This window comes from Quercus lobata, chromosome 11, assembly GCF_001633185.2.
Source record: "Quercus lobata isolate SW786 chromosome 11, ValleyOak3.0 Primary Assembly, whole genome shotgun sequence".
Lineage (NCBI taxonomy): Eukaryota > Viridiplantae > Streptophyta > Magnoliopsida > Fagales > Fagaceae > Quercus > Quercus lobata.
In genome coordinates, this window is record NC_044914.1 from 38,489,650 (window position 1) to 38,560,096 (window position 70,447).

The 70,447-nt window shown below is 34.5% G+C and overlaps 2 protein-coding genes across 2 annotated transcripts; one reads left to right on the forward strand and one right to left on the reverse strand.

The window, feature by feature from the left end:
• The first annotated feature begins 22,558 nt into the window (after positions 1-22,558).
• LOC115968032 lies at positions 22,559-48,050 on the forward strand. The gene is made up of 5 exons (XM_031087221.1): positions 22,559-23,707; positions 23,780-23,961; positions 24,729-24,875; positions 46,318-46,487; positions 47,341-48,050. The coding sequence occupies exons 1-4, from the start codon at positions 22,565-22,567 to the stop codon at positions 46,343-46,345; spliced, it is 1,500 nt and encodes a 499-aa protein (XP_030943081.1). The 5' UTR covers positions 22,559-22,564; the 3' UTR covers positions 46,346-46,487; positions 47,341-48,050.
• A 3,446-nt stretch (positions 48,051-51,496) lies between these two features.
• Positions 51,497-52,700, reverse strand: LOC115966821 (pentatricopeptide repeat-containing protein At2g15820, chloroplastic-like). Its single transcript, XM_031085975.1, is given in 2 exon segments — positions 51,497-51,635; positions 51,637-52,700. Coding segments are annotated over 2 exon segments (1,194 nt in total). The 5' UTR covers positions 52,692-52,700.
• Between the last annotated feature and the right edge of the window lie 17,747 nt (positions 52,701-70,447).

The window sequence follows — 70,447 nt, forward strand, 5'->3', positions numbered from 1 at the left end:
TTTCGAAGGTTTCGGGTATTTTAGACCAATTTAAAAGTTTTGAAGTAGTTTAGTCATACAAATGGTTTTGGGGTATTTTTTTTTTACATCATTTGATAGGTTTTGAGGATTTTTTAGTCATTTTAGAGGTTTTGGGGTTATTTTGGTTGTTTAAGAGGTTTCAATGTTTTTTTTTGGGGGTATTTTGGTCATTTTTATGGTTTTGTAGGTATTTTGGCCATTCTAGTAATTTAGGGAGTATTTTGGTTATTATAGTGGTTTCGGGATTATTTTCGTTATTTTAGAGGTTTCTAAGGTATTTTCTTCATTTCAAATGTTTCGAAGGTATTTTGGTCATTTTAGTGGTTTCGAGGGTTTTTTTTTTTTTTTTTTTTTTTTTTTTTTTTTTCATTTTTTAGGTTTCAGAATATTTTACGTCATTTTCAAGGTTTTAAAGTATTTTTTCTTATTTTGGAGGTATTGGGAGTATTTTGGTAATTTTAGAGGTTTCAAGGTTATTTTTGTTTTTAGTTTTTGGGGTGTTTTCGTCATTTTTGAGGTTTCAGGTGTATTTTGGTCTCTTTTTTTTTAATGTTTCAAGGGTATTTTGGTCATTTTAAGGGTTTCGAGAGTATTTTGGTCATTTTTTAGGTTTAGGGGTATTTTGGTCATTTTTAGAGGTTTTGAGAGTATTTTAGTAATTTTAGAGATTTCAAGAGTATTTTGGTCATTTAAAAAATTTGGGGGGGGGGTTTGGTTATTTTGAAGGTTTTTTTTTTTTTTTTTTGTTGGGGGGGCATTTTGGTCATTTTGAAGGTTTTGGAGATATTTTAGACATTCGTTGTGCATTTTAGTCATTTTGGTAGTTTCAAGGATATTTTAGTCATTTTAGAGGTTTTGGAGTATTTTAGAGGTTTTTGGATATTTTAATAATTCTCATAAGTAAAATAAATTTTTTTTAGTATGGACAATTTTCTGAATTCAATAAATTATTACATCCCACCAATTAGTAATAGATTACCCCCATTTGAGAAGGTGATGTGATTATGGTAATATGATATATTTTGTAATCTTACATTACGGTAATGTTAAAAAAAAATTAAATGAATTATACATTTTAATGTCATATTAAGGTAATGTGCATCACATTAAGAACCCTCACGATGAACTAAAGGCCCTAAGGCTTTGTCTCAAGAAAACCAACACATCCTCAACCATCACAGGTAAAAGCCTTTATTGCTTCAAGATCAACCCGATCAACAAAAATACTGAACGAGAAACGGGTCAAACTTGCAATTGAATTCTACCATTGATAAGCCAAACACCCCTATACAAAAAAACTCTTGGATGACAATTCCATAATTCTGGGGCTCAAATCAACAACAACAATAAAGTATTGCCAATGAAAATCAGATAACCAGCACAAAAACAAGCTTGTGATAAACTAATCAAAATATCAGCAAAGAATCAATCAGTTGAGCCAAAAACAGTGAAAGCCAAATCGCCAAAAGAAGCAAATGTTTAGAACCTATTTGAAGATTCAAGCTTGCAAGTGTAAACAGGTTGGGTGGCAATTTGTGTCCTGACAACTCATGGGCTTTTGACTGTATAGGTCAACACAAACACTACATATTTATTAATCATTTTAAGATCCTTCAACCCTAATATAACCTATTTCTAATAAATGGGTTGTGTTGCGTAGGCACACAATCCATGTAATGATAAGTAGCATTGTTGTCAATTTTGATGTTTTATGTTAAGAATACATCATATAATATATAAATTGCTAGATTCCAAACAAACCATCCAAAAACTAAAAATCAAGAAGTAACAACAAAAGCTAATAAAGGCTTTTCCATAAAATGAAAATGCAATCCCAGCTCTATATTACAAGCTCAATTTCCAAAATAATAATTGTAACAATAGTTCATATGTTTGGAAAAATGCAGCAGATATGAGTTCTACAACAACAAAAAAAAAATATATCAAAATAAAAGCCCACAAATTCCTAACATCAATTGGTGAAATATCAACCAAGGTCCATTCGGTTGGCTGGCGAGTTCTGCATCGAACATGAGTTTAAAGAACAATTACACATGGAAAAAAAAAAATTAAGAATGTACATTTGGACATTTATAATAAAGCCAAAATAAAAAGACACTATCTATCAACCTATCTATCTATCTATTTATAATATATATTACAAAAGTTGGATCCCACAACTTGTGAATGCACACAACAATAACAAGTAGCACAATTTTCTATTTATTTAGACTGATGTAGACAAATAGTGTCACATGGCAAGTAGATATTTGTCCATAACACATCACATCTAACATATGACAATACATTTAATTCTAAATTAATGATATGTTATAGATATTATGTATTTAATACTCTTGAAGGTGATAGTGCATGTATATATTATTGCTATTTACTAAATAATGAACAATGTATGAATGTAATTATAAAATAGAATAATTATTTTAAAAAAATTTCTCTTACATTTGAAACCCTATAAACGCTGCATGATTTTTTTTTTTTTTAAATAAACGTTTTATCTAATTATTTATGCTTTTTTTTTTAAACAGAAATATATAATTATATATACTAATTAAAAGAAAGAGACTACTTTCTAAAATGATGGGCTAGCCCAAAAAAAAAATGTTAAGATTAAATTTTATATCTAATTAATTTTTTTTTTTTTAAATTATGCACTTAAATGTTCACTATTACCAATAGGCCCTTAAATGTTCACTAATTATTATGAACTAGCTTGTAACCCTATGCAAATGTAAAGATACACTTAAAGATATACAATAAGATGCATAATCTCAGGGAGCTGAAGGGGCTTATCTCTAATGTTAATTACGATGGTGTCTCTTCTAGGAATAGGAGCAATGTATCTTCGAATGCAGTGGGGGTTGTTGGTAGTTGTAAATGACTCTACGACTACTTTCTTGGAATTTAAGGGGGCTTAACAATCCTCGGAAGAGAGAGGTTTGTAAGAATCTTCTTAAAGATTGGAAGTGTGATATTGTATATTTTCAAGAAACGAAAGTATCTTCTACTGATGGTGCTTTTGTTCGAAGTTTATGGGGGAGTCCTTTCATTGATTGGGCTGTGTTGGACGCTATGCAGACTTCGGGAGGGGTTTTGCTGATTTGGGATAAAAGGGTTTTTGAAAATTGGATGTTATTGTTGGTCAGTTTTCTGTCAGTGCCTTATTAAGAGGTGTGGTAGATGACTTTGTTTGGGCTTGTACAGGTGTGAATGGCCCTAATGATGATGGACAGCGAGCTTCTTTGTGGGAGGAGCTGTCACTGGTGCATGCTAGATGGCCCATGGCAAGGTGCTTAGTAGGGGATTTCAATATCATTAGGTACCCAAGTGAAAGGCTTGGCTGTGAGTCGTTCAGCCCGGCTATGTTTGCATTCTCAGACTTTATAGAGAGTAATTCTTTAGTTGATTTACCTTTTAAAGGGGGCTTCTTTCACTTGGTTCAGAGATTCTGGTCTTCCCTCTATGTCAAGAATTGACAGGGTTTTGGTTTCTCTAGATTGGGAGGAACATTTTGAGAATGTATCCCAAAGGGTGCTTCCTCGTGTTATTCAGACCACTGTCCACTTTTGTTGGAAGCAGGTGCTATCCGACGTGGTCGTAGTGCCTTTAAGTTTGAAAATATGTGGTTGAAAGTTAAAGGTTTTGTTGATAGAGTTCAACAATGGTGGAATGGGTACAGTTTTGTGGGCTTACCAGGTTTTATTTTGGCTTAAAAATTGAAGACTTTGAAAGCAGATTTAAAAAGGTGGAACATGGAGGAGTTTGGTGACTTGGCTTTTAGAAAGAAAAATTTGCTGACTGAACTGATGGGTTTTGATGCAAGGGAGGAGTTGCTGGGGCTCTCGCATGAGGAACAGCTCTGTCATATTCCTCAAAGGAGACATAGAATAGTTGGCTTCTCTTAAGGAAATTTCCTGGAGACAAAAATCTCGAGCTTTGTATGTGAAGGAGGGAGATAATAATACTTGTTTCTTTCATAGATTAGCAAACTCTCATAAACATGCTAATTATATTAAGAGGATCGAGGTGGATGGTGTTCTTTATGAGGATGAATCGGATGTGCGATCTCAGTTAGTTCTCTTCTATAAGGGGCTGTATGAGGAAACTGAGTTGGGGTGCCCTATTATGGATGGATTAGATTTTGCATGCATTGAGTGGGTAATGTGTACAAGTTGCTGTCCAAAGTGTTGGCTAACAAGTTGAGGGTGGTTTTGGATAATCTCATTTCTAAGACTCAAAATTCGTTTGTTGGTGGAAGACAAATTTTGGATTCAGTGCTCTTTGCAAATGAGTGTCTGGATAGTAGGATGAAGAGCCGGATACCGAGTGTGGTTTGCAAGCTCGACATTGAAAAAGCGTATGACCATGTTAACTGGGAGACTTTGTTTTATCTGTTGGACCGGATGGGTTTAGGATGAAATGGAAGGGGTGGATTAAGGCTTGTGTTACTTTTGTACATTTTTCAGTCTTGGTAAATGGATCCCCTGAAGATTTTTTTGGATGCTCATGAGGGTTTAGACAAGGAGACCCTTTATCCCCGCTCTTGTTTCTCTTGATAATGGAGGTTTTAAGTAGAATTTTGAAGAAGATAAAGGAGAATAACCTTATTCGGAGGTTTCACGTGGGAGCAGTGAACTCTGTTGGTGTGCGGATTTCCCATTTGTTGTTTGCGGATGACATTATCTTATTTTGTGATGCCTCTAGGGAACAATTGCTGTCCATAAGGTTGGCGTTGTCTTGTTTTCAGGCTTTTACGAGGTTGAAGGTTAATGTTGGGAAAAGCGAGATTGTCCCTGTTGGGGAGGTGAATAATCTAGTTGCTTTCACTTGTATTCTTCAATGTAGAGTGGGGAGTTTGCCTATGAAATATTTGGGGATGCCATTGGGAACTCCTTTCAAGACAGCTTTGATTTGGAATCCTATTTTGGATAAGATGGAGAAGAAACTATCAGGGTGGAAGCAACTCTACTTATCTAAGGGTGGCAGGCTCACACTACTAAAAAGTACTCTTTCAAGTCTCCCAATGTACTTTTTATCTCTCTTTACTATTCCTAAAGCTGTAGCTGCTAGAATGGAAAGTATTCAGAGGAATTTTCTTTGGGGATCTTCTGAGGGGAGTTTCAAATATCCTTTCACGGCTTGGGAAAATGTGTGTTTACTAGTCAAATTTGGTGGTTTGGGGATAAGAAGTATGGTGTCATTTAATCAAGCTTTATTAGGGAAATGGTTGTGGCGTTATGGGCATGAAGTTACCCATCTTTGGCGGAGAGTTATCTTCACAAAATATGGTGAGGGTCAAGGGGGGTGATGTATGAAAGTGTGCAAGAGGACTCATGGATGTGGCCTTTGGAGAAGCATTCATGAAGGGTGGGAAAGTTTCTTTAAGCATCTGTCTTTTGTAGCGGGTGAAGGCACCCATATCTGCTTTTGGCATGATAGGTGGATTAGGGATAACACTCTTAAAGATCTCTATCTTGAGCTCTATGTGTGTTCAGCTACCAAAGATGCTTGCATCTCTGAGGTTTTATGGATTTTGGAAGGTGGTACTTGTAGAGTGTGGGATGTAAGGTTTCATAGTGCTTTTGAAGATTGGGAACTATTTGCATCTTATTCTCTTCTTCAGTTTATCCAACCTCATATTCCTCAGGGCGATAGGAGGAATACTCTTTGTTGGCGACTCAAAGGTGATGGTAAGTTTGACACCCGATCTTACTACCAAGCAATTCAGGGTACTTCGAATTTTTTGTTTCCTTGGAAGGGTGTTTAGAAACCAAAGATTCCTAAGCAAGTGGCTTTCTTTTTGTGTGCAGCTACTCATGATCGAATTCTCATGTTGGATAATCTCATGCTTAGGGGTCACCCTTTGGTAAATCGGTGTTGCATGTGTTGTTGTGATGGGGAGTCGGTAGATCATCTTCTTCTTCATTGTCCTGTTACACATATCCTATGGTCCTTCATGCTTCAAGCTTTTGGTATTCATTGGGTTATGCCAAGATCGGTGGCGGGTTTGTTATCTTGTTGGCATCAGTGGCTTAGGAAACATAACTCGCATATTTGGAATTTGACTCCAAGGTGTTTAATGTGGATTGTTTGGATGGAGCGAAATCGTCACTCCTTTGAGAACTTGGAGAAGACGGTGGATGAGTTAAAAGTTTTATGCCAGCACAGTCTTTTTAAGTGGTCTTGTTGTTGGGGCTTTACTGATTCTTCGTCTCCTTCAGAGTTTATGTTTTCCCTTAGATTATCTTTCTGATTTTCCCTCTCTTTTGTTTTGTCGTTTGTGTTTTCTGTTTTCTGTTCCTTGTTGTTCATCATCATGAACAACTTGTACTCTTCATGTATTTTCTCATTAATAATAGTTCTCTAATTACCTATCAAAAAAAAATATAATTCCTAAATATATATATATATATATATATAAATACTATTGATAGTCATTTTTATATTTTGTTAACTTAAAAAAAAAATTGTATAGATATTATTAGATATAAAATGTAAATTGTCCATTTAAAAAAAAAAAAATTATTGTGAAGCATTTTTTTTTTTTTTTACAATTCATTTATTTTAGACTCTTTGGTTTTTGTATTTAATAACTCACTTGGATGAATATTTATGATATGGTCTCACATTTTATTCTAAAATTAAGAAATAAAATTTTTTAAGAATAAATAATTTAGAACACATGGTGCAAAATTTGAACTCTAATTTGGAATTCTAATTTGAGTTTCTCTCAGCTTCCTTATTATTATTATTATTATTATTATTATTATTATTATATATAGATTTTATTCACCTAAAACCATTCACCAAATATGGAAGTCATCAGTCACTATAAATATAGAAGTTATCAGTAGCTTTAAAACACCATTTTTGTTTTTCTATATGCGGTTGTCCAATCCTATTTTCTTTATTTTTGTTTTTGTTTTCTCCATTTGTTTAGTCATTGCATTCATACATGATACAACAATCTATCTATTATATTATCTAAGGTCATGTTAACGGGTGTCTTAAACTATATTAGGAAAGTTTTGACATCATTTTTATAAGAAATATAAAAAAGCTATCAACAAAATTAATTGTTTTATCATTTTCTCAGAAAATATTTCTAAAATATAAAAAGCTATTAACAAAATTTATTACTTTATCATTTTCCTATAATATATTTCTAAAAATAACTCCTAAACCAATGCTCTTAAGACATTCTTTAAAGTTTTCCTATTATTCTTTTATTTTGTTCACTATTACGAATAAGCCCTTAAATGTTCACTAATTATTATGAATTACTTTAAACCTCTCACCAAATATGGAAGTCATCATGAGAGAGAGAGAGAGAGAGAGAGAAGTTATTAGTAGCTTTAAAACACCATTTTTGTTCTTCTATATACGGTTGTCCAATCCTAGTTTCTTTATTTTTGTTTTCTTTTGTTTTTCTTTTTCCATTCGTTTAGTCATTGCCTTCATACATGATACAACTAGATATCTATTATATTATCTAGGGTAAATTGCAAATTACATCCTCAAAATTTAAAGCTGTTTGGAATTTACATCCTGAAATTTCAAAATTTGGATTTTACACCCTGATGTTTCTAAATTTTGATTTTGCCCTCTAAATTTTAAAGGTGTTGGAATTTTACTCCTCAAAGTTTAGGGATGTTTGGATTTTACACCCCAAAGTTTCAGAATTTAGGGGTGTAAAATTCAAACACTTCCAAACTTTAGGGGATAAAATCTAAATTCAAAAATTTCAGCATGTAAAATCCAAACACTCTCAAATTTTAGGATGTAAAATCCAAATTTGAAACTTTAGGATGTAAAATCTCCACACCCCTAAACCTTAAAGAGTGTAATTTGTAATTTACTCTATTATATATTATAAAAATTGAGTCCCTAAAACTGATGCATGCTACAATGACGTGTCCTTTTGTCGAAGTACATAACAATGATGTGTCAATACACCTATTTATTATCATTCTCATTTGAGTTTTAGAGGGAAAAAAAAAACTAAATAATTACCGTGCTCATTAAGTGAGTATTACTGAGACCTATTTATTATCATTGTCATTTAAGTTTTAGGGGAAAGAGATGAATACATAATTAACACAATATTTGCATCTTTTTGTCTTACACGTGAAAACAAAAAATTGCCAATATGCAAATTAAACATGCATACACATCCTTTTGTGTTACACAATTTTTTTAATGACTTTTTGTGTTACACATGGAAACATAAATAGAACTCCAATTTAATGGGTTGTATTTTCTCAAAATAATAATAATAATAATAATAATAATAATGGGGTGTTATATCATCCTTTGTAACTCACAACTCCTCATTTTCTTTTGCATTTGTATAACTCATGCCTACTCTTCTACTCCAAAAACCGAAAAAAAAAAAAAAAGAACCATTTGCAATTAACATATAACACTATGAATTCCATTAACTTCTCATTCTTTTTCAAGTTATTTAATCTTTTCATTTCCACATTTTATCAAATTTATTTTCCTTTTTAATGTTATTTTCTATTTTATTTGATGTTTTTCATAAATAGAAAGTCACCGAGAAATTCAACAAATTTTTGAAGCGCAAAGAGAGAGAGAGAGAGAGAGAGAGAGAGAGAGAGAGAGAGAGAGAGAGAGAGAGAGAGAGAGAGAGAGAGAGAGAGAGAGAGAGTCTGCAAGTTTCCCTTCTCTTGATACTAATGAAGTTCTATTTGGAAACTTCCTTTCTAATTAGCAATAAAAGAAGAAGTACAAGCTAAAAAAGCTTCTCGCTTCATTACCTTAATGCTGATGTAATTCAATTATTGTTGATGTTCTCCATAGATTAGCTTACAATCACTTTTTTTTTTTTTTTTTTTTGGTTATATAGCAAATCTATGTCATTTTTGGTGTGTAGACTTTTTTTGTTGAAAGGATTCATTTATTTATTTTGACATAGTCATTACAATTTGTTTGTGCATTTAACATATATATAAAAGTTATGTTTTTTATAGGAAAAAATAATTCTAATAAAATGCAAACACAAATTAATAGTCTATTTGGATTGAGAGTGAAGGAGGGGGAGTAGAGTAGAGTAGATTTAGCACAAAATTAGTTTATTTTTAGCTAACTCTACTTTACTCCTCTCCACTCTCTCTCCTTCCTCCCACCATCCAAACAGGCCATAATAGATGATCACGTAAAATAACAACAAAAAAACTTCAGTATATAATAATTATAACACATTTTTCACTCAAATAAATAGTGTTTTTTTAATAAAAATAATATTTCTACTTATAAGTAGCCATCAAAAAGAGGGATAGCAACAAGTCATTAAACATCAGATTATATGTTATTAAGTATAAGATTATATGTGCAATTAACAAAAAAAATAAAAACAAGAAAATGAAGTACTTAGGTATAATACATCATTAGCAAAGACCATGTATTATGAGTAATTACAGTAAACCCACCTATATTTAGGCTCAATTCATTTTATCTACTTGTGATTTAAAAAATGTTACCTTGCTCACTTAAGGTTAACTTTGCTAGTCTATTGTAACCTACTTTATTTATAGAACAAAGCAGTTGTTCTTGGCAAAAACAATGCAATCCATCACAAGAATCTGCCTAAAAACCTCTAAGGCTTCCTGATCAAACCCATTTGAAGAATAACTAGCAATCAAATGCATTCCAAAACCCACGGATCAGACACCAACACATCCACATACATCAATCCATCAAAACCAAATTTTTCTTTGGAAACCCACAAATCAGATTTTGGTCTTGGGTATTGGATAGAGACCAACACCCAGCAATTTATCCCTATACAACAGATTTTGCATAGACACCAACACCAACACACATCAAAATACAACCCCAAAACCTCAAGGTGACAATTCGTGTTTGCGGGTATGGTTTGTGCCATGTCAAGTCATGATTATTTGGCTATATGTGTTGACCCAAACCTGACCTGTTTAGTAAACGTGCAAAAAATCATCAATGCTAACTGGACATATTTATTAAACAGATCAACCCGACACGACATGTTTAACTTGTTTAATTAACAAGTTATGTAAAGGTCAATACAAATGACCCGTTTAATCAATAGGTCATACCTAACCTGAATAACCTATTATCAATTCCCATATATCCAAAATTAACATACAATAATCATAAATATAGTAAAAAACATATAATTACAACAAAAAAATTAAGCAATAATAACAAAATAATAATAAAAGTTAATACCTTTATAAACTAAATAGGTTCACATGTTGAACATGAACATGATTCCGTTTATTAAACGGGTTAGTCTGTCAACCCGAATATGACTCGAATCTGTTTAGTCTCAACCCATGATATGTTTATAAACGGGTAAGTCGTGTCGAGTTTGTGGGTCATGTCAAGATTTTGACACACCTACCAAAACCCAAATCAAAATTAAAAAACCAACACACCCACACAAATCCAAATCCACAAATCTATCAATAACCATACCCCAAATTCCATTTTTCAAACCCTAACAACTAGAAGAAACCCAATCCCTAAATCAAACCAATCAAACAAACAAGGAGGAGGAAAAATATACACCAGTACTCGTGGGCGAATCGCAGCTCAAGCAAAGTGAATTCGAGCCTAGCAAGCATACTGTAATTACCCGTTTATATAATCTCATAATTACAAACATTGATAACAAATCTAATTTTAGTTTAGTGTGGCATTAAAAATGTGGGATTTCTGTCCTTTGCCATTAAAAGAAAAGGGGATTTTGTTCCTCTGGTGAGAAAATCTAAAATGTCATTATAATGTAAAAATGGGTTGTAACCAACCGAAATAAGTTGTAAGATCAACATAGGACGCATAGGATAAAATCAAAGTGTGAAAAATTATTTCTACTTACCCTCATTGTCTGTCTGCAACACGAATTTGTCGCCCATACATTTAATATTGATATCTGTAATAAATTTAAACTACCATTAATAAAAAGCATGCAAAACATTATTAGAACTCATTATATATTCTAAAAATGGTGTGCTAACCTGTAGGGTTCCACGGTAAAAGGATATGGCTTAGTGATGAAAAACTGAGCCAAACTACGGTAGAAACTATCCCATCCATTAGGATGATGAGGAATATATTGCCAATCGTCGTGGAAGCTTCGAATTTGCCCATCAACAATCACTTCGCAGACACCGGGAAAAGCTCTATGTAACAAACGATCAATCTCCTCGTGTGTGGGTAACTATTAAATAAAGAGAGTTACTATATTGTAATTGCCAAAAATAGAGAATATATAAATGTCACTTCTGGAATATCAATCATTTCCTTAATGTTAGCCTTTTGTTTTAGTTTTTTTTCTTTGTTAAAATTTAACAGAACTAGTTTTTCTTTTTTGAAAATAAGCTGCCAAAAAATAATTCTTTTATCTCTCTAATTCTAAGAAAATGCAATCTACAAAATACAATTGCTAATCTAAAATACAATTTGTTTTATAGTAATAAGCGATATAAATAGAAAAAAAAAAACAAAATAGTCAAAAACAGAAAACATTACCATTTGACCACGCTCCCCGTAATGATGATGCATATTCCTTATATAGAGGGGTAGTGTTCTGCTCTGTTCTTTATATACACACAAATGATTTTGTTTATAGGAGTACACCTCATAAAAAAGAGGCTTAAGCCCCTGGGGAAAGTTAAGCCACCACTGTCGAAAAAGAAAATCAAGATGTTGAAGTCCATTCTTTGCTCTGGGGTTTTCCTTTCCATAATCCAGAATCAGTTGTAGAAAACTCATTCTATCACTGGCATCAAAGAAGATAGGATGAAGAAGTTGTAAAATCGAATACTTATCCGAGTGACAGATATAAATCTCTGAAAAGAACAATTTGAAGGTGTCTTGAGAGCATCTGGTGATTATAGTCGTCGTGGAAGGAAGTGACTATTACTCTAGCCACCATCCACCTAAAATGAATGAGATCTCTTAATATTCCCTGATATAAGGTTGTCTCAGCATTTGGATTCATATTAGGGAAAGGAAAATTTACGGATCTATCTTCATAAATTCTAATTCTGTGTATCAGATCCCCAGCAAATTGACCGTTCCTATGAATCCCCGCAACTATTTTTCCCATGCTCAGAAACACTTTTCTGCCCACAGCACTGACATTTAGGACTTTACCAGTAATCGGATCTCTCTCCCACATGTTGATGTTGTTAGGTGCAACCAAAAAATGAAAAAAGTCCTGTACAAATAAAAAGATTTGACAATTTTTTTTTTTTTTTGAAAATTTCACAAACGTCTTTAAAACAAAAACAAAGACAAAAAAACTTACATATCCATCATGAGTTTCAACGTTCTGAATCGGAGCTAGCAAATTTGGAAGAGATTGTGGTATGCCTTGTTGGAAAGCATCTAGACCATCAAGATCTGGTATTCGTTGTATGAGAGATAAAAAATCTGGTGGAGGTGGACCTGCAGGTGCAGGTGCAGCCATGGTGACAATGGTCTATGGATGGGAGTGGGGCGGCCGGTTGGATAAAAGAGTATTTATACTTAGGGTTACATGATAACGGATTAAATAATGATTTAATCTGATCGTACGACCATAAAATTGTTGGGAGTCAACGACGAAGGAACGACTGAGTTTAGGGTATATTGTTTTTATTTATATATTTTTTAATTTACTGTTTTCGTAGAGGGCAGAGAGAAGGTGAGGCTTTTCATTCTTTCTCACCTTCAGACATTTTGTAGATGGAGAAAATCTTGTTACACCCTTGTGGACGCACTCCCTTTGAAATGGTGTTTTAAAAACACAAAACACGATTTCCTGAGGAGTGTGCAATTGCTTCATTCTCTATCGACTGAAACCCCAAAGTTCAGACTTCAGAGCATTAAGCGTGGTTAAAATACCACTCACTCTCCGGTCTAAACATCGGGAATCTCACTCACTCTTCCTTTCACTTGTTATCTGATCCCACCTTCCACGCTTCCAACAATATGGCTCTCAGGATTCACTCTCCTTTGTTTCAAGGGCTCAACTCAATGTGAGCTTTTTTGATTCTGCATACTTAAAAGCGTTGAGAATTTTTATAGCCCAAGAAATATTCTCTTTCTTTTTTTTTTTTTGAAACCAAGAAATATATTCCCTTTCTGAATGTGGTGCATGTGAGATTAATTGGTAATGGGGAGAGTGTGAATTTTCTTGTCTCTTTTTCACGTGGATTTTTTTTTTTCCTTTCTATTTTTATACGTAGAAAATAGATTATTATATACAATTCTTAATATGTTTGGAGGGTCTAAGTGGAATTAGGAAATGGGTCTTAACAAACACGTGGTAAATTCATGTTTTTTTTTTTTTTTTTTAGTGCAAATTAAAGTGGGTATCTTTGGGGAAAAAATGTGGTGATTTTTTTTGGGTTTATTTATCATTTTGAATGTTTGGAAATGGATCTCTTGGATAGAATTTTGTTATGTAATTTGATGCATTGATTTTCTTTTTGTTGCTTTTGGTTTTTAAATTTTTTTTTTAAGGTTTTAGATTTTAATAGTAAATATATTGTTGGTCTTTGAGCAATCTTAGTTCACGAAATTTAAAGTGATCACTTTTAAGCCCTTATATGATGTGGCTAAAATAAAAACTATCACATTTTCACTATGTTAGACACATTAAGGACTAAAAACAATCACTTTAAATATGTTACAGACTAAAGCAATCATTTTAGTTTTGAGTAGTGTTGTTAAAAGTGCGCTTAAGCGCAAAGCGCACTAGCCTTGGGGCTTTTTCCCTCCAAAGCGAGGTGCCCTCTTAAAAGCTCACCTTAACTATGCTTTTTAGAGCATTTTTAATTATGCACAAAGTGCTTTTTTGAGCTTTTTGTATTTTTTTTTTTAAATCTTGATTTGATTTTTAGCCATTAGATCTAAATAAGTTTAATATAAGCCATTGATTTAATATATAAAAACTAATAGCATGGTGTGCTACCATACACCTAAACCTACCTCTTTAGATATTTTAGACCTTTTGGACCACAATCGCACAAACAAACACTCAAGTCAAGCAACAAGTTCAAGTTCTAGTTCACAACATGCTTGACCTAGGACAAGGGGGAACAAGGTAGTCTGATTTAGAATGTTGGGGCAAATCTGGTATTACCTTTGTTTTGAGGGTTTAGGGTTAGGTTTTGATGGGGAATAGGCTAGAACATAAAAGGGATAACAAGGTTTCCAAAGGGACAAGGATTAGTAGGGTTTGGGGATGAAACAAAGGAAAACAACCAAGGTTTGGGTGGCTGTTCCTGTTTTGTGAACAGTGATCCGTGAACAGTAAAATTAAAGAAAGAAAATAAATAAATTCTAGGAATCACACCTAAACTTCCTAAGCATCACACTTACGGTTCCTTGACATCACACCTTGAAGAAGGTTGCATCACACAAACCATAAAAGAAAGCTTCATAGCTCTTAAATTCTGAAAACATTCATTAATAATCAACTGAATAGAAAGTACTACAACTCTTTAAATAGAAAACTTATACATAATCCTAATTGAACTAGGATTTCTTAAAACCCTAATAAGACTTGAACTTGGACTCAGGCTTTTACTACTAAACCCAACTATATAACCAAACTTAAAATAAAGCCCAAAAGAAGATCTAATGGATTGTTAGCACAACCTATTCCAGAATATTATGAAATTACAAAACTGACCTTGATACATAAAATCAAATAAAATATAATGAATCGGTCTTCTTATTGCCTCCTGCATCATTCTCCCTTGGTTGGAGAAAATTTAACCTTGAGTTTTGAAGTGTTGAAGTAAAAAGAATTTTGGTTTCTTGAAGTGCATCCTTGACATTGAATAAACACTTTGAATTTGAATTTCCTTTTGTTTCTTTGTTTATGGCAACAATGATGATAATGATATACCCACCAATTCAATTGACCCATTAAACTTTTCAAGAATGATCTTGAAAAGTTGGTGTAGACAATAGAACCCTACTTTTGGCAAGCAACATGAACTTGGGAATAAGATGCTTCGAGTGTTATAGTCTTCACTTCTGCCTTGGAATTTTGATATGCTGCCCTTTCATTTTCAACTACTTCATCAACAGTTTCCATCTCTTTCGAGTCTTGTTGCATTACTTCAAGCTTCCCTTGATCACTTACATTTATCTTCAATTCAGCATCCCCTATGTTGCTCACTAGACAATTTGTACCTCTGACAAAGTCAATAGAGTACTCATGCATAGGATATAAGGGCTTTGATAAATCTTTCAAAGAAAAATCAGTGCAATCTTTGGAAAAGTTTGCTGGAATTTAAGGCAATTCTATAGGCTGGTCAGGTTTTATTTTGGCAGCTTCTGTTGCTACAGTAGAATTTTTAGCTTCTAGATCTTTTCCTTTAATAACTTTTGGCTTTGATACTTTAAATATATCCATCTCAGCTAAGGTCATAGGTTTCAAAACGACCTCCTTCTCACCAACCATTAGAGCATAGGTGTTTTCTTTCCCATTATGTTGGACATTTTGATCAAAGAGCCAAGGTCGACCAAGAAGGATATGTGTAACTTTCATAGGAATTATATCACACATGATAGAATCACTATAAATACCACAAGAAAAAGAAATAAGACATCTATGAGTTACCGGAATAAAAGTGTTGTCTATCCAAGCCACTTTGTATGGTTGAGGATGAGGTTCAACCGGAAGCTTAAGGCGTTCAACCATGGAAGATGACACAACATTCATGCAACTTCCTCCCATCAATAATAAGCTTCTTTGCTTGGTTTCTACAATGAACCAACATCTGAAATTTTGAAATTCGCCGCCCATTCTCTTTCTCTACTTTAGGGGTTGCTAAGATACATCTCACTAAATATAGAAGAGAAGTATCCATTTCATCTTCCTCTAAGTCATCCATTGCAAAATCTCCATAATCAAATTCACGACCTTCATCTTGCTCACAATCACTCAATTTCCCCTTTAACAATCTCCCTAATCGTGTAGACATGAAGCAAAATCCCTGCTCTGATACCAAACTGACGTAGGACAAGGGGGAACAAGGTAATCTGATTTAAAACTGTTGGGGCAGATCTGGTATTACCTCTGTTTTGAGGGTTTAGGATTAGGTTTTGGTGGGGAATAGGCTAGAAAATAAGAGGGATAATAAGGTTTCCAAAGGGACAAGGATTAGTAGGGGTTGGGGATGAAACAAAGGAAAACAACCAAAATAACTGTCATATGTGATGTTGGAACCACATAATGTGAGGATGGAACCGTCAAATGTGAGAAAAAAAAGTAAGGGGACTACTAAATATGAGAAAAGAATTGTCACATGTGATTTTGGAATTGTACAATGTGAGGATGGAACCGTCAAGTATGAGAAAAAAGTAAGGGAACCACCCAATGTGACAAAAGAACTGTCATATGTGATGTTGAAATCACACAATGTGAGAATGAAACCGTCAAATGTGAGAAAAAAAGTAAGGGAACCACCAAATGTGAGAAAAAAACTGTCACATATGATGTTGAAATTGTACAATGTGAGGATGGAACCATTAAATGTGAGAAAAAAAGTAAGAAAACCTTCAAATGTGAGAAAAAAACTATCACATGTAATGTTGAAACTGCACAATGTGAAGATGAAACCATCAAGTGTGAGAAAAAAGTAAGGGAACTACCTAATGTGACAAAAGAACTGTTAGATGTGATGTTGGAACCACACAATATGAGGATGGAACCGTCAAATGTTAGAAAAAAAAAAAAAAAAAGGAAGGGAACCACTAAATGTGAGAAAAAAAGTTGTCACATGTGATGTTGGAATTGCACAATATGAGGATGGAATCGTCAAATGTGAGAAAAAGTAAGGGAACCATCAAATGTGAGAAAATAACTATCACATGTGATGTTGGAACTGTACAATGTGAGGATGGAACCGTCAAATGTGAGAAAAATGTAATGGAACCACCAAATGTGAGAAAAGAACTATCATATGTGATGTTGGAACTACACAATGTTAGGATGGAACCGTCAAATGTGAGAAAAAAGTAACCTATTGTAGCAGGTTACCTACTACTGGATACCGTACCCCCTTTTTTTGGGGGTACCATAGAATTACTCCCTAATTACTAGCTTATATTGTAGTTTAAAATCTCGCACAAAGATATATTTTAACCAATTGAGAAAACATATTAGGTAAAAAAAAAATCTTAAATAATACAGCATTCAATTACTTGCTTATATTGCAGTTTAAAATGAGTCCAAAACTTCTGTCCCACTTTTTCTGCTCCACTTTATACTCCACCAATAAAAACTTACCACGTGTTTACCTAATTAATTAAATATTATCATTATTGACTTATTAATACTACCGTTATTAATTAATAGTAGTATTTAATTAATTAGATGAATACGTGATAAGTTTTTATTGGTGGAGTATAAAGTGGAGCAGGAAAAGTGAGATAGAAGATTTGGACTCGTTTAAAATCTCGCACAAATGCATATCACAGCTGATAGAGAAACATATTAGGTAACAAATCATTAAATGATATAGCACTTATTTACTACCTTTATAAGCAGGTTTTTAAATTCAATAGACTTAATGGACAAGGGTTCACTATAGTGGTTTCATTTAATCCCTAGACCATCAAAAGCACATTTGAGAGTTAAAGTAAGAAAGAGGAGCTATGGAAGAAATTGATGCAAAAAGAGTTATGTTTGTGATTTTGATGCTTTCACTTGTTGTAAGCTGATTACTCTCATTCTTACCCTTCCGATTCAAATCCTGGTCTTCGTGTTTTAAAGTGTAGTGCGCAATGCTTGCTTAGAGTAAAAGTAGTCCCTATTCAATATATGCTTTGTTTTCAATCTTTGCGCAGAATTTCACTGTCGGATGATGTCTATAATTGTACTCAAGATTTTGCACAATCCAAGACCATCGACTTCAAATCTAGTATGAGAATTTCCCTTCCCATATTCCCTACTTCATTTCTCACTTATAATCTTTTTTTAGTTCACAATTATTAGCGAATTATATAAGGTTTTATGGAAAGCATTAGGTCTCACAATTTTTTGTTGCTTGGTGCAAAGTTGATTGCAACTCAAAATTTTCCTTTCAGGTTAAGCATTTCTTTCCTAACCATGCTATTGCATCTACATCAGTCCCAACTTGATTTTCTCATCAGCTTATCCGGGGCAAATAGCTCATCAGTTGACCAGTCTCTTGATTGTCATCAAGACACAGATTGTTCAAAATTGTCCAGGGGGCATGCAATTGCAAAGGAGGCATTGCTTTCTTTCTTTCAGGCAAGTCGTGTTGATTTTGTATTATGCTATAGATATTTTATGCGTTCTTTTTGTTTTTTGGCTGGTGTACCTTTTGATTTTGTTGATCTTAAGTAATGTCCATAATCTTTGCATGAGATATCTTTGTGACTGGTTAGAGAAATTTAATGGAAAGCGTAACAAAACCTCTGCAGAGTACAATTTAATTTGTCATGTAGAACGGATTTATAGCAGAAGAGACGGCAAGCCCCTATAGGAATTCTTGTCTTTGCTCAGTTTTGCATTTTCTTTTTTGTACTATGATGTTGATTTTTTTTATTTTTTTTTAACAAGATAGAATTTCTACTCTAGCCTAATCTAAGTGTATATGTATGTGAAACTCCCTCCTGGAAACTTGAACCCCGACTCTTACCCTCCCACACCCCACAAGTATTTATACTTGTGGAGTGACCCCCGCACCAAGGGTGCGCGGTGGTATGATGTTGCTTTCAATATATATGATTCTTGTCAACTTTGGAACATAAATAAGGTAAAAGTTAATGGACCCTTTAAAGAGTATTGGATTAGGAAATATTTTTTGAAATTTTTTATGAGAAAAGAAAAAAGTAACTGATTTATTTTTATAACTTTTATATTTCTCATAAAAGTAATATTAAAATTTTCCCTAAATAGTCCGTTAACAAATCCCTCGAGGGCACCCAATAACCATACCTTTTAAATAAAACACCAAGGGTGCGCGGTGGTATGATGTTGCTTTCAATATATATGATTCTTGTCAACTTTGGAACATAAATAAGGTAAAAGTTAATGGACCCTTTAAAGGGTATTGGATTAGGAAATATTTTTTGAATTTTTTTATAAGAGAAGAAAAAAGTAACTGATTTATTTTTATAACTTTTATATTTCTCATAAAAGTGATATTAAAATTTTCCCTAAATAGTTCGTTAACAAATCCCCGAGGGCACCCAATAACCATACCTTTTAAATAAAACTAGGACCTGTTATTTTGCTGGATAATACATATTTCAATTCTTTGTTGAATGTGCTTGTTTTCGATGATAGTCAAAATCTAAGTACGGATTGTGTTCAATTTGTTTCAGAAATTTGATATATGGCCTGTTTAGTAAACCATCCGAGAGAGAGAGAGCCACCTGGTTGCGTAAGAAAATAAAATTTTTTGTCTTAATTTTTCTTCTCAACTTGTATCAGATTATGTGGTCTACTGTCCAAAAAATTTTCAGTTTCAATCTAAGCAAAAAGATATGAACATTTTTTGCATTTGAGCTATGTCCTATAATGTTCACCTTGTTTGATATTTACTGAGAAATGCCAAAGACTGTGATTGAGCTTTCAGCATGTTGGCAAGGAAAGTTTGGTCGTCATTGCAATGTTGTTATTTGGACGGTTATCCCTCATTGCTTGATGCAGTGCATTTGGTAGGAGAGAAACAACTAGTGCTTTGAGGATTTAGAAAGGACAATAGGTGATCTTAAACTTTTCTTCTTTAGAACACTGTTTGATTGGATGCCCATTGAAGCCATTCTATTTTTTCAATCTATGATTTGATGGATGTTTGTAACTTATGTAATGTACTTGATTGTTATGATCCCCAGCTGCATACGTTGTGTATAATTTTATGATTTGAATACAATATCTTAAGGGTGTGTTTGTTTGGAGGTAAAATAGGATGAATGGAAAACTTTAGAGAGAAAATGGGAAGGAAAACTTTTTTAAGTGTGTTTGGTTGGGTGAGAAGGAAATAAAATAAATGGTGGGGCCTGGGTGTTTTCTCCCCGGGCTCACAAAAAAGTTTTTCTCCAAAATGGAGAGAAAACTAAAGGGAGAAAATGGGCTACTTAATGGATTAAAATACCTAGGTCCAGTTCCTTTCTCTTTCTCTCTCTTTTTTTTTTTTCTTTTTTTTTTGATTTCTTGGGCTGTGGGTGGGCATGTTGCCTCTTTTTCTTTTTCTTTATCTTTTTCTTTCCTGGACATTGCTTTTTTTTTTTTTCCTAGGCTGTGGGTGTAATAGTTGTTTTGTTTAACTAGACATGATTTTTATTTTTAATAAATTGGGTGGTTGCTTTTTTTTTTGGGTTGTTTGTTACTTTTTTTTTTTTTTTTAATTGGCTATCATTTTTTAATAAGGGTGTATGAGTAAATTTATACAAACTTACTTTTCCATCCCTCCACTTTCACACTCCCAACTAAATAAAAATGAGAGAAATCAAAATCTTTTCTATCTTCCCACTTTTTCATTCTCCACTGTTTTCTATCCTCCAACTAAATGAACCCTAAATAAAATGGGTAAGAAAAAATGTATAAACAATCAAATTAATATTGCAGAAACAATAACAATATGATAACATTTATTTCTTTTATCATATTTACAACGTAATTAAAATTAAATAATTTAATTGGAGTTCCCTCAACTTAATATGATTGATATGTTTCTCTTTTAGATATTAATTCTAAAATAAAATGGTATTTAGATGCTAGTGACTAAAAAAGTAAAAAGGTAATATGCAATTACTTTTTTATTTAATAAATATATTATATGTATATTTTTTTTTACTAATCAAGTCTCCATGAGGAACTTTCTCAAAAAAAAAAAAAAGTCTTCATGAGGAAGCTTTACACACATATACACTTAGATTATGTTAGAGTATAATTTTTTTTTTTTTTAAGACCAATATATATATATATATATATAATCTTCAATTTTTTCTCATTTATTTTCTCACACAGGAGAAATGGTTGCCATGCATTTAGTACCCAATTCCCATGCCAATCTACCTTGAGAACCCTCATCTCAAAAAAGAAAAACTTATTACAATCCTCTCTTTCTCAATTCATCTCTCTCTCTCTCTCTCTTCTCTTCTCTTCTCTTCTATACTCTCATTCTCAATCTCATAGTCCTCCTCTCTTTCAAATTTAAACCACAGGTGGGTAAGTTGTAATTTGCCTAACTTTGAATTTGAACTTTGATAATAAGAATGGTCAAGTTCAGCCATGCTTCTATACTAGGTTGGTTTGAATTATTTTCTATATTTGAATGATTTTATGGGTTTTAGATTTTCAATACCCAAAAATTCAATGAAATTTTATTAATTATGTAGGGTCAATTTGAATGATTTTATGCATTTTCTGGGTTTGCAAGAGTGAGTTTTTTGGGGGGTTTTTCTTTTGGGTTTGATGGCAGGTTCAAATTCTGAGCTTGATTAATTGTTGGCAATCAAGTTGTTGATTGTGTTTAAAATTTTCTAAGGTTGATCTTGAATGGTTGGGTAATGGGTATGTCTTGATTTGGTTGCTAAGAAAATGCCAAAAAAGAAAAGCCAAAAATGTTCTTCCCTCAAGGAAGAACATGAACCTAGAACATGAATGTTCTTCTAAAAAATTTAATGAAAAGCAACCAAAAAAGAAATGTTAATTTAATTATATTGATTTTTTTTTATTTAATTGTTTCACTTTAAATTGTTTGATGTGAACTTTTTTAATTTAGAAAATGCTGACGTGACATTTAAAAAATGTCAAATAAACTTAAAAAAACACTAAAATGAGAAAGGTTATATTCATAACATTTTTATAACAAATTTAAGGTAGTAAGTTGTTACAAGATACTACTAGTAGGCAAAAAAGTATTTTAATGGTCTGTTTAAATTAGAAGTAATAACAATTTACTACATAAAATTTGTTGTAAAAATGTTTTGAAGTAGCACTTTTTTTGAAAAATAGTCAAAGACCACATTGTAATATGTACCTTTTCTCTCTCTTCTTGCAAACAATGTATTTTTATTGCGAGTTTATATTTGATTTTTTCTTTCTTTCTTTTTTTTTTTTTAAATTATAAAAACGTCTGCGTTTTGAAATTTATTCAAAATTGTCAAAAATCGGTTGAACCGCCCTGGTTCATGGTTCTCCAAATAAAACTGTGTTCCGGTTAAAGTTGCACTTATTTATTTTTTTACTGATAACCGGACTGGATTAGTGGCCAGTTTCCGGTTGAACCATGATATTTATGCCCCGAGAACCGGTCGTGTGAAAAATAATTGGAGATACGACCGAGTCCGACAATATTAATCTGCATTACATATATGTAGAACAAACGGAACCCTAACCCTAAATCCAAATACTAATCGATCTGAGCCAGCGGCCGCCTCTCTCTCTCAACTTTCATCCCGAATCCCAACCCCAAAACTGTTACCCTTAGATCATTTTTAAAGAAAGGCTCACATCTAAGAGAAAGGTTCGGCGATGCTACCGAAGCGACCGCCACAATATCTATTGCCAGGGAGACCGAATGAATATAAGATCGCTGTCTGTGGGTATACGTCGGATTCGGGGGGTAAAAATCTACAGGCAGAATGGTATTCCATTAAGGTTCCGAACCCAGACCCACACCAATACTCAGACTACCTATCCTTAATCGGAAAGATGGCAATTTATCCCTCAATCGCAAAGAGAAAAATGGGTCCATTTTCTTCGTCAAAGAAAAAAAAAAAGGTAAAAATTAATCCTCCTTCGGCAAAGGCAAATGAAAAGGGAACAATTGAGACGGAACCGCTCCATCCGTTTTCGGTAGACAGGATGATGCACCAAAGCACGCAACATGCATTCGTTGACTTTATGGATCCGCTCGACTATGGACGGTCCCTTGGCGGCCTGGATCCAGTTGATTCTGATAGTGATGGTGACGGTGCTCATCCATTCGAATCCGGAAGATATGGTAAAGTGGGCTTCTTAGATGCTGGTTGGAAAGCTCTTCCGCACAGGACTATGACTTTTCCTAATAGGTACAACCCTCAATCGGTAGCCATCGGCAATACGTTATATGTGTTGGGTGGTTTTTCCAGATCTCAATTTTCAGCCGAAGCAGCTGCAAAAAGGGTTGGCTGGATGGAGTCTTGTAACCCCTACTCGGGATGGAAACCCTTGCCCAATCCTCCATCTGGTTTTTCATTTAACGATGATCCTCTCATTTGCACTGCTCTTGATGATGAAGAAAAGATTCTTGTAGCTCAATATAATCATGTCGATATGAACTGTGATTCTGCTAAATTCTATGTTTATGATGTGATGATACAACGTTGGACAACACTTGAGCCTCCGGTGCGCAAGCTATTTGCTCGGTATCCTGACCGGACTGGTAGAAGATCTGTAGCTGTTGGTCATACTCTGTATTGGGGTTTGTTTGAAGACGAGGATATCAATGTACAAGCTTACGATCTAAAAAAGGATATTTGGTTCCACGGCAGTTTCAACATTCGCCCTGTTCTTGGGAAAGATGAATTTCTGGCTGATAATGTATTTCCAGCATCACCTCCTTTGCTTCATTTGGCTAATCAGAGATTCTGTCTTTTCTTGCTCACCTCCATCTATGATGAGAAAAACTGCGAAGTTAGTAATCTTTACCTTAATTGTCTCATACTTGATGTTTCTCCGATTAATGATGAGGGTGATAATCACCAGCACGATTACTATGACCATGTCTGTTACAAAGTCCATGGTGATGTCAATGTCGATGACAAGGAGGACAATGCCAATTACCATGTCCATTTTCATGACCATTTCTGGAGGCTGAGTATTTCCTTTGTGTCCATACACAAGTATCCCTTGGTTAATCCCATACAGCTCTTGGATGCTGTGGTTCAGTAAGTTAATTGCTTTCTCTCTATTACCCTTTTCTCTGTCTTGCCAAATAATTTTTGTGTATTATGTCTTTTTTTTTTAATTGCTGAAGCAGAGAGTGGTACCAAATATATATCCACTGACCATTGATCTTACAAAGCCTATATAATATTTGCCACCTCCAGTGGGACCTATCATCAGAAAAAAATAAAAAAGTTCAAGCTTGTGTTCATTTAATTTTTTCGAACACATGCCGAGCTCGAGCTCATTACCAACCAAGTTTATATGTTTAAGCTTGACTCATTTTCTTGTCGAGCAAACTCAAGTTATTCATGAGCTACTTGATTAACTTACTCTTTACCTATATATTGTGAAACCATGAATAAAATGTTTTACCTCTTCACAATTCTATGAATTTTACTACAAATAGATTGTTTAGATTACCAATAAACTACAAATAGTAATTTAGTATTATATGAATCTATTGACGAACTTATATGATCTAATTTCAAGTCTATGTACGTTTATACATATAAACATATAATATTATATATAGTTAAATTGAGTTTTCATATTCACGAGCTTGTTCGCAAATACATTCTTATGTTTGATAGTCGAGCCTAAACTTAAGGCTTGAACTTGACTTTCTTTCTAAACAAATGAACATAAATTAACTTATTTTTTTTGGCCGAGCTCAATACAACCTTTTTCATTTACAGCCCTTCCTATCCGATGTGCATCTAAAAATAATGTTATGTTTAGTCATTTATGTGTGAGTGCTAACTTGCAGGAAGCACCTACCGATGCACCCACTGCTGCCTGAACTAGAATTTTCTCAAGATCAACGTTTTGATCCACTGTTGCCCGAACTAGAATTTTCTCAGGATCAATATTTTGATTGGTTTGATAAGGGAAACATCTCCTATCCTTTAAATAGGTATACTCTATTCCATGTTTTTACACTTTACAGTTTACACTCTTAAAGACTCCTAAGGAACATTTAAAGAAAAAAAATTTAGGCTGAAGACTAAAGTGCAAAATGCACCCCTGAAGTTTGGTGGTATTTTGAAAACGAACCCTATCATTTTAGAATTTAGATTTCCTTAGCTAACGAGATATACCATTTTGATCGTTAGCCCCTCTATCTATTTCTTGCTAATGTGTCTATTGAGTGACACAATATATGGAAACATGCATTACTTGGTCCAATTAAATGGTTACACATGGATTTTGAATATTCCATGTAATTAAATGATCTAAAAAAACTATTAAGATTTAAAATAAATCCAAAAATCTAATAAAATAAAATATTTTTAAATTTTAGCTAAAATGAACAATTTGAGAAAATTCAAGCACAATGAACATGATATACAAACTAGGGCTATTTAGAAACTTGACAAACCTGACTCACCTTATTTGACCTAAACACCCACGGGCGGATCCGATACCCATCCGAGTCCAGTGGCAGGTCTACAACCTTGAAATAATTGAGATATCAAGTTTAAGTTTGGGCCCCAAGATACCAAAAGGACGCAAGAAGATTATTATTTAGTATTATTTATGTTTACATGTCAATTGTATTTTTATGTTTAATTAAGGTCCTAGTAGTTTATTGGGCTATTAGTATTTTAATTTGGAAGAAAGGTTATTTTCGTAATAAAGCAATTAGGGTTTTCTAGTCAATTAGGACTAGGGTTTAGCAATCATTTATAACAACCTATTGTATTCCTTGAGGAGATAGTTGATATTTTGATGAATGAAAAAATGGCAATTTGGTCTTTCTTTTGGTCTGGTGCTAACTCCAAGTCTAACTTAGGTGCTAACTCCTAGTGATTTTCCTGCTTAGTGCTGATTCTAAGCCAGGCCTAGGTGCTGAGTCCTAGGTCATCTCTTTATTTTTCCATTGTTTTAATTATGTTCTGGTTGTCCTGCGTCAGTTTTGGTATTAGAGCAAACACCAATTTGTTTGAAGCTTCATTGTAGTCAATCCAGAACCAGAAAAATATCACCAAAAAAAAAAAAAAAAAAAAAAAACTCCATTCACCGTATTTTTTTCTACCACCAAAAGGTTACCCAACAAACCCCACGGCCAGACTTGGTCAGGTTCTTTCAAGAAGTTTCTTTGCATGCCACCACCCATTGGAATGCCAACACTTCCATCCCTCGTCTGTCAGATCGCACCACAGTGAACCCCACCACCATCCTCTTCTTGATATTTCGCCACCATGACCCTCAATTGCCTAGCACCATGCCTCCGCAATCCCTCCATAAACTAGCGATTCCATCTCAAAGGTAACAATAACTAGCCTTTTATTTAATTTAAAAAACCCATCACCTTATTTTATGTTCAAACTCTTCCCGATCATTTTTAGTTTGCAACCCCACAGTGTTTTCCCACTAAGAACAACTTGACCCAGCCCATCTAAAATAAAGAAATCAAATTGAAACCCATTAAACTCAAGGATGTTAATTCCGTACCATACCGGCCGGTACGGTCGGAATTTTTCGTGCCGGTGCCTGGACCGGTACAGAAACTGGGTTGATTCGTACCGTCTTAAATACCGGTGTGTTTCGGCTTGTTTCGGCCATTTCGGCGAATTCCGGTGCTTTTCAAGTGGTATCTTCGTTCCGGACCAATACAAACTGAAATGGGTTTTCATAAAAAAAATTGCTACTTACAGCGCCTCTTCACCATTATTGAACCTTCATCCACCAGTGAAATATTGTTAGATCTTGAGGCTTGAGCTCGCTGCCATCACATAGTAGCTTCTTGAGTTTTCTTCTCTTCCTCGTTGTCACTCTCTTTCTTTTGGCATTTCTGGTCTGGGTTTCTAAACAAAATGTTAGCAGAGAAACCCAGAGGACAGAGATGAGATGACTTCCACTTTTTTTACGCCTACCCACTTTCTGCTTCTTACTACAAGGTTTTTTTTTTTTTTTTTTAATTATTATTTAACAAAAGTTATTAAGGGGCGGACAAACCAACGTGGTTTATCTGCCCCTAGTTTACAGCTGACTCTTCTTTTCTTTTTGACCACTCAGAAGTCTTATTATGGTTTTTAATTTTTTTTTTATAATTATTATTGAGTAGTGAAATGGGCTAGGCAATAGCTTAAAATAATTTGAACAAAAGAGGTAAAAAATTGAAATGTAAATAAATATATTAATTTATATAGAATTTGTCACTTTAAAATTATATATATATATATATATATATTAGCGGTAATCCCGAAACAGTACACCGGTATTGACCAGTACCCGAAATATATCGTACCGCTGGCTAAACCGGTATAACCTCCGGTACGGTATTGACACCCTTGATTAAACTACCTAACCCAGCCAAAACAACAAAACTCATTGTACATAGTCACACAAGCCAATGACCGGACCCATTTCATTAACAAGACCCCAAGCCCAACTTTATACCCAAACCCTTAGCTCCGGTTTCAAATAAAGAAATCAATCGATACAGTCTTTTGCCTTTAATTGACAAACCATCAGCCCCACCAAGCCCACTCATCACTAGTGTTCCAACTGTCAAGTTTTACTTGGTAAAGCCACGATAGTGCCTTCTTTAGTGGGCCATACTTAGTAAGTCAATTTTGTAAAATCTTTTTGCCCCAGTAGGCTATGGTAATATCATAAGCTCCTTATTTTGATGGTTGTAAAACTAATCCACGGGATTTTGTCAACTGGATGAATGGGGTGGAGCAATTCTTTGAGCAAGCAAATTTTGCAGATAACAAAAAGGTTAGGTATGCAAAGTTGAAGTTAAGAGGTGGAGCACAAATGTTTTGGGAGGATCTTGAATATTTCCGCTATCTAAAGTATGAACCTGCCATTAGTGTGTGGGAAGATATGAAAGAAATGCTTTGTGATGAGTATTTGTCACTATACTTTCGAGCTAAGTATCTAACCCAATCTTAGTGTGATACTTTTCAAGTTGAAGCAAATACAATCAATCCCTATCCCATTTCATGTCCTCTGTGCATTGTTGAACAATCTACCAAGGAATTAAAGGAATGATCTGAAAAGTTCATGAAAGATGTTTAAGACATGATTGCTCAAATGAAGCAAATGAAGACTCAAATCGATTCAATTAGGAAACCAAGGATAATTGATCACAATGAAATTATTGCTACCCCTATAGAAGACAACATTGATGATGATATCTCGGTTGTGGAGAATCCTCAAGCAACACCAAAGCCTTATGTTGACAAAGACGTACATGCCTCGACAAGTGTTGCTTTAACATGTGTGCAAGGAAACGAATCTACTGAAGAGTAACAAGGAGAAGAGATGATTTCTAAAGAGAGTATTATGTTAGAGGGTGCACGTGATATGATATTGGAAGCTAATGTTTGATCAGCCTTCCATGGTGCATGAAGACAAACAGTTTGCTAAAGTGAAGAAAGTAGATAACATAGTGCTTCCAATGATTCAAGATAAGATTATGTTGATTCCACACATTGATTTTGTTATTCCAGAAGAGTTTGACATGGTGGAATTCAAGGTTTTTCTTTTCTCTATGCTCCCTAAGGTGATTCCAGACTTGAAGCAAGTGTTACTTGTCAGCATCCTAATTCTTCAATGCTTTAGAACTCGAGGTCGAGTTTTCTTTAACTAGAGGTGAATGGTGCGAGAGATGCAAGAATATTATTATTTAGTATTACTTATGTTTACAATTCAATTGTATTTTTATGTTGAAGGTCCTAGTAGTTTATTAGACTATTAGTATTTTAATTTGGAAGTAAGGTTATTTTCGTAATAAGGCAATTAGGGTTTCCTAGTCAATTAGAACTAGGGTTTAGCAATCCTTTATAAGCAACCTATTGTACTCCTTGAGGAGATAGTTGATATTTTGATGAATGAAAAAATGGCAATTTGGTCTCTCTTTTGGTCTAGTGCTGACTCCAGGTCTACCTTAGGTGTTAACTCCTAGTGGTTTTCCCTTTTGGTGCTGACTCCAAGCCAGGCCTAGGTGTTGACTCCTAAGTCATTTCTTTATTTTTCCATTGTTTTAATTTTGTTCTGGTTGTCCTGCGTTAGTTCCTTTACTCATTTTCCAATTCCCAAGCCCACCCACATGAAACAATTGACTTTCCCACCTACTTAATTTATATTCTTTTGTTATGTACATTTATTCTTCTTCCAATCATTTTTTTGTATCTTCTCATCTTCTTCTTCCTTCTTTTTTTTTTTTTTTCTTTTTTTCCCTCTCACAAGGCCACATGAAGCAGAAGAATGGCGGCCAGCTACCCATTTTGGCCTGTTTCGACAGTTGTTTCTACTGGAATCAGACCGATTCTGTCGTTTTGGTTCCCGTTTCTGCCAGAATCGGGCCGAATCAGCGTGAATCGAAAAAAGAAAAATAAAAAAGGGGGGCGAATCGGAGCATTTGACGCTAGACGCCATGTCAAGACAAGTTTAGTGCGAGTGCGATGACCCTATAGCTGTAGCCGTGCTTTCTTGGAGTACATGTGGTTTCGTGACTCCAACATTCCTTCCATGTCCAAAATCAATAAAGTTATGGTGTCAACAGATTGGGAGGAGCATTTCTTAGATGTGACCTAAGGGATTCTTCCTAGGGTGGAGACGGATCATTGTCCTCTTCTAATGGAGGTGGGAGGCATGTCGAGGAGGAAGAGTTCTTTTAAATTTGAAAATATGTGGCTAAAAGTAGGGGGTTTTGTGGATAAGGTTCGTCAATAGTGGAATGATTATCACTTTATGGGGGCCCCTTAGTTATGTTTTAGCTTGTAAGCTAAAGGCTCTTAAGGGGATCTGAAGCATAGGAACAAGCATGCTTTTGGGAATGTGTCTTTTAGGAAAAAATGCTTATTGACTGAGCTTTTAGACATTGATATGAGAGAAGGGATGTAGGTTTTGACCCAAGCGGACAGAGATAGACAAGTTGTGGTTAAAGCTGATATAGATTATTTGGCTTCTTTGGAAGAGATTTCTTAGAGTAGAAATCTAAGGCTTTGTTTATTAAAGGAGATAACAACACTCAGTTTTTTCATAGACTTGTTAGCTCTCATAGGTTAACCAATCAGATTAAGGGAGTGGAAGTTGAGGGTGTTCTTTATGAGGACAAGCCAAAAGTTACGGATCAGGTGGTGGATTTTTATAAGAAATTATATCAGGAACCAGAGTCTTGGAGGCCTACTATTGTTAGCTTAGACTTTGAATGTTTAGACGAATCAGAGAGGTAATCTCTAGAGAGGGAGCTTGAGGCTCTTAAGGAGGCTGAAGTTGATAAGGCCCTTAGTCCTAATGGGTTTACTATGGCTTTCTTTCAAAAATGTTGGAGTGTGCGAGAAGGGGATGTCTTGGCTTTTTCGTAAGTTTTCATAGATAGTGTATCTTTGAGAAGTCTTTCAATGCCACTTTTCTATGTTTGATACCCAAGAAGGCCAATGCAATCAATATGAAAGACTTCGTCCTTTAATTTTTGTGGGTAGCCTATATAAATTTTTGGTTAAGGTGTTGGCACATAGACTCCACAGGGTTCTAAATAAGCTAATATTTGTTTCTTAGAATTCTTCTATTGGAGGGAGATAGATCCTTGATTTAGTTGTTATTGCAAATAAATGCTTAGATAGTAGAATGAAGAGTGATGTTCCCTATGTTATTGTTAAGCTGGACATTGAGAAGGCTTATGACCATGTGAACTGGATGAAGGCTTGTATTTCTATAGTTAGATTCTCAGTTCTTGTCAATGGGTCTCGTGGTTTTTTTGGTAGTTCACATGGTCTCCGTCAAAGGGATCCCTTGTCTCTACTTCTATTCCTCTTGATTATGGTGGTGTTGAGTATGTTGTTGAAGAGAATGGAAGTTGGTGGTTTTCTTTGTGGTTTTCAAACGGGGTCTCATATGCGAGGGGGTTTGAATATTTCTCATCTTCTTTTTGCTATTAACACTATCTTATTTTGTGATTCTTCCAGGGAACAATTATTATACATACAAATGATGTTAATTTCCTTTAAACCTATTACAGGCTTGAAAATCAATGTTGGCAAGAGTGAGATTGTTCTAGTCGGTGAAGTAGGGAATTTGAATGTTTTGGCTTGAGTTTTATGTTGCAAGGTGGGTAGCTTGCCTATGATTTATTTGGGTAGGCCTACCTTCTTAGGGCTCATTATAAGGGTTTGTCAATATGGAATCCTATTATAGAAAAGATGGAGAGGAGGCTTTCTGGTTGGAAACATCTATATATGTCGAAAGGTGGCTGACTTAATTTGTTAAAAAGTACTCTCTTGAGTCTTCCCACCTACCTTTTATCAATGTTTACTACCCCTCAAGCTGTGGTAGCTAGATTACAAAGGATTAAGAGGAATTTCCTTTGGGGGGGCTTTGAGGATGTTTTAAAATATCCTTTGGTTGCTTGGAACAAGGTTTGTTTGCTAGTGGAGGAAGGTGGATTGGCTATGGCATTTTGGGAAGGAAAGTAACAGGTTATGGCATCAAGTTATAGCAACCAAATATGGATAGGCTAAAGGAGGGTGATGCACTAGAGGTGTAAGAGGTATTCATGGGTGTGGGGTGTGAAAGAGCATTAGGGAAGGAGCAGGGAGTTTCTTTGGACAAATAGTATGTAATGTGGGGAGGGTCATCGTATTAGGTTCTAGCATGATCCTTGAAGTGGGCATACTCCTCTTAAGGATATTTCTCCAGATCTGTTGGTTGGTTCTTTTTCTTAAGAAGCTTGGATTTTTGACCTAGTAGTATTTGCATCAAAAGGGGGAACTAGGAGCTGGAATTTACAATTCTGTCGAGCTTTTCAGGATTAGGAGATGGAAAATGTTTTTTTTAGCTTCTTTATTCCTCTATGTTGAGGGGTGAGGGGGATGATAACCTGACTTGGGAGTTGAGTCAAACTAGTGTGTTTGATGTGCTTGATGTACGCCCTTACTATAATTTGTTGCCTGGTCCTCTCACTGATGTGTTTACTTGGAAGTGCATTTGGTGTGCAAAGATGCCTAAACAGGTGTCTTTCTTTTTATGGACAATTGCTAGGGGTGGGAATAGTCATCATTGATAATCTAGTTAAGAGAGGTTAGTCCCTGGTTAGTTGGTGTTGCTTGTGTCGTTGTGATGGGGAATATGTAGATCATCTTCTACTCCACTATAAGTTTTCTCATGTTTTATGGAGTGAAGTTTTTGAGGTGTTTGGGATTCAGTGGGTAATGCTAGAAACGGTTAGCTCTCTTCTTTTTTCTTTAAGAAATTGGTTTGGACAGCCCTTGTCAACTGTATGAAATATGGTCTCGGAATGTTTAACGTGGTTAGTTTGGCAAGAACATAATACCCGTGCCTTAGAAGACAATGAGAGACTCTTAGACCTCTTAAAATTGCTTCTCTTTGGTGCTTTGTTTTAGTGGACTCGTATTTGGGGTTTTACGCATTCTGTTTCAATTTCTGAATTCTTACAATCTATTAGCTTTAGTTCTTGAACTTTTTGTATTTGTTTCTTGTTCCAAGTGTTCACCATTGTGAACACGATTTCCAGTTCTTTCAATAAAGGTCTTATTGTCTACCAAAAAAAAAAACATTTTGCTTCAACCTTTTAGATCATATCTATATTATTCAACCATCTCAAATTCTCATTTCTTAGGTTGTATCATTCTTCTTCAATTCTTAAGCCCAATCTATCGTCATCGCAATCATAGCGTCACCAACTCACCCACGATGCCCATTCGCCTTCGTTGCTGACTCACCATGGCGTGTAATAGGTTATTATTTTTCTCTCTCACAGTTTGATTTTCATTTTCATCTCTCCCTCTTTCTTCGCTTCAAACTTTCAATCTCATAGATCTCTAGGTTTGTAGTCTTGTTGGTGCTATTTGATTTCGATTTTGTTATTTCAGTCTCATAGGTCTTTGGATTGTGGATGTCTGCCACTATATTTCTCTCTGCCTCTGTTTGTGTTCTTCACTACTTTGGGTTAATGATTGTGACTTTGTGGATCATTAAACTTTCAGTGTTTTTTGATTTAATTTCTCTAGGTTTTTCATTTAGACCCGAAGTCACTCGAAAACTATGACCTACCCAACCAAGTATTCGGTCAGAAAGGGGTCCATTTTTCATTCACCTGATTCAATTGGGTCGGGTACGGGTTAACCCCAAACCTGATCTGACCCAACCCGTGGACAACCCTAATACAAACCCAAAAAAATCAGACTTGGTCTTCGTATGAACATAATGAACAATTCAAACACATAAAATTTGAACCAACAACAAATCGATTTCCTCATAAAAAATCAAAAACATAAAATTTGAATCTAAAATTATAGAACCCTAGCAAATTGAACTGTCAAAGCAACCTAGTTTGAATCATCAATTCCAATGATCTCATCAAAGTCAACCAAACCATCAAAGCACACTCATTGAATCAAACCCATTCACAAGAGCACCACCCACCTAACAAAAATCCATTTGTCGTGAGCACCTTCTCTTCACCAAACAACAAACCCATCTACAAGATAACCTAAGCCAAACAACAGACCCACCCAAAAAAAATCCTAGCAAACCCATCCTCTCATTTGTCGTTGTGACTCATTAGAACACAAAACCCAAATCCAAACACAACCCCAACCCCAACCTCCCTTTCAAGTCGAAGCAAGTGGTGGAGAAGCCAAGGTATAGTGGCAGTGGCAAGGGGGTGGCAAGAACAATGGCAGCAAACAATGGTCACAAAGGAGATTAAGCTTGATGTAGCTTGGTTGCAACAAATCAAGAAGGCCATGGAGAACTCTTGAGAAGGCCGTGGTGGTTTAGTCAAATGACGAGGTGGTGGTGGCTGCGAACGGTGGATGAGCTGGGAGTCTTCGCCATGGTGGTTCAGTTGAGAGAGAGAGAGAGAGAGTGATCAAACAAGGAGAAAGGGGGATATGGCTAGGGTTATAGTTATTTTGATCAATACCCATTTGGATTTTAAGCTATTTGATCAATACCCATTTGCTATTCTTTTTTGGCTGTCTCTATCTCATGTGTGTGTTTTGATGAATGTTTCCTTAATAAATAAATAATAATAATAAAGGATTGATAAGATAAAATTTAATCCAATTAATTTAATAGATTTTAAAGATTTATTTAAAAATTTTATAGATTTTTTAATGTTAGTTACATGTAATTATAAAATCCATGTGTTACCATTTAATTGGGCCAACTAATACTTGTCAGTCTAATGTGGCATTTAACGGACACATTAGCAAAAAATGGACGAAAGGGCTAATGATCAAAATTCAAAACGATATACTTCCTCCGTCTCACTTTGTTTATCCTCTATTCCATTTTGGAATGTCTCAAAATATTGTCCTGTTTCTAAAAATAAAAGTCATTAATTTACTAATATTCCTATTATACCCCTATTAATTAACTAATTCAATTTTTTGATAAATTTATTTAAGGGTAATTTTGGAAACTTATATATTTTTAAAAAGTAGACAAAATAATAAATGATGTTCCCTTAAAAAGTTTGACTTTTCAAACAAGACAAACAAAGTGGGACGGAGGGAGTATCACTTTAGGTAAGGAAATCCCAATTCTGAAATGATAGGACTCATTCTCAAAATACCCCTAAACTTTAGGGGTGTATTTTTCACTTTAGCCTTTTATATATTTGCAGATTGGTGCAAGTGTTTGATATTATGCATGCACATTTTTGTTAGTATTTTTTGCTTCACTTTCACCCAACATATTAATTACTTTTGCATACAAGGTTTTTGAACTGGTTAATATACTATACCCTCCTGTCTTTTCCTCTGCTGTGAGGTTAAATCAGATTTTATCCCCATATCTAGTATGTACTATGAGATAGAATCTAATAGAGACAGACACATGCAATGTGATGTGCCATATATATGGGTTCAAATGCTTCACTTATTAGATTTACAAACTTTGAATGTGATGTGGGTAATTTTGTGGTAAAGTGGATGATTAGGATCGATTAAGATAGATAAATTGAGTATCTTCTAGTCATCCCCTAAGCAATATCTAGGGTTTATGGCGTTATCATGTTATAGGACAAAATACTTTTGCATAGATATGGGGTACCACACTTAGCCCAGATTAATATGGGAACATGAAGATCAGTTGATCAATAACAAAACAAGTAGGAAAAAAAAAAACGATTTAAAAAAAAATTAATAAAAAGCAATAAAAATACTACCATCTTTCAAACAAATTAATGCTTACAAATGGTGTAAATCGAAATTACAATAATGAAATGAGATCATAGTGAAAGAAAGATAATAAGATTGAAGTTAAAAAGGACTGAAGATCAATTTCTAGGCTCAGGCAGTGATGTGAACCCCGTCAAGAATAATGAGACCCAACAACAAAAGGGAACCCAAGATCGTTCTATGGACAGATTCAAATGGGAGACCTCGACCCGTTGTTTATGGAAGATGCCACAAACGGTGGTAAAAACTCCGTTTGATAAGTCGAGATGAATGCCACGGAAATTCCCGATAAGTTCGAGTAGTTCTTCAAAGAACCAAAGAGAATAAACCTCACAAGTTTTATCAATAATATCTGAAAAACGTTTACAGACTTAGATAACTATTTAAGGGCTCCTTAAAACTTGACAGACAAGAAAATATATTCTAAAATAACTCCTAATTGATACCTAACCATATTAGGAATAAATTTTGACCTAAAAAGCATTAAATGCACCTAAAATCAAGGAAATAAATCACCTAAACCTAGAATAACGTTTTTTACATAGACCCAAAATATTTCATACCAATTCTTAGCCTTGACCGGATCCTTCTAGAACTTGAATCAAGTTGACGATTTTTTGTTGCCCACGTGGATCATGCTCAATGGGCCTCCATGAATTTGCTTGAGCCCATAACTCTTAGATGAGTCCGTTAAGTACATCCTTGAACTTCTTTACTCGTGCTCTCGTAACCGGCCCAATTGGTACTTGAACGAGATCCTTTGAAACGGTGCCTTGATCTCCATCATTTCCCTTCTCTTGAAAAGGATTTGCCCTCAAATCATCACATACATCAAAAGGACTCAAATCAGTAACATTAAAAGTGGCACTTACATCGTACTCACCAGGTAAATCTATCTTGTAAGTGTTGTCATTGATACGCTTGAGGACTTGGAAGGGACCATCTCCTCTTGGGAGCAATTTAGAACATCTTTTCGCCGGGAATCTTTCTTTTCTCATATGCAGCCAAACCCAATCTTCGGGTTCAAAAATCAGTTTGCGACGTCCGTTGTTGGCTTGTGTGGCATATTGCTCCGTTCTTCGCTCAATGTTGAGTCTTGCTTTCTCATGAATCTGCTTCACAAAGTCAGCTTTCTTTTTGCCATCTAAATTAACGTACTCCGTCAAAGGTAAAGGAGATAAATCCAATGGAGTTAAAGAATTAAACCCATACACAATTTCAAATGGCGAAAATTTGGTAGCAGAATGAACAGCTCTATTATATGCAAACTCAACATGTGGTAAACATTCTTCCCATGTTTTGATGTTCTTTCTAATGATTGCCCTCAATAGAGTAGACAAAGTCCTATTTACTATTTCAGTTTAACCATCAGTTTGTGGATGACAAGTAGTGGAAAACAATAGCTTAATACCTAGCTTACACCACAAAGTCTTCCAAAAATAGCTCAAGAACTTAGCATCTCTATCCGAAACAATTGTCCTAGGCATGCCATGTAATCTCACAATCTCTCTAAAGAACAAATCAGCAACATGTGAAGCGTTATCCGTTTTGTGACATCGAATAAAATGTGCCATTTTAGAAAATCTATCCACAACCACAAAAATTGAATCTCTTCCACGTTTAGTCCTAGGCAATCCTAACACAAAATCCATTGAAATATCAATCCAAGGCTCACTAGGAACTGGTAAAGGAGTATACAAACCGTTGGGCTGCACTTTGGATTTAGCTTGCCTACATGTGACACATCTACCACAAATCCATTCGACATCTCGTTTCATGTGAGGCCAATAGAAGTGTTCCTGCAAAATAGCTAAAGTCTTTGCAACTCCAAACTGTCCCATTAATCCCCCACCATGTGATTCCTGCACTAATAACTCCCTCATAGAACAATTCGGCACGCATAGCTTATTTTCTCGAAATAGGAATCCATTAAGCTTAAAGAACTTACCAAAGGCGATTTTCTCACAAGATCGATATTCCTCACAAAATTCGTGGTCTTCAGCATATAATTCTTTCATGTGTTCAAAACCAAGCAATTTTGCATCAAGTGTGGAGAGTAAGGCATACCTGCGAGAAAGTGCATCGACGACTACATTCTCCTTACCTTGCTTGTACCGAATGACGTATGGAAACATCTCTATGAACTCCACCCATCGCACATGCCTTTTGTTTAGCTTGTGTTGGCCCTTCAAGTGTTTCAAGGACTCATGATCGGTGTGAATCACGAATTCCTTAGGCCATAGGTAGTGCTGCCACGTCACTAAAACCCGAATCAATGCATACAACTCCTTGTCATAAGTTGGGTAGTTTAAGGCTGCCTCGTTGAGTTTCTCACTGAAGTAAGCAATTGGTCGTCCTTCTTGCATAAGAACGACTCCTATACCAATACCTGAAGCATCACATTCAATTTCAAACGTTTTAGAAAAGTTGGGCAAAGACAACAAAGGTGCGTTAGTCAACTTCTCTTTGATTAATTGAAATGCCTTCTCTTGTTCTTCTCCCCACCGAAATCCAACGTTCTTCTTGATCACTTCGATAAGCAGTGCGGCTAAGCTACTGAAGTCCTTCACGAACCGCCAGTAGAAACTAGCAAGTCCATGAAAACTACGAACATAACCTACACTTGTGGGACTCGGCCAATCTTGGATTACACGTACCTTCTCTTCATCAACCTGTATACCTTGTGCACTAACAACAAATCCCAAAAATACAAGCTTATCGATGAAAAAAGTGCACTTCTTTAAATTAGCAAACAACCTTTCTTTCCTTAGCACATCTAAAACAGATTTCAAATGTTGATCGTCTATGTTTTTGTTATAAATGAGTATATCATCAAAATAGACAATAACAAATATGCCTATAAATGCACGCAAAACATGGTTCATAAGTCTCATAAAGGTGCTCGGAGCATTATTCAAACCAAAAGGCATAACTAACCATTCATACAAACCATATTTTGTTTTAAAGACGGTTTTCCATTCATCTCCTTCTTTTATCTTAATTTGATGATAACCACTTTTTAAATCAATCTTAGAAAATATGCAAGAACCATGCAGCTCATCTAACATATCATCTAAGCGTGGGATAGCATGACGATACTTTACCGTTATGTTGTTGATGGCTCGGCAATCAACGCACATTCTCCATGTCCCATCCTTCTTAGGTACAAGTAAGACCGAAACCGTACATGGGCTCATGCTTTCCCTCACGTGCTCTTTCTCCAACAATTCACTTACCTGCCGTTGAAGCTCCTTTGTCTCCTCGAGATTGCTCCTATAAGCTAGTCGGTTTGGAATGATTGCATCGGGAGCAAAATCAATTTGATGTTCAATCCCTCGGCTTGGAGGTAACCCATGTGGTGTTTCCTCGGGGAAGACATCCTCGTACTCCTGCAAAAGAGAAACAATAGAACTAGGCAAAGCAAGGTCAAGTTCGTTAGTGTTTAAAAGTGTCTTTTTGTACAAAAGTACAATCATCAGCTTATTTGAAAACATTGCTCGCTTGATCTCACTCACTTTTGCATAGAAATTCTTTTGTTTTCTCTCTGATTTTCTCTCAAGGGCTGAACTTTGATTTTCTTTTTCTCCCTCATTTTTCTCGGCCTCTCTCTGATTTTCACTCTTTTTCTTTTGCTCACTCTCTTTCTTTTGATCACTCTTCTTTTGTAATCTTACTTGATCCTTGTATGCTTGCTGCGGTGTCAATGGTACAAGAGTGATTGATCGTTGATTAAGTACAAAAGAGTACTTGTTTGTAAAGCCATCATGCTTCACTTGCCTATCGAACTGCCATGGACGCCCTAGCAATAAGTGTCCCGCTTGCATCGATACTACATCACACAACACTTCATCTTCATATTTACCAATTCGAAATGCAACTAACACTTGCTTGTTCACCCTGATCTCACCACTATTATTTAGCCATTGCAACTTGTACGGTCTAGGGTGCTTTACCATGGGCAATCCCAATTTCTCCACCATAATTGTGCTTGCAACATTAGTACAACTACCACCATCAATAATCACACTACATACCTTGTCTTTAACGTAGCACCTAGTGTGAAAGATGTTCTCCTGCTGTATTTCATCAACTTCTTTTGCTTGCAAGCTCAATGCTCTCCTCGCCACCAATGTCAATGCGCCAGGGGCTAAATACTCCTCCTCGGAAACATCCTCTAATGGCGGCAGGTCGTCAGTGTCCGAATCATCATCATCGGTCACAATTTCACCATTGGCTTGCAACACCATGACTTGCTTGTTTGGACATTGACTTGCTATATGGCCCCTACCCTGACATCTAAAACATTTAATATTACGATTCCTAGAGGTAGAGGCTTCGGTTTTACCTTGAGGAACGTGGCTGGTGGTCGTGGACTTGGGCTCGAGTTTGGGCATTTGTGACTTGTCCAGCGGCTTAGCATGACTCGATTTTCAAGAGGTAGAACTAGAGTTATGGCCTGCACGTGTCCCATTCCCTCTCTTGAGTTGTTTCACTTTGATAGCCATATGCACCATATCTTCCGATTCCACATAATGCTGCATCTCTACCTTATCATGAATCTCCCGGTTTAAGCCAAGCAAAAATCTAGCCATTGTAGCCTCTCAATCCTCCTCTACATTAGTGCAGATCATAGCAATCTCCATCTCCTTGTAGTAGTCCTCTACGCTTCGACTCCCTTGTCTAAGACCTTGTAGCTTTTTGTACAACTCTCAGTAGTAGTAACTTGGAACGAATCGCTTTCTCATCACTACTTTCATCTCCTCCCATGTGTCTGTTGGGTGTTCTCTATTCCACCTCCTATTTTTCACAAGCTGATCCCACCAAGTAATAGCATATTCAGAAAATTTAATCATGGCTAATTTTACCTTCTTTGTCTCGGAGTAATTGTGGCAATCAAACACGAACTCCATCTTCTTCTCCCACTCAAGATATGCCTTAGGATCAAACCTACCTTGAAAGGACGGAATCTTCATCTTAGTACCACCCAAGTTGTTATCTTCGCGATTCCTAGCTTCTCTAAATCTTCCTCCATGTCTCCTATTGCTAACAATGGAATCCCAATCTTCTTCTCCATCAAAACCAGACCCATAACGCTCTTCATCCTCCTCCATCGGTGGAACTCTTTCCCTTCTACGCAAATTACGACCGTTTTGTGGTTGCTCCTCACGTCTATTCTCCATCTAATCTATTCGTTCGTGAACCTGCGCCATCTCCATCTTCATCACACGTCTCATCTCACTCATCATGGCCTCCAAAAACATTTTCGGATCAGCCAATTTTGTATCATTTTTGGCAATGCTCTTACTATTATCGTGAGACATGATTGCTACAAAAAAAAGGTTAGAAGAAAAAAAAAAAAAAAAAAAAAAAAAAAAAAAGGAACCTCACAAATCACTCCCTTACGTGTTTACACTCAAGAATGTGGATCACTCTCCACTCGTGTTTCACTCAAAATAATATGGCTTTTACCCTCTGATGTTCTCACCACTCTTGCCTTTTTCCACTCGATAATTCTCTTTCAGTTCTTTTGAAACTAAACAAACAACTCAAAATTTCCAGTAACAATTCACCAAGAACTAATTAAGGAATCTCAAATTTGAACGTAAGGAATATGAAAATTTTCATATTAGAATTAGAAGGAATATGGCAGTTTTGGAATTTTGGAAGCACAGAATAGTTTTTTTTTTTTTTTTTTAATGATTAGCAACTAGCTTTTGAGAATAATGAAATAAGATTTCGAAATAACTAAGAGATGTGAGACCAGACCAATAGTTTAGACGTCAACAAGACAAACAAAGATTGAATAGATAGGGTAAAGGAAATTCGGTTAAAAAGAGATAAATATGTTAAAGGATAGGCAAACCTGAACTAGAAACCTTGCTCTGATACCAAATGATGTGAACCCCGTCAAGAATAACGAGACCCAACAACGAAAGGGAACCCAAGATCATTCTATGGACAGATTCAAATGGGAGACCTCGACCCGTTGTTTATGACAAACAAGAATCTCGATATAAGGAAGACGCCACAAACGGTGGTGGAAACTCTGTTTGATAAGTCGAGATGAACGCCACGGGAATTCCCGATAAGTTCGAGTAGTTCTTCAAAGAACCAAAGAAAATAAACCTCACAAGTTTTATCAATAATATCTGAAAAACGTTTACAGACTTAGATGACTATTTAAGGGCTCTTTAAAACTTGACAGACAAGAAAATATATTCTAAAATAACTCCTAATTGATACCTAACCATATTAGGAATAAAGTTTGACCTAAAAAGCATTAAATGCACCTAAAAACAAGGAAATAAATCACCTAAACCTAGAATAACGTTTTTTACATAGACCCAAAATATTTCATGCCAATTCTTAGTCTTGACCGGATCCTTCTAGAACTTGAATCAAGTTGACGATTTTTTGTTACCCACGTAGATCATGCTCAATGGGCCTCCATGAATTTGCTTGAACCCATAACTCTTGAATGAGTTCGTTGAGTACATCCTTGAACTTCTTTACTCGTGCTCTCGTAACCGGCCCAATTGGTATTTGAACGAGATTCTTCGAAGCGGTGCCTTGATCTTTATCAGGCAGTCAGGCTGCCTACAATGACCCTAGAATCCTAGACCTTCATCTTCCATATACAAGTAAATCTTTTTTTTTGCTGAACATATACAAGTAAATCTTAACCATCCAATTTCAATCAAGTTTACATGATGCTATAAAATGCTAGAGCCATAACAATAAATAAAACATAGCAGAGACAGTGTCTTATAATAGCAGACAGGCTGAACCTAATTGCCAATCAACTAATAGGCATTCATTGCATTAGCTGTCATATAGCTACATCATTTTTGCTCCATGTTTAATGTGGTTATTAACTTGTTATAATAAATTGCTAGATGTTGCTTTCTTATTTGAAATTTTAAATAGCAACATTTTTTCTACTATTGACACCTTGTAGTGATTGTAGTTTGAGGTTCTTATTGTAATTATGAGCTAATTACCACCATCTACCAAAAAAAAAAAAAAAAAAAATTCTAAAATAACTCTCTTTTTCCCCTTTTGGGTATTTGAATTAAATTGGTTTTGGTTATCTTTCTATTATTGATGAGGCTAAGCATAACTGCTATACAATATGAGATTGAAATTTCTATTGGTAAAATAACCTATGAAGCACGGGTGCGTTTTCGGTTTCGGGTGCGGATGCGGGTGCGAGACTCGGCAATTTTTGAAAAAGTTGGGTGTGGGTGCGACGGGGTGCGGCGATTAAAAAATTATTAAAAATATTTTCATTTTTATTTTCTATATATTTTTACTATTAAAATATTCTTAAAAAACACATTACTATGCCTTGATTCACAAAACAAAGAAAGAAGAAGGTAAGAAACACAAAACAAAAAAGAAAACACAAAAGAAGCAACAAATATTCAGAATAAAATTAAGGAATGACAGATTTAGGATGTTTGGGCCTCATTCAAAGCTAATTTTGGATGTTCTGGCATGATTCAAGGCCGATTTCGACCATTTCGGTCCGTTTCGGCCTTTTCGGTCGCCAGCCAGTACGACCCGATTCAGCTGATACGACTTGATTCTGGCCGAATCTTCCTGGTTCAGCGCGAATCAAGCCAAGTCGGCGTGAATCCATGAAAAAAAAAAAAAAAAAAAGCTCAAACGTGGCACCAATGCGCAGACAGCCGTGTCGGACTCCAATGCGGCACCTCCCAGCCGCGTTTGTGCTTCATAGAATTTTTTTTTTTTTTTTTTTTTTTTTTTTTTTTTGCTAATTACCTACCATGAGTAATTGATGTCATTGTTGACATTGACACCTTCGTAAAACTTATACCACAACAAACTTTTTTTTTTTTTTCTCTCTCTCTTTTTGGAATACATTAGATAGGCTCATAGGCATTAGGACGGAGGTTAAAACATTCCTGATACTTATGCCACAACAAAAAATATTCATTTCTCTTAGAAATAAATTAGATAGTGATTAGAACTTTGATTGAAAATTCTTACTATAAATGACAACTGTGTTTCTTGATAGTTATTTTAATGTAAGATATACTTAGGGAAGGGTATTTCTAAATTTGCTTTAAGCATAGGGTAGGATATATAATTAAGGGGAATTTATTGACAAAGACATTTTCCTAAATATGTGTTTGTCGTCCGATATCTAAGCCCATCCAGCCATCTAGGATACCTGATGCTGGCACAACCTGTACAGAGTGAATGTTACACCTCCCAAATGCTAGTGCTCTTACAAGGCATCTATGCCATTAATGGGAAAACCCCAAAACTAACTAGTCAATTTCGTTTGCACTGGACCAGAGTCAGTAGGGGCCACTCCACCTTGTCCCACGGTTCTGCAAGAGGGACCCTACTAATAAGTTTCGCACCACTGGTCATCTCAGAGAAAAAAACCTCTATATTAGGATAGGACCAAGGGTACTTTCAGGGAGCCCTAATACCAAAAAAGGGCAAGAGTGGTTCGGAGGCAAAGATAACTCTGAACTTCACCGACACAAACTAGAGACAACAGAACCAAGGGAGGACAAAGGTGTTAACTTCTGTCCCTCATTCTTCGGTATAAATAGGGCACAACCCAAGGAAAAGTGACCTCACAAGGCAAAGGAGCACAGTATTTGAAGAGAAAGTGGGAGTAATAGAGGAGTGGGTGAAAGTAATAGTCACTGTTAACTTACTAAGTAGAAAGTAGCAATCTCAGGAGGTTCTATGGAGTAAATTAGCCACTCTTCTCTTAGTGGACACATTTGGTCCTAGATTCCAAACTCCACAAGTTGGAGTCCGTAGGCTCTGTGACCCATTTGTTCCCTTGTACTTATTTAAAAGCTATCCTGATGGTTGGGAATTTTTGCTTGTGTGCTGATTTGTCTAGTAATACAGATCATATCTTCTTTGAGGTAAGACCAAGCCTAGCTCACCCATCTTTCTACCCTAACCATAGGAAAAGGCTCATTCCTTGAAATTAGATTTGGGCCAACCGGACTCCCCAAAAAGGCCCCTTTCACATGTTTGGTTAGTTGAAAAGAAAAATAATTTTTCAAAAACAAAAAGGAAAAAAATTGTTTGCAAATAGTTTTTTTTAGAGAAAGTTCAAAAGAAAAAAAAAAAAAAAATGAAGTATTCACAACATATTGTCTATTCGCTCCAATAAGGAAAAAAAAAAAGTTATCAAATATACCTAAAGAGTCCTAAAGAGTTTGAGGAATAGTAATGGTAAAGTGAAGAATTATGGGGAAGAAGAAGAGTTAAGAAAGGGAGAAGGGTGAGAACAATTATTGTATTCATCGTGGTAGTCCAATAGACTTTCAAGATTTTTTTTTTGGTTATAAAAGTTTAAAGTTAAGCTATATGTCAAGTGAAAACCGAATACTCAAGAGATTATCATTATTTTTTATTCCAAATATAAACTAAATGAGTTAAGAGTTCGAATTTGGTAGGGATGGGATGTAAAACTTATGTTTTACACCATCCAATATGAAATTGCTACATCAGTATTTTATTTAAAATTTAATATATCCTATCATGCCTAATAACACCATATCAGCCTTTTACTTTAAACCTGAAATATGGTGTTTATTGAAATGTTATCTTCTTGTTTTTTATAAGGAAAAATTGAAATGTTCTCTTGTATGATCAAAATGTATTTTTGTTTTATAGTAATATGATAATGTGACATATCTTTATTCAAGAGCATAAACCGTGTAAACCAAAGGGTTTACACCAAATCCTTATAAAGTTTAATATCAAAGAGTTTAGCTACATTCAATGAAAGTTATGAGCATGCATAAGCAAATATTTTTTTTTTTTTTTTTTTGGATACAAGATAGGATTCTACTCTAGCTTAATCTATATGTATATGTGTGTGAAACTCCCTCTTAGAAACTTGTTATGTGATGCTTCTACAAACAATATTTATTATGATTGCTTACATTCAATTATAGATATATATCAAATATAATCAATTATTACAATTCCGATTCATAAGTTAAAGCCTTCCTATAGAATATGTAAAGTCATAGTGCACTATTGAATATTTTAATATTTATATATTTAGTATTGTAAAAAAGGTTGAAAAACAAAGTAGGAAAAAAGAATGATGATGCGGTCAATGATATCAATAAGAGCATAACAACATAAAATGTTAAAAGACTAATAACATGGTTGATGATGTCTTTTTTTTCTTTTTCTCTTTTTTAGAAGAATCAATGACATGGTTGATGATGTCAATAAGAGAATAGCAACATAAAATGTTATTCTTATATTCTTCTATAATTGTATCTATCTATTATATTGTATACTATAAAAGTTGAATTTTAAAACTGGTGGATGCATACAACAATTACATGTGTCTCTTTCTCATAGTATATTTGGACAAACCATGCAACATGGCATACAATAATTGGTACATGTAAATTTTGTTGGTGATATGCTTGCCATGTGTCAATATATTTATTAAATTACATTAGATGCTAAATTGTTTCCTCAAATCCCTCCCATTAAATCCTATTCCTAATTTACCGCTAATTTTATGCTAATGACACCCAAATTGATATGCCCTTCAATATCCACAATTAGCTACTTAAAAGAAAATTCATTTCTTTCCTCTTTTTTTTTTTTCCCCCTCTTCAGTTACACCATTCTTTCCTCTGTTTTTTGGTATGCAAATTTGTGAGTCATATTCCTAATTAGCACACATTTGCATAAATAGTAGCGTTTTATTGGTTAGAAGATTTAGAAGAGTCATGTCAGCAATCTTCTAGGTGGAACTAATAATTTCTCCTCTATTCCTATACACTAACTATCGTTTTATTTTATTTAAAAAAAAAAAAAAAAAAAAACATTTTGGTAGAAATTATTGTCCAAGCATGCATTAAATGACTTCCTAAAAATAAATTATGTATAACGAAAAGTAAGGGTCACTCAAGAAAAATTCAATCAAAATCCTGAAATTTCTTCGATCTCTCAATCTGTCTAAAATACATAGTTCATGCTCTATATTTAAAGCCATGGAAGGTATTCTCTCTCTATCTCTCTGTTACCTGATCAAGATGTAATAGTTTTCTTTCTCATCTGAAATTATGGTAATACGAAGAGCGGATTCAAAGTTGATTCGGATTTGAATTTGAGATCTTTCATCTAAATATTGTTTTTATTTTGTCTTATGATGTGCAGTAGTGCAGGTTATATGACTGAGATTTGAGCATGATGATTTCTGGCCAAAGAAAGACAATTGGTGAAAAGAAATCATCGGCAAAATACCAATTTGGTATACATTATTGTCCTACTAGTAAAGTACTTCCTAAAAAAAATATTTGGTCAAGACATGGCACAAATTCAAGAAGGTGTGGATTCAAAGGTTAATTTGGATTTGAATTCGAAATCTTTTATATATATATATATATATATATATATATATGTATGTATGTATGTATGTATGTATATTTTTAAATTAATATATATGTTGTGTGATTTAGCATGATGATTTTGACTAAAGGTGATGATTGGTGAAAAGAGTCAAACGTCTTTATCTATACGAACTACCAAGTGTTGCACTAATTAGACAAACCAAATATTATTATGGTATCACTAATGATCAAAACTAAATATTTGTAACATAAGAAGAAATAAAAGTAAAATTTATTATATAGCCAATTATATATCTAATCTAAAAAATAGCAATAAATCTAATGCTCAAATGAGGAAAAATTGACAATTATAAATTAATTTTTTATCATGATCTAGTAAATTGTTACTTGTTATTACTAGCAGACAAAAAAATAATTTCAATGATAGATACGGTAATTTCAATGCTGTAATAATCTGTCATTTATGATTTGTTGTAAAAGTATTATAAACATAGCATTTCTAAAATAAAAAATAAAAAAAAGGATAAATTACAAAATATATCCCTAAAGTTTGTTCTGAAAGTATTATAAACATAGCATTTATAAAATAAATAAAAAAAAAGGATAAATTACAAAGTATATCCCTAAAATTTAAAATTGCTTAGAATTTACACTTTGATATTTGAAAAAAATGAATTTTACACCCTAAAATTTAGTACCATTAGCAAAACTTCACGCTCAGTTAGTGCTGTTAAGTGACAAGATAGCCTGCTATTGTGTTTTTTTCTTTGCCAAATCAGCACTACAAAACAACACCATGTCACTTAAGTAACATCGTTTCACATTACAGCAACCCAATTCCCAAATCAAAACCCCCATGAACTCTGCAGACAAACCCATCGTGAACCCATCAAGATCCGCGGTGGTGGCGACGGCAAGTTTCTCTTCGCTTTCTTTCTCTTGTGCTTTTTTCTTGCCATTGTTGGATTTGGATTTGTTGGGGTTTTTTTCGTTACTGGGATTATTGGTGGGTTTTTGTCGCCGTCGAGCCACCGCCATCAAGCTGAAGTAGATCTCTCACGGTCTCACCATCACCGGCAACCTAGAACGAACAAGATGGAGAGGTTTTGTGGGTGGAGAAACAAAGAGGTATGGGTTTCAGCTGGTTTCTTTGGAATAGGTTTTTTTATTTTTGGTCGCTGCACTTTGTTTGTGGGTTTTTAGCAAGTTTATTTGTGGATTTTGGGAGTGCCCACTTGAGTCTCCAATAGGCAATTGCCTTGGTGAATCGTCCCACACACCTTACGTGCCACCAGGACTCCACACGCACCAGTTTGCACTGATAGCCTCAATCATGTTTCCCCATGCAGTGACATCTCCTCTACTTATGCCATGAGTCATTTGTATCTTGTCAATGGCAGTCTGCTCCACTAAGATAGATGAAATTTTATTAGACATGAATTTTAAAGAGTGTTTCTGTGTCTTTGCTTCCATTGAGTTGTATAATCATGGGATGCCTTATCGAGTGAAGCCAGATCAGTAATGTAGTTTTTAATTTATTTGGAGATAAAATTAAAAGGAAATGATTTTTTTTTTCTTTATGCCACAAGGATCTACCATGGAAGTTATTTTGGAATGAGTCTTTGATTTCTGGTAATGGGTCGTGTTGCAGATGGTTTTGTGTTTTGAGTTTGGGCAAAAGCATTTTGGGAGGTTGATTTGGCAAAAACAATACACATCACGCCACCTTGTCACTTAATAGCTAAAACAAATTGAGGGTGATAATGTTTTATTAACGAAACCAAATTTCTTGGTGTAAAATCTATTTTTTCAAACATCGAGGGGTAAAATTTAAATAATTCCAAACTTCAGAATGTATTTTGCAATTTACCACAAAAAAAAAAAAAAAATCAAATAATTACAACTTAAATGGATTCTATTAATTTCTTTTGAGACTCTGATATTTCATAGGTCAATGATGTCTTTCATTTAAATCTCTATTTGGTAGCAAATTGAAAATTCAATTACTTTTTATATAAGGTTGAATTCAAATTTAACCCAGTATAATTCTAAGTAATGTTATATCATTTAATAACTTCCATCGGATGTGAATTTTAACAAATTTACTATTAGATTAAATTTTCTTCTAATATTCTATATTTTTGCAAAATTTTAAAATAATATGAGATCAATAACTATGTATCAATGAAATGTAAAAATTATAAGATTTTGTATTAAAAATTATGCATAAAAGATGAGTTTCTAGATCAAAGAAAAAAATAGTATTCGATTAGCACGAAACTTGGTATGCATGTTAAGAATATAGAAAATATGTAGTCCAACAATTAGATTTTAAAAAAAAATAATTCAATAAATTTTTTTTAAAATAGTATAACATTATTTAAAGTTACATCAAGTGTAGTGTAACTTGAACTCAGAATCACTCAACTGACCTTCGATGCTATCAATTATTACATAAAATGTATCAGAAGATTCCATTGAATTTCATTAACATGGAAGTAAGGTCTCTTTAAAAAAAGACGTAAAATCTCATATATTATAACATTTCATTTTCAAAATTTAAATCCTTTACGCTTTTAGTTGCACACTTTATAAAGCATGCAATCACAATAAAGTTTATTGAGATATTAGATCTCTAGTTCTTATATCACCAGAAAAATGAGACATCTCAGCTTCTCAAGATGGAGAACCAACACTCAACATTATTCAGAAGGTTCTCAAAAAAAAATAATAATAATAATAATAAAAATTACATTCAGAAGGTGAAGAGAATATCTGATATTGCCACCATTTCGACTATAGTTAGATTTGACTAATCCTTATGTTTTATAAACTTCCCCTATAGTCTTTCTTTTTTGGGGGCGGGGCAGCTACCACTTGTTTCCTTTTACATAACATATTTGATACTACTACCATTATTAACCATCCCAATTAAAACAAAAAAGCAAAGGTTGTGTAGAATTTTTCCTCCTGGTCAGCTTTGATTAGGTGGTCAACTTGGACCAACATATTGGCCTCGGTGTGGAATTTTATTTATGAAGAATCCTAACGAATTATTTGAGCATTGAACAAATATATTAGTTTATGTAGCTACAAGCCTATAATCTCAAAATGATATACCAGCATACACTAATACCAAATTATTTCATTTTATAGTCAAATTGAAACGACATCCAATACAGTATTGATTTATGACTACTATGCGTTAGGCTATTGAGTGGGAAGACCAATGAGAATCACTAACCTAGTCATCAAGTGAACTTTGTAATTTATCGGATTTTGACATTTACAACTTTTCTTTTCAATGGGGATGATAAATTCTAATCAGGTTCAGCTACTAATTAAAATAAAATTACAAAAAATAATAATAATAACTCCTTTATATTATAATAAATATTACTATTTTTAATAATTATTTATTTTTTAAAATGTTCTACTTATAATATTTACAAATTTATAAATTAAAACGTGTGAATTATATATATATATATATATATATATATATTTCTTCTTTTTTTTACGATCACAAATTCACATAAGAGCCAGAGTTAAGTTGCAACCAGGAGTTAGGTCTGGGACAAACCATCTTGTCAAGAAGGTCGCAAAACTGTAGGCATAATGGACCTATACTGACCACTCAATTCTCATGCATGAACCATTGCTAAACCCAAAGAAGACACCGTATCGACACCAACCCCCCCCCTCTTCTCTCAATCTTAAGCCCAAGGCAAGGCTAGAACATCAAAATGACAAAAAAAAATAGAGTCAGTTACCTTGGTTTGGATTTTTGGAAAAAGGAAGGAGAGGAGATATATCTGTGGAGATGATTGCAAAAGGGAACTAAATCCGCAACCCAATTTTCCTTTCCTTTTGCCACATGATTTCTAAAATTTTAACATTGCAATAAAATAGCATGATAATACTATGAAAATTCTCTATTCGCTAGCTTACTTGGATAATAAGTTAGTTTTTCTATGCATTTGAATATGTACAGCGACACAAAGTTGCCCCAGCACGATACCATGAGTTGGCTGAGTCTCCAAGATTCTTGTAGTCTTATCTGGTTCTCAGTTTTGGGGCAGCCTGTGAAAAATATCAGCAGAATGCAAAAATATACCATATCATAACCAAGAGCAGAACTTCTATAGAAGCCCTACGAATTGCCATCATCACTGGAATTAGAGAGCATTTCATCAGATTCAGACCCACTATCATAACAATTGACTTGACTCTCTAGCAAATTGTTTTCTGGCGTTGAAAAAACGGCTTCCATCTTTCAAGTCATCTAATATATAAGGTTCAATCAGTTTCCAGAACCATGTGGAGTTGCTTCACAGAAAACCAATCCAAAACACTCTTCCCTTTCTCTTTACCCTGCAGTCTTAAGGATTTTGCCTTCAAAGCTTTGACAACCTTCTCAGCACCTTCAGGGCATCCCTTCAGCTTTTAAAAAATGTTCCCCAAAGAAGTTATGTGGCCCCCATACATATACCAGAATGTTGACAAGAATCATGAGAAGCAAGAAGACTTGGCTGAATCAGTGACAAGGAAAGCTGCATTAGTGAAGGAGAAGCAATACAACAAGAAAAACGACAGTAGCTTAAGTAATAAAACTGTGTGTAGCTTAGTGTAGTTATAACTGATTAGTTAGTTATAGCACGTGAGAAAGTCTGTTAGTTTTCATTTTGGGAGTTAGTTTCCATCTCTGCTTTAGTATAAATTGTAATTAGTTTCCATCTCTGCTTTAGTATAAATTGTAATAGTACATTGTAGATTCAATTAATTCAATGCAATAGAGAAAGATTTCCCTCTGTTTCTCTGTTTTCTGATAGTATGCAAGAGCACGTGGCGACAGGTGTGGATTAGCTTTGGGATCATGGGCCTGCCTTTTGGCCAAAATTGGTCAGCATAGAAAACAACATAAGAGTGTGATAGAATTCTCACTAAATTCAAAACGAAAAGCCTGTGATTCTTCCTCTCTTCATCTAATTCAAGCTGACTGGTTTCTTAATCTCTTTCCTACTCAAACTCAGGACATAATCAAGCTTTTCCATCAATGAGGAATCAATATCATATTTCTTGTGGCACATTAGATCATATATTTTCTCTGCCTTCACATAATCTAGAAAACAGGTATCCCCTTAAAATGGTGTTGCATGTTCGAGTGTTAACACTGATTGCCCCTTCACTAAGCATTTGATTGAAGATCTTCTCAGCTTTGTCTAGATTTCCAACTTTCACCAAAGAATCCAAGTAGATACTGTAAAAGGTACAGTTGGGTCGACATTTCTCAAGGCACTGAGAGAAGGCTAACTCCAACTTATCGTGAAGGCTGAAGTTGAAGTACATACTCATCATATCAATATAAGATGGCATTAGCGGTTTCAAATTACTTTTTATGAATTCTATCATGAGGAACTCTGCAAGTTCAACTTCTTGAGCTTTACATAAAATCTCTATGATTTTATGATGCGCTGCTACATTGGTGGAAGCCAATTGTTCCTGCATCTTTCTGAATATCTCCAAAGATTTCATAAGTTCTCCAATATTTGAAAAAGCTTCCATTTTATACACAAAAGCCTGAGGCGGGATACTATCTTCAGAATGGAGCAGTTTGAGCCATGCCTTTTCTGCTTCCTCCACATCCCCCTCCTTTGAGCAGGCTTTCAAAATGGACACAAGCACTTCTCTACCCTCCACAATTCCTGCATCTTGCATTTCCTTCCTTAACAATGCAATACTTTTTTTTTTTCTATCTATGGTGTCCTGATAGCTATGTAGCCAAATAAGATCATCATAGATATCCTTATGTATCTCCAGTCCACTTACCACATTGTGAAAAATAAACTCAGCCTGTTTTAGATAATGCTTTGAAGAGGCTCCTGGTTGGCTTACAAGAGCTCTGAATAGGGAATTATGCAAGCTAAGTCTAGGCTGGTAAGTTACCAACCGAATCATACGATTGTAAATGCTACATGCTTCCTCCAAGCATCCTTGAATGGATGAACTAAGATAGGCAACAATTAATAAATGGAATGTAGATTCACAAGGCACGCATCCCTGGTTGATTATATCATCGAATATATCACAACATTTTGAGAATTTTCGCTCCTTACACATGTAATCAGCTAGCTTGGTAGCAAGAGAAAAATCAAATCGATACCAATGCTGTTGCATCATCCATTTGTACACCTTGGGAAGAAAAAGAAAAGTTTAGAAAACAGCTCTAGTTTAGGGTGCCAATCAATGATGAGAGTGAGAGTGAAGAGGAGCAAGGCGAGAGCTCTTGAGCTCTGCTCACAAGCATGTCTTGCTCTTTGGTTATTGAGTTCAAACTTCAAAGGGTCTGGAGATATTGGAGGGTTTATCTATCTTATCTAATTCGCAAGAAGGTTTGATTGAGAAACAAGAAATTTTTGTCCAAATGGCCTCACTTTTGAAATCTAGGCCCAAAAAGAGAAAAATGATAGGATGGACATAGACAGTGAGCCCAATAATGTGACAGATAATATTTTGGAGTTGAGCCCACAAAAAAATGCTACATGCCAAGTTACAGATATTTCCAAATTAGGCCTTAGTTTTTTTTTTTTTTTTTTTTTTGGCTAGGTAATTTGTTATTGCCAGTGCCATGTATGCTAAATCTTTTATTTGGTAATGGTTGCAAATGTGTGCATGCAGGAGTAAGAGTTGCTGTTTTGGATTAGAACTGAATAGGAACATGGGTTCTCTAACTGTCCAACATATATACGGAGCCATCTCTCGGTTCCTTTTCACCTTTTGTTCAGTCCAAGCGTAATACTATATAGTCACTCAAACTAGAGCTAAAATAATCCAGAACTTTTGGAAATATATGTATCCATGTGGTGCAAGTTAATCCAACATCAGATGATTGGATCTTGGAATGCGACCAAATTGTTTTTATTAATGATTGTTTTGAAAACCTATCCCTAACATCACACAAGGCTCTTGTTGGGGCAACCAAAAAATAAAAACAAACAAACATTTTTCACTTCTTGCTGACTTGTCACTTTAGGTGAACATCCTTATGACACATGTTTAAAGCTCAAACTCAAGATATAGATGATGATGCTGCAGGTGTCCTTGATAGAACAGCCAGTTTCCCTATATGTGAGGCAACCACTTTCCTCCATCCTAAAGATTGGGCGGCGGCAGCAGCAGCAGCTTTGTTCGCATTTACATTTATAGGCAATGTTATCAGTCACACAACTCATCTATGAATGATAAAGACAGCACCGAAAGATTCTCATTTTGATGGGGGAAAAAAATAGATTTATCATTGATTACTTATAATATTTGTTTGATAGGTCCATCATAGATGCTCATAGTAACATCCACATCAAGTCAAGTTTCAATCAAGTTTAACAAAGAATAATCCCACATTGAACTGTTTCAACTTTCAAGTTTAAGAATAACCCCCTTGGACTTTAATGGGTGCTTGTTAAATCAATTTGACTTTTATCAAGTTTCTAATTTTATTATTTTATCCTTACCTTCCTCCTTATAAAGAAGTATGAACAATTGATCACAAATGGCCATTGGTAAATAAATACTACACTTACTTGTCATGTTATGAAAATTCTAAAAAGCTCTTTAGTTTTTGCCTCTATTTCTCTCTTTTTTTTTTTTTTTAATCACACAAATCATTTGGCTATAGTGTGGACGGTTAGATATAGGTTAAACATAGTATGGCATCTAGGATATAAATTCATTAATCTAGAAATTGATTCCCAACTAGTACTTGGCCAATTTTTAACCGTGTCCTTGCACCAGATATTGCTATTTTGGTTTGTGATTGCAGGAACTTGATGGACCAGGATTGGAATGTCTACAATGACTTGTTCCGTGAGGCCAACAGCTGTGCGGAATGCGGATGGCTTGGCAAAAAGGGAAAGCGATCAAGCAAGCAGTGTAATAGAATATGACAACTGTCTTTTATTATTATTATTATTATTATATCATATTTTTTGTTGTTGTTAAGGACATGATGAATTAGGCACCCCACGCAAGTTCCCAATGAATGCTCCTCTTGAATAAAACTTTATAGCAAATAAAATTTTCCTTTTTTGACCAAAATACTTTTTAAAAAAAGATTTATCAATATAAAAACAATAAACTCCTATTATAGGTTTTTTCAAAAATATTGTTGATCTCCCACTTATATAAAACTAGTCGCTAATCCGTGCGATGCACGGGAAAGTTCTTAGAAATGCTAAATATTTTTTTTAATCAAATTAAATGCATTTTTTTGTCGGGTTAAGAGAAATTTAGTCAACTTAAATGAACCTTTTCGCTTTGGATTTTAAGGAATAACTCACACAAAAAGGAATATACAAATTTCATTAGGATTTGAGCTGGTCAACCAAGGTAGGTGTGTGTGTGTCTTTATATATATATAGTGACCTTGTCAAATATTTCTTAATCTGCCAACAAAGCAAATTATTGCTCATTTAAAGCAATTTACAATGTTCATTCTAGGCAGAAGCTTACATACTTTTTGTTGTTGTGATTTACAATTTGAGTAGATGAAAAATAATATGATGTTCTATCACTAGTTATTGCCTTCACAACAAAAATGGTAAAATTTCAAATCAAAAGATTACATATCACATTTAAAAGAAACACTAACAAAAAGTAAAATATATGACATGCACTAATAACAAATGATCATAATATTCAAAGAGTTTTGTAGATCAACAACAAAATCTTATTAAATTGCTAGGGGCAGCTTCACTAACTATATTTTATCAATAAAAATTATTTTCTTCATAAGACTTGTTTAAGTTATCATATTAAATATGAGAAAATAGGTGCAAGCATATTGTTGTTGACTCTACACAGTATCACAAAGAGTCTCTCTTGGATTGCTTCATTCTTCTCTGTGCTCTACAACTAAAGCTCCCCCATCATAAGTTTCCTGCCTTGCAAAACTGTGCAGACAAAAGCAGAATTCCAGAATTTTCATTTCCTACTTTTGCAGCCCTCAACAAAAGTTAAGATTCATGATTTTATCAAAATCTTGCATGCCTTTATTATTAAAATTCTCAATATATACACCATTAGCATAGATACAAATTGATTTAAAAGTAGCCTTATTTTAAAAACACCATAATGCAGAAATATCACCAACAAATAATCATAATATTTGAAGAGAGATGAATGAAGCAAAATAAAAATAATTAAATTCACAAAATGAAGAACCAAATATCAAGAACATAGAGGGAGATTGTTGGGAGTAGAATTAACAAACCTAACATAAATTGTTAAGATTTTAGACTCAATTGGAAAGGAAGTAACTCTAAAATTTTTAGCTTGTCAAGCTTTCTTGCATTGTTTTATACCTCCTGGAGCAAGGATATCAAGGAAGTTACAGGATGAGTGGATAACAGACCAAACAAATTGGCACGTATATCAACCATGAATAACACACCCAAAATTATAAAAATCTAAATAGATTAAAATGTTAGATTGAGAAAGAACTTAACTATTTATTTATAACTGCCAAAAATGTTTAAGGATTTCCAAAACTACTAAAGTTTGTCAGGGTTAACAAATTTTATACGCCTATGGGAATCTAATTCTTTTCAATCCAGTCAAAGAATTAGATAAACAAACAAAAAGAATAGAAAGATATAATACCTGTTTTCAAAGTTTTCAAGGGCTTTAACTAATTTCTCATACTTATATTCCTTTATCTTCACCTCTACTTCTACTTTCTCCACCACTCCTGCACCTTTTAAAATGCCAAAATAACCCAACGACATCATTTAATGCAATATCTTTTAAATTAAAGCATGGACACAATAAAAATGAGTGAAAAAGATCATAAATTTATGTAAACATTTAAAAATTTGGGAATTTAGATTCAGATTCTGTAATAAGAACAAAACAGTCGGGTATATTATCTTAAAGGTGCTGTCTAACACAGAACAGATTGGGTTGCCGAGCTATTTGGTTTTTCCTTTACAAATGATGTACGGTAGCTGTTAGTTTGAGTTGAAGCCAAGAGAAGAATTTTTATCGATACAAAATATTCCAGGGCAGGTTGTATGATTGATAGCAAATATTTTACCTTCCAACCATTTAAAAGAAATATTTTACCTTCTCACAATGAATTATTGGAAAAACAACTAAAAACAATTATAATGAGTATAACAATCGCAATAAACAATATGGTCCAACCGTTTAAAAGAAATATTTCTTTTTATTTTGTATAACAACTCAGCTGAGTTAAATATACTTTTTAAAATGAACATAGTCTAAAAACAAAGGAGTTATTGTTTTTTGTTTCTCTTTTTTCTTTTATTTAGCAAGTAAACAGAATAATGAACAAATATAGATTTCATAAACAAAACTATCTACATCAGACAAATAGTGCAATACATGTATTAGTAGCAAAGCAGTAAATGATCTGATTAATGGTTTTATATTGACTATTTATATATAACTTTTATGCAACATGAACTTTTTTTAAAAATCTTTTACAAAAATTGTTAACAAACCTTGAGTCGATGCAGTTAAGTATGCAGCTCTTTATCCAAAAATGAAAGTAGAACCTACAAAATAAGTATTTTTTTTTTATAGTTTTTTTAATTAAAATAATTTGTAAAAAACAGAATAACGAAGATCAATAATAGTGCAGTAAATGACCACCTAAATCAAGTTAATACCTACTCACAAAAACAACAACGAGAGAATTAACTCCTACATCCTTTGCAACTCCAAGCATGCAAAAAAGAAAGTAACATAATATATATTTCTAAACCTAGACATGGATCAATTTATGTCTCTCTGTGTGTAGTACCAAAATGTTCAATTTCTCAAAGAAAAGAGGTACTGGCTTTGCAATCTTTAATAGTCGGAAACTGATTCACATGCTCTAGTGCATTATGATTATAGAGGTACAGAACTACAGAGATTGCAATCTTTAGGAGGCAGCAAACAAATGTGCAAGCTCTGGAAGACAGTATCAAAAACAGGTCATTCTAAGCTTTAGTAGTTGGAAACAGATTCACATGCTCAGTAGCTAATGTGATATTAGAACTAAAATCAAAAGTCATATCAAGCATAATTTAACATGAAATAAAAATTGCAAAGTGGAAACAACATTAGAAATTAAGATACCATAAACAAAAATGTAATCAAAAGAAATCATAATACCATCACTTAACTAGGAAGAAGCCCAAGTTTGAAAAACCCCACTAAAGTATTCAATTTGTACCACAATAAGACATAGAAACAATAAATATATTAGTAAGTATATGAAAAATTGATAATCACAATCAAATTCAAAAATCAAATGGAAAGAAATGTCAATCTATCAAATGAAAAGAAATGTCAATCTCACTGTCCATTGGACTGTTTTTGTAAAGAGAAATGCATGTTTTAATTTACTGTGTAGTTTTAGAGAAACAAAAAAGAAAAAAACAGTTCTTGACAATATCTAAGGACCTTAAACAATCATATATTATGAACATTCTCTGTTAACAAAAAGAATTTTTCTTTCAAAAAATCACATGCCCAAACATAAGCCTAAATTTTTTATAAATCCAAACATAAGCCTAAATTAAACAAATTCAGATAAAAAACGATATTAAAAACTCCAGCAACCTGAAACTAAAACAAACCCCAGTAGCAACCCAAAATAAATTAATTAAACAAACCCCAGCAGCAGCCCATAACTATCTGCAATACACAGCCCATACATGTCATTAAAAATTCTGAAAACACAATCTACAACAATATGAATTAATTTTTCAGCCAAAATAAATTAATCATCAGGTCGACTCTTAGGCCTTTCAAAAACATAGAAAAAAAATTAAATTGATACCATCTCCACCAAACCTGTAGAATTTGAAATTCCTAAATCGATAGAAAACCTAATTGAAGACATATAATTAAAACATAACTTTGAGGCTCTATTCCATTTAAACCAATTTCAATTTGAATTTTAACCCATATCAATCAAATAAAATTGAAACTTGAAAAAGATTAGATTGGAATTCTTCATACCTGAAAAATCGTCCAACATCAGAAACGAAAGGATCCAAATTCATCCAACATCAGAAATGGAAAACGATCCAAATTCTTCAAGTCAGTCCTAAAAACCAAATGCCCAGAAAAGGGGGCCAAAAAATAATCAATGCCCAGATGATAAAAACTCAAGAACAAAATAACCATGAATCAAAATTGACATTAGCCAGAGGAGTTGTGGTTGAGAAAAGGAAGGAGCTACATTGAATGAGAGAGTTAAAGAAGAAGAAGAAGGAGATGGGAGTGAGCTTGAAATAGAGAGAGTTTGATCGAGGGTTTTGTTAGGGCTGATTTTGCGTTTGAGAGATAGGTTTGAGATAGTTGTGGCTAAAACCTACGGTTTGTAATTTGTATTTTGTTAGGGCTGATTTTGCGTTTGAGAGATAGGTTTGAGATGGTTGCAGTTGAAACCTACTGCTTTCAATTTGTATTTGGTGGAAAAAAAAAGATTTATTATTATTTTTTTTTTTTTTTTTTTTTGAGAATCCAAAACTGGAGCATTTCATTAAGGAAGGCTGTGCAGGTCAGCCAAGAATACAGGTGTAAGGTCTGGTGGTACTTCTTCCATCCAGACGGACATTTGTTGAATAATGGATGCACGTCTAGCTAATGAATGTGCTAGCCTATTACACTGTCTCCTTACAAAAGAAAATTGAACCCTAGAGAAGTGGGAAGTAAGGAAAAGGATATCAGCTATCAAGTTGCCGTAGTGTGTGAGTGAGTTTCTACCATCTTTTCGGGTCTTCACAAGTACTTCAGAGTCACCTTCAAGTATCACATCATCAAAACCAAGCTCTAAAGCAAACTCCATGGCTCTTCTTGCTGCAAGGGCCTCTACCTCAATGACTGATGCGGGCAAAGGAATCCGTTGGGAGAGTGAGGCCATGACCAGTCCAGCTTCATTGCGGATCACCACCCCTATTCCAACAGTACCGTCCTCGGCAAAGGTTGCTCCATCAAAATTCATTTTGTAGCTGTGTGCCCCAGGCGTAGTCCACGTAGCTGCTGTGCGTTGTGCAGGGGGCAAAGGCCGTTCAGCATCGTCATCAGTATTGGGGTTCAAGTTGTGCCTTTGTGCCCCTGTTTTAGAGTACGAAAACAGAGTGGTACTCGTGGCAGCTTCAGTCAACCTTTCCCGGGCAAACTCAATTACCTTATTGAGAGGTAATGCAGGTTTACCCAGTCTTAGGTTATTACGTCGATTCCACAACGTCCAGATCACCATCGCAAACAAGTCCGCATTCTTATTACCTGCAAAAATACAATCAAAGATATCAATAAAAGAGGTGCACGCCCTGAGCGTGCCGTGATTCCACTCTGGCATTGAACTCCATAGGGGCCGTAGGTTAGGACATAGGAATAGAGCATGGACTGCATCCTCCTGCTGTGTTTTACAAGCATCACAGCCACCATCCGTGATGATTTTATGGCGGACCAGGTTCAATTTAGTGGGCAAAGCATTTTTGCATGCCTTCCATGCGAGGTGTTTGATTTTATTGGGAACATGAAGACCCCAAATCCTCTTCCACAATGGCTTCAAAACTTCCACTTCAGACAGGCTTGGCTGTTTCTTACATTGTTCATCATACAAGAATCTATATCCGGATTTGACCGTATACACCCCATCCGGATTGAAGGGCCACAGCAGTACATCCTCTTGAATGGACCTACAGATCGACATATTTTTTATAGTGGCCGCCTCAAAAGCCAAGAAATTTCTGTCAATTGCATCCTCATTCCACACCTTATAGACCGGGTCAATCAAATCACTAACCATAGTTAGGCCACTCCCCTCCACCTTTGGTGAGACAACCTTTGGTGAAGCTTTGGAAGGCAACCAATTGTCCCCCCAGATATGTACTGATCTGCCCGAACCTATTCTCCACCTTGCACCACGCTTGATCACATCACGCCCCTTCATAAGACTCTTCCAAGCATATGAAGCATTGGCTGGCACTTTGGCTTCCATCACAGATGTATTAGGGAAAAATTTAGCTTTAAAAACTTTGTAAAACAGGGAGTTCGTGTCATGAAGAAGTCTCCATGTTTGCTTGGCCAAGAGCGCTTCATTGAAAAGGGAGAGATCTTTAAACCCCAAGCCTCCTTGAGTTTTTGGCTTGCACAAATCTAGCCACTTCACCCAATGAATTTTGCGATTTTCCCCACGTTGTCCCCAAAAGAACCTGCGGATCAAGCCTTCAATCTCATTACACAGTGAAATAGGCAATTTGAAACAAGCCATGGTGTATGTGGGGAGAGCCTGTGCTACTGCCTTTATTAAAATTTCTCTTCCCGCTTGGCTAAGCAATTTAGCTTCCCACCCTTGAATCTTCTTCCACACTTGTTGTTTAATATGTGTAAAACTCTCCTTTTTTTCTCCAGCCCACAAGAGAGGGAAGGCCTAAATACTTCTCGTATTGAAGAACAACATTGACACCAAGCATGTCCTTGATCACCCCTTGCACCTCTTCGGAAGTGGACTTGCTAAAAAATAGAGTAGTTTTAGCTCTATTAATTTGCTGCCCCGAAGCGCGCTCATATTTGGCCAATATCTCAAGCAAAGTTTGACATTCAACTTCCTTAGCCCTGCAGAAAATTAAGCTATCATCTGCAAACAGGAGGTGTGTTAGTTTAGGCCCATACCGACAAAGGGAAACTCCACGAATAGCACCTTCTGTGGCTGCCTTATTAATTAATCCATGAAGACCTTCGTTGCACATGAGGAAGAGGTAAGGTGAGAGAGGATCCCCTTGTCTTAAACCTCTTGTGGGAGTGATGTGCCCGTGGGGTTGCCCATTAATCAACACAGAGTATGAGGCAGTGGTGATGCAAGCCATCATGAGGTGCACCCACCTATCTTGGAAGCCCATTTTAATCAAAACTCTCTCCATGTATGACCATTCAACCCTATCATAGGCCTTGGTCATGTCAAGTTTCAAGGCCATAAAACCGGAATTTCCCGTATTGTGATTCCTTATGTAATGCAAAGTTTCAAAGGCTACCAAGATATTGTCTGAGATCAACCTATCTGACATAAAGGCACTCTGATGATCTGAAATGAGCTGAGGCATTATATCTTGCAAACGATTGGTTAGAACTTTAGCAAAAATTCTATACAAAACATTGCTCAAGCTAATAGGTCTAAATTATGTTACATATTCTGGATCTTTTACCTTAGGAATCAATGTAATAAAAGAATGACAAAGAGTTTGAGGTAAAATACCAGAATTAAGGTAGTGCAAAATAGTAGTTGAGACATCTGACACAACCAAGGACCAATAGCTCTGGTAGAACAAAGGAGGCATCCCGTCCGGGCCAGGTGCTTTCAAGGGGGCCATTTGTTTCAAGGCAACCTCTACTTCCTCAATGGTGAAATCTGCCTCAAGTTTCACATTCATTTCATTTGTCACCACATGTGGGATTGTATCAATTACGTCCTCAAAATTGCTTGGTTCTTCCGAAGTGAAAAGTGTCTCATAGAAGCTAACAATTGTATCACATATTTAATCTTGGCTAGAGCACCATCTCCCTTCTGCATCATATAATTTTGTGATATAGTTTCTTCAGCATCGCTGGGACGCTTTAGTGTGGAAGAATCGAGTATTTTTATCACCATCAGAGAGCCATAATGTTTTTGCCCGCTGCCTCCACATAATATCTTCTTTATCAATCAGTAAATTTACCTCATCCTCCAAGAACTTCATCCGACTTGAGTCCCCAGTTCGAAGTGCTACCTGTTCAGCCCTCTGTAATTGTTTACGTTTTATTTCAAGCTGTTTTCGAATGTTGCCAAAACACTTCTTGCTCCACCTAGATAATTCCTGTCCACATTTATCAATTTTTGTTATCACCCTTGAGTCCCATGGTTCAGAATTTCTCGCATTTCACACAGCCTCTATAGTCTCAGTGCACCCTTTGTCTGTCATCCACATTTGTTCGAATCTAAAGGGTTTTTGAAAGCTGCAATCCATACCTTCCATAGAGATCCAAAGGGCCTTATGATCAGATGTTGTAACATCAAGGTGGTGAACCTTTGTACCCAGAAACATTAGGAACCATTCATTGGTAGCTAAAGACCGATCGAGTCTCTCCCACACAGTGAAATCTGAGTAGTGTTTATGCCAAGTAAAAGGGAAGCCCACAAATTTTAAGTCTATGAATCCACATTCGTCCACCACATCCCTGAAAGGTTGCATCTGGTTGTGTGGACGGGAACGCCCTCCCTGTTTTTCTGATTGGCGTGTGATCTCGTTGAAGTCACCGGCACATAACCACGGAGATGATCCACGGTTTTTTAGAGAACGTAACTTTGCCCATGATTCATGTCTCTTGTGTGTCTCGGGTTCACCATAGAATCCAGTGAAACGCCACTCATTCTCCTTATTTTTGTTAATCATGGTGTCAATGTGATTTATAGAGAAAGTCTCAATGTCCAAGGGAAACCCTTCCTTCCAAAAAATCGCCAACCCCCCTACTTTATTCTTCCTTGGAACTTTAAACAAATTCTTAAATTGGATCCGTCTTTGTACTTGTTCTAGCCTAGCTTTATCTGTCCATGTTTCGGCTAAAAACACGACAAAGGGATCTTTTGCCCACACCAAGTCTGCAAGCTGATCTTCTGTATGTAGGTTCCTAAGCCCACGACAGTTCCACACTATCAAACTCATTGCTCTTGGCGGGGCTGAACACCAGCCTCCGCCAATATCTGGATGTTTTCTTCATCAGTCTGGGAAACCACATGTCTTTTTTTGGGTAACTCAGATTGTTGCTGTGTACTTGCTAAAGCCCTTTTCATACCCTTCACAACTTTTTCTGTTGGTGTATGTTCCACGGCAGCCCTAGGAATACGTTTCCAAGTAGGTGAGGGTTTAGGGATAGGTGATGATGTGGCCAATTTTATGGTAGTGTGAATATTGGGGGATGGAGATAGGGTCGGGTTGGAATTTTGAGTGGGATTGAGTGATGATGTGGTCAAGTTAAGGGTAGTTTGAGATGGGGTCGGGTTAGGATTGTGAGTGGGGTTTAGTGGTGTAGTGGCCAAGTTAAGGGTAGTTTGAGTATTGGATGATGGAGGTGGGGACGGGTTAGAATTTTGAGTGAGACTAGGGGATGATGTGGCCAAGTTATGGTTCGGTTGATTATTGAAAGGTGAATTTTGGACTGCGTTAGAGGACATGGGACAATTGGGAAGGCGTGTTTTTGGTTTAGGAAGGGTGTGGTTCTCTGATGATGACGTGGCTTCCTTATTAAGTATGGGTAAGTCAAATTTCTGTAACTCACGATCAATCTCTTCAATATGGCTATCAAACTGATTCTCGGACATAAAGGTGGGCGTTATTTTCGGACATTGATGATTTGGGTCAGCCGTGTGGTGATCATTATGGGAAGTAACTGCAGGATTTGAAAAATTTGTAACGTTTCCATGATTAGCGCTTACCATATTTGTTCTCCGTTGAACTGTATCAGCCCTGGTGGTCGGCGCTCTTCCTTGGTCACCGGACTTCCCCTGTTCTGCCGAGATACCTCCCTTTTTGGTGTAGAAACCTGGCACCGAAACTACTGATTTACGGTTGCCTAGCATAGGGGGTGCTCGTAACCATGCTCCATATTCTCTGTCCGCCTCAGTTAAAGTTCCTTCACTATCAATCCATGTCTCACAGTCCCGATCATTATGGTTGAGGCGCCCACACCAGTAGCATATAGTAGGGAGCCTCTCATATTTGAAAGACACCCATAGTTCTTTATCATCATCCAGCGATATCACTCTTCCTCTGCTTAGGGGCTGAGTCACATCCACCAAAACTCGCACTCGCATAAACCCTCCACACTCCTCCGTCTGTGGTTGTTTCTGCACTTGTCCAACTGTTTCGCATAAGCTCTCTGCAACTACTGTGGTCATGAATTTTGCAGGTATTCCATGCACTTGAACCCAGAAAGGAGTATGGGTAAATTCTAATTCATGGACCTCACGAACTCCATCATACCGCTGCAAAACCATGAGGTGTTTATCAAAACTCCATGGTTCATTAGCGAGTATATTATCTACCTCAGTCTTACTCTCAAATGTGAATAGGACAATATGGTTTCCGAGGTTCTTGATTTTAAATCCATTTTTTGAGCGCCACAAGGGTGTAAACGTTGCAGCAATGGCGTCAATATTCAACACTCTCTTCGTAAGAAACTTGGCAGCAATGATAAAAACTGGAGCAGCCAACTCATCATGCAATCTGAATTTTGGTCCTTCTCTGTTCGAAATGGACAAACCAGTCCATCGCTTCGTGATATCTTCCATCGGAGGTATAGTATGTGTTTCCCAAAACCCCGAAGTAAAAAACCCTACTAGCCTTAGAGTAACCGTGTTACACTAAGGGACTACAACACCTCCTAACAGGGACGGCAATTCTACTGTCTAGGATAAGATGGGGAACCCAACTTTCCGATCAACAGAGAAACAGTAGCTACTAAATCCACATTTGAAGTATCAAATTATTTAAGTATTGGCTGAAACCTACGGTTTGTAATATGTATTTGGTGGAAAAAAGAAAGATTTATTATTATTTATTTAAGTATTGGCTGAAACCTACGGTTTGTAATATGTATTTGGTGAAAAAAAAAATTTATTATTATTTATTTAGGTATTGCTGACGTGGAAAATTGTGGAAGCTTTTTAAAGATTTATTATTATTTATTAAGGTATTGTTGATGTGGAAAATTATGGGAGCTTAAAATGTTTCGGTTTTATATATATATATAAATATATATAGATTAGTTTGTAACCCCATGCATATGCATGGATACACTTAAAAATATACAATAAGATGTATAATATAATTCTCATATATAAAATTTAAATACTACTAATAGTCATTTTTATATTTTGTTAACTCTTTCAAAAATTTTGTAAAGATATTATTAGGTATAAAATGTAAATTGTCCATCTTTTTAAAAAAACAAATCTTTTTTAAAAAAAAAAAAAAAAATTATTGTGAAGCACTTTTTTTTTTTTACTATTCATTTATTCTAGACTCTTTAGTTTTTGTACTTTTTTTTTTTTTGAGAAATTTTTGGTTTTTGTACTTAATAACTCACTTGAATGAATATTTATGATGTGGTCCCACATTTAATTATAAAATAAATAAATAAAACTCTTTAAGAATAAATAATTTAGGACACATAGTGCAAAATTGGAACTCTAATTTGGAATTTTAATTTGAGTTTCTCTCATATTAGTTAGTAGCTTGTACAATGTATAGAAAAGTTTTTATAAAAAAAAATGATTTTTTTTCTATTTTATTTTTCTTGTCTAAATTTAAAATTTAATAATTATGGTAATTATTAATTGGATATTTATTGTGATTTTATTTATATATGGAAGAATGGAATTATCTATTCCACCATTTTTTTTTAAAAAAAAACATATGATATGACAAGATTAAATTAATATAAATTATGACTTTAAAATAAAATTAAAATAATAGCGTGTTAAGTCAATCATATGATTGCATTGGTTCTATCCGGCAACATAGTAAAAATCATGTTATCTTAAGGAAAAAAAAAAAAAACAACTAAATATAACCATGTGATTTATTGTGTGTTCCAACTAGTTTAATTGGTAAAATCTCTTATAGTCAAATAAGAGATTTTGAGTTCAATTTCTACCTACACCAAAGCCAATTGGTGTCTTGGTTTAGTGATAACGAGCAATCGTCATGAGCAAACGCTATAAGCCCAAATCCAATATATATATAATTAAATATAATTAAGAATCCTAAGGTATAACTCTACAGTAATTAAGACTTTTTTTTTTTTTTTTTTAAATTGTGGATTCCCTACCCAAAAAACCAAACATCTTAACTTAATGATATATAAAAGGCAATCATCGTAGAGAGATACTATAGATTAAATGTATTTATAAAAAAAGAAAATAAAAAAAAAAAAGATTTTTTTATCTAAATTTAAATGATACTAAGTGGATATAAAATTTAGATTTCATTATTTGAGGGAGAATACAGTATTCCTTAGCAAAAACATAAAGACAAATCAGAGTAAATTATGAATGAAATGCCAACCTAACTTACTGGGGGACACAAAATTTTATGAACATTAAAAAAAATCAAAACATGACTTCAGAGTGTTGACTATTTTGGATAAGCTACAAAGTACAATCAGATACAAGCTACCATGATTAAAAATATACAATATTGATTATTATTGAGTATACTTCATCACTCTTCTTCTATGTTTCTTCTGCTATGTTATGTTATGTGTGGTCGAAATCAGCGCGGGGGGGGCTCCTTCAACTAGGAATACCAACTCTATTGACAATTCAACAAGTGACTCAATTTTCTTAGCTAAATCCCAAACCCATTTCACAAAGCTAAAGGGAATTATGTCTGACAATTTCATTCTAAAGTTTGTCAAATTCAGTTGAAAGTTGAAACCCCCTACTTTTTCCTTCCTGTTGTGAAAAGCATTAAACATTAACTAGAAACAGTTGGAATAGTACAAATCAGAAACATAACAAAGAATGACTAACTTCAACTTTTGAAATAGTATGTATAAACTCATTTCATTCAAATTCTACTAACATTTTTTCCTTTTGGGAGAAAATTGATAAATATGTATTTATGCATACTTTGTTATATTTATCTAATCTAAGAACAATTTCATTATAGTTTAATGATTTTGGGGGTTTAACAAGGGATCTGATTTTCCAAGCATTGGAATACAGTTATGTCATTGGGCTTCTTGATGACTAAAACACGCATGTTACCACAATATCACCTTAATTATTATTATTATTTTTTTGGGGGGGATAAATTGGAGATTTAAACTTAAAATTTCAATTTTACACACATAATCCTAACTTATTATGCTTTGAGACGCATTTTTTAAATTTAGAAGTGTAGGAGCATTAACACTTTGCAAATTTCAAAACTATTTTTTTAGTCAAATTGAGGAGCATTGTAGCCAATAATTGTAAAAAGAGGTCTTACGCTAAAAAAAGTTTCTCTCCAAAAATATATTTGTTTTTTGGATGTGAATTTTGAAAAACCTATCATTGAATTTCATGTTTCTTATGTTCTTAACATGCATATCAAATTTCGTTCAAATTGGATGTTATTTACTATTTGATTAATAAAATTATTTTTTATACACAATTTTAGATCATAAAAACTTGAAATTTTAACATTTTTTTGATGACATAGCAATTGATCTTTGATTTTTTTGAAAATTTTCAAGTATGAAAGATATAATAAAAACATGCAATCCAATGGTTAGATTTTTCAAAATTCACACACAATATAAAGATATATGAGAAGTTTGAGGAGAAACTTTGTTTTCTCACTCGGCTCTCTAACATTTTTCAAATTTTTGCAAAATGTTACAATGCTTAACAACTTTGGAGAGTATTGGTATATTGTTTCCCAAAACTTTTTCTACATTTTTTTTATTTATTGAAAATTGCATTCTTTGTTCTACAAGAAAGAAAAAAAAATTTTGATGAATATTTTAAGTGAATGTTATAGGAAATGAAAAATTGAACGTTGGGTGTATGTATGGGTAGCTAAAATAGAAATGTGGGTATTTACTTCAAAATTGGGCTAAAGTTTAACTAATGGAATGTGGATGCTCTAACAACTATAAATTAATTAAATACCTTTCTAGAAATACTAAAAACTCCTCTCTCATATATAGATATATATATATATATATATATATAAATAAATAAATAAAAACTAGTGGTATTGTTGTGAATTGTGATGCACTTATTAATTGACATCATATGTATAGTCAAGAAAAACCCACAAATATTAGTGAAAAATAAACAATAAAAGATTTTTTTAAAATTTATTTTAAATTATATGACAAATTTTTAGCATGTTCTATCAATATATATATATATATATATTTTTTTTGGGGTCAAAACTAACAATAAAGCTAGATGAACAAGAATCTTTTTATTAGGGTAGATTTAGCTTAATATTATATTATGGTTTTTTTTTTTTTTTTTGAAAGGATATTATGGTATCTTTTATTAAAAAAAAATTAGAAATATAATACAAGGGAAATCAATTTATCACAAGCGCGGCTTTTATTAAGACAGATTTTATTAGATGGAATATAATACATGTTTTTTAATGCTAAAATAAAATGCGCCTAGTTTCTCAAAAAATAAATAAATAAATAAAATGCGCCTTTCAGCTGACCAATCAAAGTGTTCAATTTCCCAACCAAACCCGAGTAGCCAACCATCACCTTGTGATTCCACACCTGCCACCTTATCCACACACACCAGATCAGCCATTCAAAATAAAAAGTTCTCCCGTGACTTGTGAAACTTTATCCGAAGTAATGCAGTTTCTCCATATTTTTGTACGGTTTGAACAGTGGATAGTGATATTTATATTTTATTTATCTATTTTTTAATACATCTTCTAATAGATTCTCTATCTCATTTAAATATTATTTTTTCATTCATTATTTATTCATTTTTTAATACACATATTCTTATACCCCTATCCCCACTCCTTTCTTTACTAATTTTTTATTTAGTTTTATTTTTTTGCTAATATACAATAGCCCATCAGATTTGATGAACTACTGTTCATAAACCAAAAAAAAAAATCATAAATTAGAGAATCCATTGGGGACCATATTTTTGGTCTCATTCTCTATTATAGAGATTATTTTGTTTTTACCTAAGCTATTGGAGATGCTCATCTCCAATAGCTTAAGTAAAAGCAAAATAATCTATAGCTTAAGTAAAAGCAAAATAATCTCTATAATCTATAGAGATTATTTTGTTTTTACCTAAGCTATTGGAGATGCTCATCTCCAATAGCTTAAGTAAAAGCAAAATAATCTATAGCTTAAGTAAAAGCAAAATAATCTCTATAATGGAGAATGAGACCCAAAAAATGGTCCCTAATGAATTCTCTAAATCATGATTTATTTTTTGCTCATGAACAATAGCTCATTAAGCTTCATGGGCTACTTTACATTAGCAATTAGATTTTTTTTATTAAAAAAATATACCAATTATTATTATATCAATTTTTCCTCTTTTTTCTAGATTTCTTTTTCTCTCATGCTCTCTCTCCATTGCTTCTCACAGGACAAGTGAAAGGAGGCCCTGCCTTTATATTTTTTCTTGGATTCTTCTTGTTGTCTTCTCAAATTCTAGCACTATGAAATTCTTGAAGTCAACCAACAAAATCAAACAATTGAAAGAAAAAAAAAAATTCTCTCTTCTTGTTCTCTTTCTGCTGCAAAATTTGAAAATGTGATGAAATTTAAAAAATATATCAGTTGGGAATTTGAAAAATATAGTAGTTAGGAATGAACAAAGGAAGAATAAAGAAATATTAAAAAAAGAATAAGGAAAAAATGAAAAGATAATATTTAAATAAGATAGAGAATAAATAAAAAAAAATTGTTGGAAAGTGTATTTGAAAAAATAGATAGCTAAAAGGTAAAAACTACTGTTTATTCTCCAAACAGTACAAAAATTTGGAGAATCTGTTAAAGATGCTCCCACCACTTTCACTCTTTTTTTCAATAATGCACAATTATTTTTATATAAAAAAATGTACTCCTATATAAATTATTTTTAAAAAATTCAGTTTTCCTTTTCTTTTTTCATAAATTTTTTTAGATTATTTTATAAACTAATATTTTAAGGAATCTGTTAACAAAATTCATAATTTATTAAGATAATAAATTGTGATGAATTTATCATTAACACCATTTTGTTTTAGAATAATGTTGAGTCAAGTTACCCATTGCCAAAAAAATGAAAAGAATATAAAATTTTGTGTTCTTAACTTCTAATACATACAATCCTCATTTTCAAAGACTACGATCAAAAGTTCAAAACCCAC

What these genes read in the sequence shown, in the direction of transcription:
- LOC115968032 (XM_031087221.1), top strand. Translation starts at nt 22,565, where the DNA reads ATGCTACCGAAGCGACCGCCACAATATCTATTGCCAGGGAGACCGAAT. An exon ending in ATGATGAGAAAAACTGCGAA is followed by an intron (nt 23,708 to 23,779) that starts GTTAGTAATCTT and finishes GATAATCACCAG; the next exon opens with CACGATTACTATGACCATGT. An exon ending in CTCTTGGATGCTGTGGTTCA is followed by an intron (nt 23,962 to 24,728) that starts GTAAGTTAATTG and finishes GCTAACTTGCAG; the next exon opens with GAAGCACCTACCGATGCACC.